At 37.5% G+C, this 72089-nt stretch overlaps 2 protein-coding genes across 2 annotated transcripts; one reads left to right on the forward strand and one right to left on the reverse strand.

Annotated features, from left to right (window-relative positions):
- Window positions 1-15462: 15462 nt before the first annotated feature.
- LOC119766398 (piggyBac transposable element-derived protein 3-like) lies at window positions 15463-39154 on the forward strand. The gene is made up of 4 exons (XM_038250914.1): window positions 15463-15575; window positions 15633-16204; window positions 16396-17316; window positions 39009-39154. The coding sequence occupies exons 1-4, from the start codon at window positions 15463-15465 to the stop codon at window positions 39152-39154; spliced, it is 1752 nt and encodes a 583-aa protein (XP_038106842.1).
- Window positions 39155-40335: 1181 nt separating this feature from the next.
- On the reverse strand, window positions 40336-40790 carry LOC119766399. The gene is made up of 2 exons (XM_038250915.1): window positions 40693-40790; window positions 40336-40640 (listed from the first exon to the last, which is right to left on the reverse strand). Exons 1-2 carry the CDS (start codon window positions 40718-40720, stop codon window positions 40336-40338), a joined length of 333 nt encoding a protein of 110 aa, XP_038106843.1. The 5' UTR covers window positions 40721-40790.
- Window positions 40791-72089: the final 31299 nt, after the last annotated feature.

Below are 72089 nucleotides of genomic sequence, written 5' to 3' on the forward strand. Positions count from 1 at the left end.
GCTTTCGAGCTTGACGTTCGAAATTGAACCCGCGGTGGGAATTCGCTTCAGAGAGTGAGTGAGAGAGAGAGAGAGAGAGAGGGTGGAAAAAAAGAAACATGGGCTACACACATATTAAAAAATTAATTAAAAATTCTGACCGGCCTGGCTGTGGTCTATTACGGGCTGCCCGAGGAACATGGCAATATTGGGTAGAAAAAAAAGTCAAAATAGAAAGATGTGTTGTGTTTACCTCTATGCCAACATTTTTTTTAATATACATTTGGGGTTTTAGAAATGCGCCCTAAACAGTTTTTTTAATGTTTAAAAATTTTTAAACATTTAATTTTTTTTTAATTTTATGCAAAATTTTATAAACAATATTGTAAACTAAAAAATACATAATCACAATTTTCTTCTGATGTTTTGGTCGCAAATTGGGTTGAGTTTTTCATAAAATAAACATTAGAACATAAAAAAAAATATTTTCGATCGAATCAAATTTCTCGTAAAAATTGACAACAAATTAGAGTTTTTATAAATTTATCAAATTTCAGGCAACTTTTTTATTCCTTACTCTTTTGCCTTCCTCACTGAGGTAAGGCTATAATCCTGCTCTAAAAATGAACTTTTTATTAAAAGCTCGAAGACCCACCTTCATGTATACATATTGACTCAGAATCGAAAACTAAACAAATGTCTGTGTGTTTCTATGTGTGTGTGTGTGTATGTGCATGTATGTGTGTGTGTGTATGTATGTATGTATGTGACCAACATTCTCACTGAGTTTTCTCAGCACTGGCTGAACCGATTTTGACCAAACCAGTTGCAATCAACTTGGTATAGGGTCCCATACATCGCTATTGAATTGTTTGAAGTTTCAATAACTACCGTAAACTGGGGTGACTTTGATAGTCCGGGGTGACTTTGATAGGTTTTTCAAATGCCCGTCAAATTAATATCTAAACATTTTTGAGAATTTTGAGTATGTAAGCTTTAAGGGATAGCTTATTATCGAACATATATGCAAAAATGTAACTGTTACATTGGATGTATCAAAATTAGTGGCCAAATCAAATTTCTATCAATGTCACCCCGGGCTATCAAAGTCACCCCAGTTTACGGTAGTTCAAAAGTTATATACACCCAAAACTGGCAGCGCTAGTACGAGAGAATGATGGTCTCGAGTCGAGATAATAGTGGTACCATTCACGGACGCAGAGAACACAGCTCGAGATGGGCGATAGAACTATTCTCTCGAGGTTCATTTGCAAAAAAAAGTTCATCCGTCAAACAAAAAACCAAAAGTGTCGACAACGGGAATCGAACCAGAGACCTTTGACATACCAATCCAATGACTTAGCTGCCTCGGCCACCAGAGCTTGGTGACCATGGAGAAGTCAGAAGTCGATGTATGACACTTGTTGGAGATTTATTGATTCAACTAACGAATGAACTCATTTGTTATGATGGTGTGAGTTGGTACCATTATTCTATCGATTTTGGCACTGAGCCCTCAATAAATTTTGAGAGAACGATTATCTCGATTCTGAATTTTGGGTGTATTAAAAATGAGTTTTCACGAATATCCGGATCTCATTTAAATGCATGTAAACGATGTCCGAATCCATCATCCGACCCATCGTTGGTTAGGTAATCGAGAGCTTTACAATGAGTCCACAACATTGAAGATCTGGCAATCCTGTCTCGAGTTATGACCACTTAAGTTATATATGTGTACTTATTTTTCAGGATCTAAAAAAATAGCTGAAATATGTGTTCAAACCACTCATATTACCCATTAATGGTAAAAAGTGAGGAAGGCATCAACCACATAGGTGGATTAAGTTAGTTTTTTTTAAAGTTCAGCTAATAACATTTTCTTACGTCTAATAGAGCCAGAATGGGTTGAAACGACCGTAGGTTATGATATTTAAAAGATGTTTTCCATTTTTTTCGAACATTTTTATATTGTGAGATTTATGAAATATCGTCCAATGTTTTTTTTTTTTTTGCATTGTTTAATCTAGCTAAAACTTTTTGGGTGCTTTCCGTATGCTCAAAGAATTAGGGGTAGGCGTGGCTGAATGGTTACGCTGTTCGCTTTGTAAGCGGAAGGTTCTGGGTTCGATTCCCATCTGCTCCTATCGAGAAATGATGGATAGAAGGAATTCTGAACACTTCAATATGAACGAAAAATTGATTAGCTCGCGGCGGGGTTCGATCCTTTGGGTCAGCAGACAAAAATGCTAACCACCATACCATCGAGGTTTAGTTGACTAGAAGGATAAGAATGCTATAAGAATCCAAGAAACTTGATGGGAATCTGAGAACCATAGAACAGACAATGCAATATTGAATGCAAAGTTGAATTCAAGAACATACTCGGCAGCATACTCGTTAGCTGAATATTGAACTTTCAACACGACCAGAATTCACCACAAAAAGCTTGGTGAACCGAATTGGAAAGCTTCCAAGATGAATCCAAGAACATACGAAGAATTAAGGACTATAAATAAATTTGACCGGTCGCATCACTTACCACGGTGAATCCTGGCTTCACACCCGTCTTACTTACACCCTCAAACCTCACGTGATACTTTGTCGAAGACGCAGCCGATTTAGCGGTCTTTATCACTCAAGTATCTGACTAAAAAATCCTATCCACTTCCCCGTCGTGGCCGGCGCTGTGATTGGCTAGCATGATGGGGACATTTGACAGTTGCGAAGTGGTGATGATTGGTTCCTACTCTTCATCTGTGGTTCACGGAGCAATTCTTGGAGGTCCTGGTCAATAACAGAGTAGCCACTACGGGTAGACACCAATGCTATGCTATGCTATGCTATGCTTTCCGTATGCTCAAAGAATCCAATTTGCATAGTCAATTTGTTCATTTGATTTTCCACGCAAAGCAGCCATTCAATTTATTGATCTATTCGTTGACTTTAGCAAAAGTAAAGGAATGCATGAATTTTGTCTCTAAAAATTAAGTTTAAAGCATTTTTTTTTTCAATAAGGCCGTTGCAAATATTTTTCTAAGTTTATGTCACCCCCTACTTCAAAATTAGGCCGATAAATAAGAGGGCAAAAAAATGTTTTTAAACAACTTAAAATTTTTAGTTAAAATACGAGTTTAATCAACTGAAAACAATTCATTTTCCTGCGTTTATAATCATATTTAGCATGTTTAAACTCCTTGAACAATTTTTTTTATGAAATACCAATGTAAAGCCCCACTTTATACTTTTTCTCGCGATAAAAAATCCCACAATACATAGATAATTTGAAAAATAATGATTGGAAAACACTACTGTAAAATGCATTTAAGACGCTTTTTTCATAGAAATGTTCAAACCTTGGCTGGTAATTAATTTTTTTATATTTTTTATTCCCCACCCTACTTCACAAAAATATTTGAGACGGGCTTTTTGATATGTTTCAAAGGACAAAAAAACATTTTTCAGAACATATCATTTTTGAAAAATTAAAATTTTTTGAAAAAAAAATGAGATTTTTCTGACAAAATTTTCGATATTCGAAGTAGAACAACAACTGGAAATAGAAAGTAGTTAAGAAGTTTAAAAAAACACTTTATCACACACCCATTCAACGTCTATTGCAGGGTACTCTATTTTTATTACAATATCTTTTTTAAAAAAATGTCAATGTTTTTTTTTTTTTATTTTTCAAAATAATGCATATGTGCGACAATTTCGAAAATGTGAGATAAATCGCTGAATTTTTCTTTTTAGAATCTTGTTGAAACGGCCATTTGTTGCTGGAATATGCCCATGCAAAGTTGTTGCCCAATAAGCGCTCGTTTTATGATCCGTTATTTGATCAGCGATATCTCGGGAAGAAATGATCTAATTTGCAATGTTAAATAATGTTGTGAAATTTTGTTCTTGTCTCGGAATTCTATAGCTTTTTTTTAAGGCTGTAATACTTAATTTGGACACATACAGATTTTCTAGAAAAAAATGTCTAATTATTAAAAAAATACCTTTCCCATTTTTCAATTTATTGGTTTATTTTTTTTTTTTTTTTGAATATACGAATATTGAAATTGAATCTATTTTTTCATCATTTCATAGATATTTTCTGTAATATCAAATGGTGTTTTGATACCATAACATTTACGTATGGATTTTTTACAGGGATTACAAATAATTTTATAAGCATGCTTTTAAAAAAAGTAATCTTTTTCGAAAGTTCAAGCGATTTGTATCGCATTTTAAAGGTGGATCCCTTTTCCAGGTGTGCAGCGTTTTCAAATAGTAATAGTTTTTTGGTCAATTTAAAAAAAACAGTAATTTATCACATATTTGACAAAGTGTGGAAATAATCTTTAATTGTCTCGTAAGACATTATTCTTCCGACCTTATATTACCAGCAACCAAAAATGAGTTTGAAAAACACAATCAGAACGCTATTTCAAGTTATTATACAACTTTTTAAAATGTTGGACTCGAGTTTTAGACTTTATTTTTTTCTTGGAAAGCACGGAATTTTAGAAAAATGTGATTTTTCAAAAAAAAAAAAGCGAAAATGATCATTTTTGGGACAACTCTTACAAGGCGTACGTCACCCTAATGAACAATATGAAATTCGGGTCTAAATATATTGGCCAACAAACATCAATCCAAATTTTGAACTTGAACTATTTTTTCTCTATTTATTCTCTTTTGAAATGGAATTGCTGAATATTGATTAAGACCAGATTTCAATGTCAAAAATTAATCCTTTGTAAAAAAACTTAATATCGTAGTAAAGTTCATAAGATCTACAAAATAACGAATAAGTTTTCAAAAATATTATATTATGTCCAATTGTTCGATAAGTGACCGAAATTCATCTTAAATACGTTTTGCATCGATGGATAGATTATTGAAAGACCTTTTTAAAGAGTCTAAAACAAAAACTCACAACACTTTCTTAGGTAATGACTAATTATATTATGTTTATGTAGTTTTTAAATCCTGATCTCACTTATCTGCTTGATTACTATATCTGAATCATCTGATCTACCGCTGGGTAATCAAAAGAACAAGAAGTTCAAAGATCTGGCAACTCTGTCACTAGTAATGAGCACTTGATTATAACTAGATGTATTTTTATCCTGAACCTCACTTTTCTGTTTGAAAACTGTGTCTGGATTCGGATTCGGCCAATCGTTGTATCGGTAATTGAGAGACCCTTCCAACGAGTTTTAAAGTCTTGCAACTCTGTCTCATGCTTTGATCACTTAAGTGAAATTCAAGTATTTTTTTTCATCAGATCTAAATATGGTTAGAAGTGAGGAGGCACCCATCACGCAGATGAATTAAGTTAGTTTTTTTACTTTTTTGCTGTTCTTTTCATCTATTATTTACAAATTGTAAGAAAGAATCAAGATGATATAAATTAGTCGACCTCCTATAGCGGTACAACTTTTGCCTTGTCATAGGAATGTGATAGATTTGATTTTTCTTCCAGTTCTGCACCAGACACATTCAGTATAATAATTTTTATCTAAATCTTTCAAGTACCAGGTCTTAAAAAAAAACATTTTTCTCAGTTCTTATGTCACGGTCATCTGTCAGCGTGATTAATGATGCGGATTCGGGTTTGAAACCACCTCCAAGCACCCGAAAAACTATCCCGTCTCGTTATTCCATCTGCATACGCCGTGTCCAGCATCAGTACCAGCAGTCCATTTTTCATTTTCAACCTCTCCACCCACCAGTGAAATATACGGAGAAGAAAATCCGAAACCAATTATCACATGTTTCGAAAAGTGAAAAATTTCCCAAATTCCCGAGCCATTTTCACATTTATTGAATTCCATCGTCCGAGACTGTGAGACTGTTGTTGGTGCACTCGAATTTCAAGAATTGTTTCGTGACACGGTGCTGATGGAGGGGGACAGCACCCGGTCTGGAGGTCAGCACATGTGGCCATAATGGATAAATCGATATCCCTTAAGGGGGTGGTTTTCCCACCACAGCATCGTTAAAGGAAAGAAAGTAGAGCACCCTCATATAGAGAGCAAGCGTCCGGAGTATCATAAGTTATTAATTTCATCTTGGTAATTTCTTCCAGTTTTGTTCTCCACTCTAGTTCGACATCCCACGTGGGACTTGTACGTACAGTTTGTACTCGTTGCTAGCGTGCATTCCACGTGGTTGGAAGGGAAGGAGGTCACTATTGATTGGCTAAAGCATCGTTATTACATATTATGGCCTTGTATACGAGGGCAATTAATATCGTATTTTTCGCCTCGCCGAACATACTTATTGGCAACAAAACGGGAAGTTCAGGGTTGGTTGAATTCCGGGTAAAATTCCTTGGCGATCTCTCTGTTAAACAGTTATGCTTGATTTCCAGTAGCGATAATGAGCTTTTCCCTGGAAAAGCGGAAACTGTTTCATTTTGAGCACAAATAACGAGCCATACAAAAGGTACAACTGGCTTATTAAGATGTTTTCAACTTGCGAACAGTTTTCAGCCTGAGATTCCAATACTTTTTGAAGACGGATCCAAATGGTTGTCACAATTAATTTTAAAATTAGTGTTTGCTTCTGTAACACAAGAACTACATAATTGTAAATTTCCACTATAGCAGCAAAGCACAAAGTAATCTGATTCAAATTTCATCCAAATTAAATTGGACCAAATTTATATTCTCATTTCGCGAAACCCATAAACATTTGCAACTAATTCTACAGTCGACACACACACACACTGATCAGCTCTCACACTCTCTTTTCATTTCCATCGTATCTCCCAAACACTTCAAGCTCGTGCAGATTACTGCACACACCACTTGATGGATTACCGGACCTGTCCCTCCCCCCCCCCCCACCTACTTTATTGCGTTAATCCTGTCAGCACACACACACCCTCCTCATCACTCGGGGAGACATAATCACTGGGAAAAGTTTCATCAGTTCGAGCGCAATGAATTACGTACAAGCAGCGACCAAAACATAAATTCAATGCACACGTTCACACCAACTCTGACACGGTGGCACACAATTTGGAAGTGTTTTTTCCAGCTCCTCCCATCACCCATTTGGGGGGTGCTGATCCTCGTGGACGGGAAAGCGTCTGTGGCAAGCGATAATGGAAAGAAAGTGATATTATGCAAATATATCTTCGTTCGTATTTTACCCCTCGCACTCATCCTGACATTCCACCGCCCACAAGCTGCAGTGCCATCGGATCGACTGCAGAGCGGTTGCACAAGCACACATACGATGATCTTATCAAGTACTTTTGCTGCAGATGCTGGGAAGGTGATTTTATGTTACTAGATTTTTTAAAAAGATTTTTTGTTCAGAATTGTCAACTTTCAATGCGATTATATTAAACATGAATGACGTGTAGGCCAGATCCTTCGGAAACTTTTATTGAAGCTCATTTTGGAGCTCATCAGTGCTTTCGTTTTGTTGTTTTTGTTATTTTTCCACTTAAAATTGAATTACCAATTTAAATTCATTCTCTATTTTTTTGTTTTAGTGAATACAAAAAGACATCTTTTGCTCAAATAGAGTTTGAAATAGTAAAAATCTGGAACCGCAGGAATATCTTTTGAAGAAAAAAAAATCCAACTATGACCCATTTTCTGTTTCCAAGCAATAGGCATTTTAAAGCTTTATATGAAAATTGTATTATTTTTTTATTTCATTAATTTTGCCAAAGGAAAAGCACCATTTTTTCAAATGCCTGTAAAATGCTAACATTTTTCAACATTGCCTTTTTTATCATGATGCTGATATTTCAGAAATGTTATAAATGATTTTTTTGCGAAATTAAAAATCAAACCCCACGTTTAAAAATATCCAAAAATAGTGTTTAAAGATTCTCAAATTTCGAAGTTATTAGTTTTTAACAGATATAGGTTTAGTTTTTTTTTTAACATGGGTTTAGTTTTTTTTAAACATCAGAATCGGTCTGATTTCGACCATTTAGATTTTTTAAATGTGGTCACATACATGCAAGTCTCCATTTTTCAATTAACACTCAATTAGCATTAGCATTTGGAGGACGCCCCACCACCGGAAGGCTCCACAACGCTTATCCCTCTGTTTGGTCTGGTTGTGTTAGACCCTCATCCGGAACAATAATCCAACACGGGAGATACCATGTCTTCATCTTTTGATGAGTGTGTAAGGGCATAAGGGGGTCCAGGCCGGGTCCAAGCTATCCTCAGGGATATGAAGGATCGTTAGTAAACACCTATCTAAAGTGCTACGTCACCTTAGTGGTATAGATGTTTGTAGGGAGGTTTTGGACTCAATGTTAGTAGGAGAGGTAGAACCCAAGGATACACCTCGAAAGGCGTTGCGGGTTGTTTGTAACAGTATTCCTAATTCCAGTCTATGCTCACCAAGTCGCCATGGCCTAGAGGTTAGCATTTTTGCTTACCAATCCAAAGGACGGGGGTTCGAACCCCGCCTTCGGCGACTTTGATTTTTCGTTTATATTCAACATTTCAAGTATTTCTATGTCCTTAACTTTCTCGATGGGAGCAGATGGGAATCGAACCCAGAACCATTCGCTTACAAAGCAAACACTGTAACCATTCAGCCACAGCTGCTCCCATTTTTCAATTAACACTCAATTGCCCAAAATTATTCAAATCAAATGAGGCCGATGCAATTATTAAAAAAAGTTTTTGTCCCTCGGCCCTGGCCGAGGTCAAGGGGGGAGGGCAAAAAAATAAAAAAATATAAAAATTTAAATAACAAGCCATAATCTTCACATTTAATTGAAAAAAGTGTTTTAAAATGCATTTTACACTAGTTCAGTTGTTTTGCAATCATTAGTTTTCAAAAAATTTAAGATCTCACAAAAACAAAAATTGTATCGAAAAAAAAAAGATTTTGCATCGAAAATTTTCAAAAAATCTTAAGATTTTTTAATAAACCCAAACATGCTAAAAATGATTTTAAACGCAGGAGAATGTATTTTAATTTGATTCCAGCTGGTTGCACTTGAATTTTCATTGAAATGTTGAAGTTTATTGTAAAAATATTTCTTTTGCCCCCTGATTTTTCGGGCCAATTTTGAAGGGGGGCCTTAGCGTTCTGGATTGCGAGATTCCTACTCGAAACTAGGTGTCCGAAGCAGGGCTTGCGAAATTTCGGCTTTGTTTGTGATAGCTGACAGAGCACTCCAATCGTCTTCACCACGACAACCTGATTTTTACATTCTGCTTTCGTTCGTTTCACACACAAAGGAATGAGTGCTACGCAAAGTCACTCACACAATCATTGACTTCCCTCGCCTAGAGAGCGGTCGTTTGACATTCTACCGAGATTCCGATCATCTCTCCAATGATAGCAATCATATGTTTTCTGTCACCACGCAGCATACACTAGGAAGAGAGAGACAAAAACGAGAGAAAGAGAAAGAGCACGTTGTATCGTTCGGGCGGCTGCTTGAGTGGTGCTCATTTTTCGTTCGTTTCGTCTTCGTGTTTACGTTCATCGACCGTCGCCAAGCAATGACGATCATGATAAGCGTTGTGTGTCAGCAATCAAATATCGTTTAGTGAAATGATCGCTGACAGAAAGTTCTATCGAATATCGAGCAGTCCCGTTCAGTGATAGATCCCTTTTCAAGCATTGGTCCGAAGGCTTGATTGTTGAGGCAATAGCAAACCTCTTTTTACACCTTAGCTTCCATCTACCACGGGATTCGAACTGACGACCTTTGGATAGTGAGTCCAACTGCCTACCAGCGACTCCACCGAGACAGGACCCAGGGAGACGACTCCTACACCTGGACTTAGCTAACGAACTAACTTTTTTTTTAAGATAAGTCCAGGGCCAACATTTACTTCCCGTCCGACGGAAGGCGTGATCAGACAAATCTCGTCTCGAAAAATGCCACCGGGACCGTCTGGGATCGAATCACACTTACTTTTACACCACGGTCTCGGCCCAAAATTTGATATTTTTTTTATATTTTAGAGCAATTTTTCGCGTTTTAGGAAATCAAAACCCGCAACTTTTGAGCCAAAGATAAGTATGGTCACAAATTTTGTTACCAAGTTATGAATTTTTGAAAAGATTGTGATTTTTTGAATAAATTCTAAAAAGAATGTCTGAGAGACGTTGAAGATTGTACCTCTGGTTGCTATACACAGCGGGTTGAAGAAATAAAAAAAAGAAAACTAAGTATTTTAAGTCTTTAAGGGGTAAATGTTAATCTCAATATTTTATAATTCCAAATATTTATTAAATCCATTAAAAAGATGAATTCTAATCACTCCTGAAAGTTTCACGAAGATATGTCATGTTTTAAGTGAGTAGAAGACGATTTAAGTTTAAACTTTTGCCATGCACAAAGCGGACTGTCAAACTCTGTGAGCGTTTTTCTAGGAACACCAAGTTGATTTACGGGTGCCATGATATCTCGAGATGGGATAGACCAAATTGGCTGCAATTTGGGGTGAAGACTCTCAAGACATATCCCGTGTGCATGAAGAAGTCCGATTTTGAAATTTTGTTTTTTTTTTTAAATACAAAGATCGAAAACTGACGAATTTTTATATGAAAAACACAATAATATTTTTATCTTTAAAAAAAAAAACTTTTTGAAAATCGGCCTCCGTCATGCACACGGGACTGGTTTAATGAGTCTCCACCAAAATTTCTAGCCGATTTGGTCAAAGCAGTGTTGAGATATCGTGGCACCCGTTTTTTGAAAATGCTTACTTCAAATAGCTATATCTCGGCAAATATACAACCAAATGTTTTCAAATTTATTTTATTGATAGATGAAAATGTAAATTTTAATGCCCTGAAAACAGATTTGAAAAAAGTTCCAGCGTGTGCTCAAACCATTTTTTTTCCGATTTACATGTATGTAACCCCTTAAGTCAACCCTTTACTTTTTAATGCCAATGCCTCAGGAACTAATGGTCAGATTTTCAATGATAAAAAATTAAACATTCGTGAAATTTTCCGATCTTTTCGAAAACAATACTTTCAAATTTTTGGGAATAAGACTAACATTTCAAAAGGGCGTAATACTTAATGTTTTGCTCTTTTAAAATGTTAGTCTAGCTTCAAATTAAAAAAAAAATTCAAAAAGATTTGAAAATTTCACGGTTCAATTTAAGAATTTCTGTATCTCTAAGCCGTTCCATCATATCTAAAAGTGGTTAAATACAAACTTGTAGGAAATTGGACGGGCTTCTTAAAAAAATACACTTAAGGTAAAATGATCTTTCTGAAGATGCACAGCTCGTCCAATTTTCCATAAGTTTGCCTTTGACAGTATTTCAATTTAATTTGTTTTATTATTGATGGGAGCATTTAAATCGGAGAGAGTACAACCGATTCGCTATTTAGCACGGAATTGCTCTAATGGCGACTTGTGACGCTGTGACTACTGATGATTTTTTTCACAAAACTCAAACTCAAACTCAAACAGGCCTTCCTGTTGACCAAAGAAGCTATTTTGTGTCATTGGTTCACCCATACAAGTCTCCATACAAAATGGTACGTAAATATTGGAAAATCTGTAACTTTTGATTGAAATTGGGTCAAATAAATTTTAGGATGCTCACCCCTCAGACCAAGTGTCACCCCTGCTGACGGTATCGTTAATGAACTACTCATCAAAATGTAATCACTTTGACCAGTCAGAACAAAAAAAAACATAGAATTATATCGAACGATTGCTGACCATCAGAAAATTGTAAAAGGGTTAGAGTTAGATTATACCAAAGACTACCAGAAGTAATAGAAGATAACCAATGGAAGTGAATTAAAGGAAGCCCGGACAAAAAATCCTTCCAACTATTCTTTTGTGGCTGGAAAGTGCTTTCAATATGAAACACCAAGGATCCTTGATGAACAGTTGATGCCTCGTTGGATTTTTTCTAGCAGTAGGATTGTGGGTGCTTCATGGAATGAGAGAAGAAAAGATGTGGAAAGCTCTCGGGGAAAATCTGTCATGCTATCATGTTTGATTGCTTCGAAAGTTACAATACGGGTCTATTGTTAAAGTTTTGAGGGAGTCTTGTCTTAGTAAGTCGGGTGGGTCTTTCCAGAAATCACATTGTGCAGGGTGCTTGATTGGAACAAGAGGCTAAGTGATTTTATCTCAAAAGATTAAACTTGCTTGTAACAAGATAACTCTGCCCGAAGAATTAAAAACCAATAGAAATTGAATAATCTAATCTTCTCAATTGACCCGCGGTTAAAGTTTCGTATAACTGGAATTAGACTTCGTTTTTTTATTTGAAAAATATGCTGGCCTGTCTTTTAAAATAAATCTGAATAAAAACAAGCAGACATTGCAAACAAAATCAATTCCAGCGTTTTCAACCTGTTTGTACTGCAAATTAATTAAATTATCTTCCTCAAATTGAGCCATGATTCCACGTGCGCTGAAAATTAAATTCCACCCGTCAATCCAACCCAAATTTAATTCATCAAATCGCGCACTGCACGTGGCCAGCGCAAAACAAACTGAATTTTTCCGCCCATTTTTCACCAAATTTTCCACCTGATCAAACACACTCCCCGACACAAACTCAGCTCGAGTTTCGCCTATTTTTGTATTTTTCTCCTAGTTGCGCTTTTTTGATGCCAATTTTCCGGCCCACTTTCCACCGCCGATTTGTTTCGATTCCGGCCACGATTCGATGAACTGCTCTTCTATGCCCAGGCAGTAACCACACGGCTGATGAATTTTGACTCGGTCAATCGCTCATCGAAATGGATCCGTCATTCCGCACCACCGAGGAATACACTGGTCGATGAAAAAAGGTCTTTAAACATTTTTGTTAAGTTTATTGATTTTTCGAAACTTTTTTTTTCAAACATGCAAAAAAACGCAAAAAATGTTAAAAAAAAAACATTTTTTTGACGAGTGTTACAGCCAAAAAACTCAGACAGCAGATTAGATCGGCCAAAAGTGGACAGCACACCCTCCCTAGGGTACGGGGACCAACTGTTGCCAGCTCACCTAGTCAGTTGGGACGCTCGCACGGACGATTACCACGCCGACGACGACGAGTGGGCGATGAGGGCCCTTCAACAGGACAATCAAACTTGTTTTCCACGTGGCTAGATGACGATTTCGCGGTGTATTTGACGTGGTTTGAACGTAAAGCAAAAAAAAGCTAGTCTCTTTGTGGATTTGGTTCGCGTTTAAAGCAAGTTAAAAATGATTTCGCAAATATTTTATCACTTAACCCGTAAAGACCCAGGACGTTTTGTGTTTAGTAAAATCGATGTATCTCAGTCAGTTTTCGACCGATTTGAATAATTCAAGTTGCAAAATCAAGGGGATTAGTTGCGCTATCAAATGTCATGAGACCCACCCCCCCTTGGCCCCTCCCCCCTTTCAGGGGAGGAAAAATTAGCTGTCTTTTTTGTCAAATATGTAAAAAAAAATACCACAAAAAAGACAAAAACGCATAAAAAATAGTCTTTTTGACAAATAGGTATCTTCTGACCCCGCCAGATAAACTTCCAGTCACATGGAACCTTTTTCGGATGTTCCGGATACCGGTTCCAGATCCGGAGGTGTTTTGTTCCTAGATCCATCTAAAATGGTCAAACGACATACCAAACATCGTGGATTCAGTGAGATATTTACTGCAGAATCTCTTTCATGTAACCACCAAAGAAATTGGACCAGATATGGCCATTCCGGATGTTCCGGGTAACGGTTCCCGAAGGGTCATTTTCAAAAAATATCTAAATTGTTCATGCACCGTTCCAAACAACTCGGAATCAGTCAGATATTTACCGTAGAATCATTTTCATGTAACCAACACAGAAATTGGACCAGATATGGCCATTCCGGATGTTCCGGGTACCGGTTCCCGAAGGGTCATTTTCAAAAAATATCTAAATTGTTCATGCAACGCTCCAAACAACTCGGAATCAGTCAGATATTTACCGTAGAATCATTTTTATGCAACCAACAAAGAAATTGGGCCTGATATGGCCTTTCCGGATGTTCCGGGTACCGGTTCCCGAAGGGTCATTTTCAAAAAATATCTAAAGTGTTCATGCAACGCACCAAACAACTCGGAATCAGGCAGATATTTATCGTAGAATCATTTTTATGCAACCAACAAAGAAATTGGGCCTGATATGGCCGTTCCGGATGTTCCGGGTACCGGTTCCCGAAGGGTCATTTTCAAAAAATATCTAAAGTGTTCATGCAACGCTCCAAACAACTCGGAATCAGTCAGATATTTACCGTAGAATCATTTTCATGTAACCAACACAGAAATTGGACCAGATATGGCCATTCCGGATGTTCCGGGTACCGGTTCCCGAAGGGTCATTTTCAAAAAATATCTAAATTGTTCATGCAACGCTCCAAACAACTCGGAATCAGTCAGATATTTACCGTAGAATCATTTTTATGCAACCACCAAAGAAATTGGACCAGATATGGCCATTCCGGATGTTCCGGTTACCGGTTCCAGATCCGGAGGTGTTTTTTTCCTAGATCCATCTAAAATGGTCAAGCGACATACCAAACAACGTGGATTCAGTGAGATATTTACTGCAGAATCTCTTTCATGCAACCACCAAAGAAATTGGACCAGATATGGCCATTCCGGATGTTCCGGGTACCGGTTCCCGAAGGGTCATTTTCAAAAAATATCTAAATTGTTCATGCAACGCTCCAAACAACTCGGAATCAGTCAGATATTTACCGTAGAATCATTTTCATGTAACCAACACAGAAATTGGACCAGATATGGCCATTCCGGATGTTCCGGATACCGGTTCCCGAAGGTCCCGAAGGTTTAGATAAAACAGACTACTGGTGGTACCCGGGGTAAGGTTGGGGCACGCGCTTCCCCTTTGACAGAAAGTTTGTTCTAGGTTTGTTTTGGGATTATTCACAAATACAGTAATCAAAAATTTTGCCATGCGAGTGCCCTCCCTTCTGCCAGAGCTGGAGCAGGCAAAGAACAATAAAAATAGTGCATTGTTTTCTAAATTTCAAGCTATTAGGTGCTCTGAAAATGTATGTCCCGATTCGCCCCAGTTGGCGGTACGTCATTTAAGAATGAAGCCTCATGAAAACTTTTCGTGGCTCAATGTGAGCCCAAACGAACGCAGTATTTGTGAAAGAGAGCGTTCTTTTATTACGTAACGCAAAAACGGGTTTTTAGACCCCCTCTCCCCCTTATAATAAAATTTCCATCTAAATTTTGAAAATATTGTATGGAGCGTAACACGGCATCCGACCCCCCTCCCCTCATCTGCGTTACGTAATAAAAGAACGCTCTCAAAGAATCTGAACGCAATGAGTAGTGCAGTAGTGTGAGTGAATGAAACGTAATGATGCTCTTTTAGTGTGCGTTTTAGCATTCATTCAAAGCGTGATAATGTTGATGATTATTTGTCAAAAGCTGTTCAACCATCAGACAGGTGCGATCACGAGTGACTTGAGCGACCGGTTGTGTGTTTTTAAAGTTTTTTTACATTTTGTCGATCAGTTCAAACATGAAAGTGGGTGATTTGGAGTTTGAGTTCAGCGACGAAGAAGACGACAACGTGTCGGATGGAACCGTCTCCGATATCGAGAGCGAAAGCGACTCGGACGACGATTTTGCAAGGTTGAAGTTGATTTTGAAAAAAAAGTGTTCACAAATTGATACAAAATATTTTTATAGCTCGGAAGCGTTCGTTGGAAAGAACGGCAAACGAAGGGGCACGAAGCCACCAGCTGATGTCGACATGGCTCCACCGATAAAAGATTTCGATGCTAGCAATGTTGGCCCAGCTCCACATTGCCGGAAGTTTCGAACTGCTAAGGAGGCATTCCTCGCCTTTTTGTCGTCAGACATCATCGACGAGATCGTCGAATGCACAAATTTGTACGGGCGTCGCAAGCGAGAATCAAGCAGGAAGGATGTGACCAAGAATGAAGTTCTTAGCTTCATTGCGGTTTTGATCGCTGCCGGTCGGAATCACCAAAACCATGTGCATATCAACGAGATGTGGACAGCGAACAAGACCTGGCGAATTGATTTTTACCGCTTCGCTCTGGGCAAAAACCGGTTCAAAGAATTGTTTGTGTGTCTACGAACCGACAACGTGCTTGACCGTAACGATCGGTACATGAAGTCGCACGATAAACTGGAACCCATCCGAAAAATTTTGGACATCTTTGTCAGTAACTGCCAGCGGAATTACGTCCCACCGAAGGTTTTGACCGTGGACGAGCGGCTGTGCCTTTTCAGAGGTGAGTGTGACTACTAATTTCTAATTGTGAATATGAAAAAGGTTCAGAGATCATGCGCATGTATAGCAGTTACGTAATCGTAATCGTATATCTCTATAAGATCATTACTAAAATATAAACACAACCACTGGCGGTTTTAGGCCAGGTCATAGAGGGGAACTGAAAATAATTAACAATTTTATAACAAACAGGTCGTGTTTCCTTTCGGGTTTATATCAAGAGCAAACCCGGAAAGTACGGTATCAAAATCTGGGTGTGCGCCACGGAGACCGGCTACGTTGTGGTGTTGCAGATTTATACCGGAAAAGGAAAGGAAGGACCGGAAAAGGGCCAAGGAATGCGGGTGGTCAAAGACCTCGTTGCGCCCTTCTTGAACGAAGGGAGAGAGGTAACCGCTGACAATATTTTTACCAGTGTGGAATTGGTGCAGTTTCTTCGTACCATGGAAACGGCTTACACGGGAACGATGCGGGCCAACAAGGCCGATATTCCGCCGGCATTTCTGGAGAAGAAGAATCGTCTGCCTGGCTCTTTCCTGGAAGGGTTCGACCGGACAATGACCCTTACGTCCTACTTCGAACGGAAGGGAAAGAAGCCGGTTGTGATGCTTTCGTCCAAACAGTTCGAGGCCGCTCCGGCAGGAAGTAAGCCTTCTGTAGTGGAGTTCTATAACAAGACCAAGGGTTTCGTCGATATGGGCGATCAGCAGACGCGGCACACGATCGTTTCTCGCCGGAGCTGCCAGTGGCCGAAGAAGGTGCTTTTTGAGCTGATCGACATCGCTACGCTGAACTCCCATATCATCCATAAGGAGCTCCACCCAGAATTCAAGGGAAGCCGAAGCGACTTTCTCCAAGATCTTTCTGAAGAGCTGGCGATCGATCACATGAGGGATCGGCTACGTGGAGGACATCTGCCGGAGGAGTTGACCAGTGCTTTGACGGAGTTTGTGGCCGAGTTCGACAGGAAGTTGATGTGTGCTGATTGTGTGCGGAAGGCGAAGACTGCTTGCTCAGCCTGCAACAGGCCATTGTGTGAATCGCACGGTGAGGAATCGGAGATTGTTGTTTGCAAGCCTTGCAACCAGATGAACAAGATTCCAGCGAAGCACTGTGAGCTGACAGAAAGTAAACGATGCCCCAAGTGCTCGAAGCGGCGAGTTTCGAAGACGAACACTCGTTGTTCCGCATGCGAAGAGCATGTATGCAAAAATTGTTCGGTTGTCCAACGGCATACATTTTGCAATGATTGTAAGTTGATTGTGACGAGCTAGATGTTGCCGTGTTGATTATCTCACATACATATTGCAATAAATAAACGGAACAAATGATGAATGAATGAATGAATGAATGAATGAATGCTTGAATGACGAATTTATGACTGAATGAATGAATGTATAAACAATAAACCAATAGATCTCACACACATATTACTCAATAAAATCTCACTCATGACCAAAACCTCAATACGCATTATTTTCTTTCCTAAACACCTCAAAATTATAAAAAAATGATTCCGAGTTGTTTGTTGCGTCCCATGAACACTTTAGATATTTTTTGAAAATGATTCTACGGTAAATATCTGACTGATTCCGAGTTGTTTGGAACGTTGCATGAACAATTTAGATATTTTTTGAAAATGACCCTTCGGGAACCGGTACCCGGAACATCCGGAATGGCCATATCTGGTCCAATTTCTTTGGTGGTTGCATGAAAGAGATTCTGCAGTAAATATCTCACTGAATCCACGTTGTTTGGTATGTCGCTTGACCATTTTAGATGGATCTAGGAAAAAAACACCTCCGGATCTGGAACCGGTATCCGGAACATCCGGAATGGCCATATCTGGTCCAATTTCTGTGTTGGTTACATGAAAATGATTCTACGGTAAATATCTGACTGATTCCGAGTTGTTTGGAGCGTTGCATGAACAATTTAGATATTTTTTGAAAATGACCCTTCGGGAACCGGTACCCGGAACATCCGGAACGGCCATATCAGGCCCAATTTCTTTGTTGGTTGCATAAAAATGATTCTACGGTAAATATCTGACTGATTCCGAGTTGTTTGGAGCGTTGCATGAACAATTTAGATATTTTTTGAAAATGACCCTTCGGGAACCGGTACCCGGAACATCCGGAATGGCCATATCTGGTCCAATTTCTTTGGTGGTTGCATGAAAGAGATTCTGCAGTAAATATCTCACTGAATCCACGTTGTTTGGTATGTCGCTTGACCATTTTAGATGGATCTAGGAAAAAACACCTCCGGATCTGGAACCGGTATCCGGAACATCCGGAATGGCCATATCTGGTCCAATTTCTGTGTTGGTTACATGAAAATGATTCTACGGTAAATATCTGACTGATTCCGAGTTGTTTGGAGCGTTGCATGAACAATTTAGATATTTTTTGAAAATGACCCTTCGGGAACCGGTACCCGGAACATCCGGAATGGCCATATCTGGTCCAATTTCTGTGTTGGTTACATGAAAATGATTCTACGGTAAATATCTGACTAATTCCGAGTTGTTTGGAGCGTTGCATGAACAATTTAGATATTTTTTGAAAATGACCCTTCGGGAACCGGTACCCGGAACATCCGGAATGGCCATATCTGGTCCAATTTCTTTGGTGGTTACATGAAAGAGATTCTGCAGTAAATATCTCACTGAATCCACGATGTTTGGTATGTCGCTTGACCATTTTAGATGGATCTAGGAACAAAACAAATCCGGATCTGGAACCGGTATCCGGAACATCCGAAAAAGGTTCCATGTGACCGGAAGTTTATCTGGTGGGGTCAGAAGATACCTATTTGTCAAAAAGACTATTTTTTATGCGTTTTTGTCTTTTTTGTGGTAATTTTTTTACATATTTGACAAAAAAGACAGCTAATTTTTCCTCCCCTGAAAGGGGGGAGGGGCCAAGGGGGGTGGGTCTCATGACATTTGATAGCGCAACTAATCCCCTTGATTTTGCAACTTGAATTATTCAAATCGGTCAAAAACTGACTGAGATACATCGATTTTACTAAACACAAAACGTCCTGGGTCTTTACGGGTTAAAATCAAATTTTGATTAAATTTAGAAGATTTTTCAATTTCAATTCGGTTTTATTTGTGAATAATAAAAAAATAATCTTTTACAGGAAAATCAATTTATTTAATGCTTTTATAAAATATTCTTAAACATTTGCCGGGTAATACACAAGTAGAGGGTGACGATTCTCGAGATTTTCAATTTCCCGGGACCCGGGATTTTTTTAACAATGCCAATAGTGTCAATTATTTTAAAAGAAAAGTAATAAATTTGTGTCTTTTACATGAATTCAGTTACAATTAATTCGTTTAACGTTAATCGAGACAGTCTCAATATTTTAAGAAACTATTTTTACCTTTAGTTTTTATTTTCATAAACTGAAAATACAAGATTGTTTCTTGAGCTTTTATGGATCAACTTTTTTATTGTTTACAAATCATCATTCCCACTGAGTGATTTTTCAAAAGTTGCGCAAATTTGTTGTATGAACATGTTACAAGATTTTTGTAAAATAAAAAAATAGATGATTACTATTTAACTTCCCAGTCTCGGGATTTTTACAATATAATAAATAACGACTCAAAACAACAATTTTAAGTTGTATTTTTTCCATCTACAGGTCAACTGCACATATTCATTGTAAAAATATCAGCTATCAGTAAAAGCCGATTGTTCACAATTGGTGGACCTTAACTTTACAAAGATTGCAAGAGATTTTTCTAAAACGTAATTTAATATTAATATTGACATCAAGATAAAGAAATTATTCGATTTTGAACATACGATATTCTATAAAATTTCTTGTTATACTTGGATATTTATAAGTATAAAATTTTCCGGGAATCGAGAGTACCAAAAATAGTCGATTTCCCGGGAATTCACTTTTGTCACCCTCTAGAATTTATTCAAAAACTTAGTAAAAGATTTTTTGACCATTCTGGAAATTTCTGAAAAGTTTGCATTTGATGTCCTCCAAAACATATAAAATAAATAAAATTGTGTTTTTTTTTGCAAATAATGTTTTAGTGACAAAAAGTTAAAACAAGAATTACCAAATTTTTTTTAACCGTGTATCATTTTTTTCAGTGTAGTCCTTATTTATACCTGGGTAATTCTCCGCCAACTCACACAGCAGTTTCCCCGACCCCTCTTTGATTTGCGTGAAACTTTGTCTTAAGGGGTAACTTTTGTCCCTGATCACGCATCCGAGGTCCGTTTTTTGATATCTTGTGACGAAGGGACCGTACTACCCCTTCCATTTTTGAACATGTGAAAAAAGAGGTGTTTCTAATAATTTGCAGCCTGAAACGGTGATGAGATAGACATTTTTTTTTCATCGAAAAAACACTAAAAATGTTTTAAAAATTCTCCCATTTTCCGTTACTCGACTGTAAAAAATTTTGGAACATGTCATTTTATGGGAAATTTAATGTACTTTTCGAATCTACATTGACCCAGAAGGGTCATTTTTTTCATTTAGAACAAAATTTTTCATTTTAAAATTTCGTGTTTTTTCTAAATTACACAAATTTTAAAATATATAGACATAAGGGGTTTGCTAAAAACATCACAAGTTATCGCGATTTTACGAAAAAAAGTTTTGAAAGTGTTGGTCGTCGTTGATCATGGCCGTTCATGGTCACCCGCGACAGACACGGACGACGAAACAAAGAGAAACGCAAAAAGTAACTTTTTCAAAACTTTTTTTCGTAAAATCGCGATAGCTCGTTATGTTTATAAGCAAACCCCTTATGTCCATTTATTAAAATTTTTGTAATTGTCTGCTTTACAACTTTGTACAGCACAGTTACACTCTAAAAAATAACCCTGCAAAGTTATACCCTTCTGGGTCAATATAGATTCGAAAAGAACATTTAATTTCCCATAAAACGACATGTTCTAAAAAATTTTACAGTCGAGTAACGGAAAATGGGAGAATTTTTAAAACTTTTTTAAGTGTTTTTTTGATGAAAAATACGTTTATTCGGAATTCTGAGTACGCCATCAAATCGGGCGTATAATTTTACATAAAAGTCCAGACATTAGACACCAAATTTCTATCTCATCACCGTTTCAGGCTGCAAATTATTGAAAAACACCTCTTTTTTCGCATGTTCAAAAATGGAAGGGGTCGTTCCGCCCCTCCGTCACAAGTTATCAAAAAGCGGACCACGGATTCGTGATCAGGGACAAATGTTACCCCTTAGGACAAAGTTTCACGCAAATCGAAAAGGGGTCGGGGCAACTTTTTCCGATTTCGTGTGAGTTGGTAGAGAATTACCCACTTACAACTTTGCCGAAGACGCCAAATCGATTTATCGATTGAAGATTTACACATCATTAGTGTATGGAATGCTGCCAAATTTGTATGGAAATTTATAAGGTTAAACAAATGATGCAAAATTGCTTCTTTGGGCTTACCAAAGGCACCAAAAAAGTTTCTTTGGGATTAAAAATTCATAAAAAAATCTAATGACCAAAATCACTAGCTTGCCCAGCTCATCGAGGAAGGTGTGGCAATGATATGGACGTTTTGAAAATAACGTAATTTATGGACACCCCCTGACCAAATTTAGAACAAATTTCTGAGGATGGTGGGGCAGTTGCCCCATATTGCCTCACCCTGTGCACGCTAGTGAGCGAAATCTCACAGAATTGCTTTTCTTTCAGTAATAGTGGTTAACAAAATTCTTTCATTTTGTGTTTCATGGTCATGGTAATCAAAAGTAGAAATCATTATTAATAAAAGAGACTTTTCTACATAAATCTTTTCACTTGTTCCACCAACTGAAATTTGCACAGTTCTTGAAAATTTTAAGTGAACACTTGGTTGAATCATGGGTATATTTTTTGTTTTGGCAATTTGTTCAATCCGTTGTGTTTTGTTTTCTTCTAAACTTAGACCGTGTTTCGAAAAATAACTGGATAAGAAGAAAATAAATTCCTTTAGTATTGGTAATATTTGGAACCCAAGTAGCTCTTAAAAGAAATGCAACATTCTTTATTTTGAATTTCGCATGTTTGCAAACTGAAATTTTTACACCAGCTCCTATTTTTTTAAGATATATAATATTCCAAACTTTGTTAAAAAAAAAGATAGTCAAGATAAACTTTCAGAAAAGTCAAACAAAATAAATTAAAAAATGCTTTGACATTTGATGTTCAATTGTAAAATGAAAGAGGAGAAACTAAAGTTTAAATAAACGTTTGGTAAAAAATTACTTAAAAAAGGCACTATTCCAGCAATCAGCAATTCGATTATTCTTGTTTGAAAAGGAAACTGCAGGATATTTTCTCAGCTTTTCGAAAATATATTTTGCATGAGTGTTTTTCCATAAATAAATATTTTCATGTTTAAAACTGTGAAGACAAAAGTGTTAAATTGTCATGCTGGATGTTAAGGATAAAATTATCGAAGTATGATAACGAATATGATTTTTTTGTAATGCCTTAAAACGCCTGCGATCTATATATTATTTAGATAATTCTGTCAGCATTGACGAATAATTACTCACTTATAATAAATGTCTGAAAATGACTTAATCCAACCAAATCATGATAAAAATCAATTGTTTTGATTATTTTAGTTAACTAACAAAATTTTTCACACCGTTTTTTTTTATTCAAAATTTTATTTTTTCAAGTTTTATCAAACAAAGCGAAATGCATTTTCTTGTTATCACATTTTTTTTATACCTACATTTTTCAAAATTCTAAATATTTTGAAATAATTCAAATTTTATTTAACGTAGAATAATTTTGTATGCATTTTTACTTTTTTATGCCTACTTTGATTTTTCGTTAAAAAACTAACATTTTCACAGGATATCGTACTTTTTACTGAAATACTTAGAAATACTCGCAGTGGGAAGCATTTTTTTTGTTAAATGCTCATTTTTAAACAAAGTGAAATTTTGCAGGAAATTACAATGTGGGTGTCAAAAGAAGCAAAATTTTAATTTCAGTTTAAGTTTTTTTTTGAGTTTTTTCAAGTTTTTCTAAAATACTCAAATTTTATGAATTTGTCAAACGAATCTAAAGTTTGTATAAATTTTCACTTCATTAGAGTACACCGTATTCAAAACAAAACTCGATTTTTAAATAATTTGCAAAATGGGTAATAACAATATTCTACAAAGAAGTTCCCCAGACCAAATCCAATAAGAAATCTCTAATTTGAAAAAAAAATCATTGGGTATAGGAAAGTTTTCTCGGAGAAGAGTTTAAAAGTGAAATATAAATTAATTTAATTTATTGAAATTCCATTATAACTTACAAACAAATGCGCTGAAAATGTTAGGTAAGCTTGTGTAGCCATATTGTTTGAAAATTCCTATTGAGGCGCTTGAAACTGAACACTTTTGCCTTTTTTATATCCGTGAACCAAGCTAATAGGTATCAAACAATGTATAAATTTTGACTTTAGGTCGTTTCTAATGTTTTTAAAAGTTAATGTCGGTTCTCTCTTTTTCAAAAATAGTCCAAAACGGAAAAATACTCAAATCATTCAATGAAAACGTCTTATCAACTTAAAACAATCTGAAATTAATTTTTCATTATTTATAATCATACAGCAATTCCATTTGAAAAGAGCCTAAGCTGAAAAAAAAGTTCTCCGATCGAGCTCAAAATATTTTTGGGGGTTCCTTGGCCAAAATAATTAGACCCGTATTTTTTTGTTTGGCCATTAGGGTGACCTACATCTTGCTAGGGTGGTTCGAAAAATGGCAATTTTCGTCACTTTTCGCAAAAACCACTTTTTTCGAAAAATCATATCTCCGCGCCATTTCATCCGATTTTAGCTGTCTTAGACGCAAAAGAAAAGTGATGAGTTTGGCTATTTGAGAAAAATAATAAGAAGTTCCTAAAATCTAGCTTAACAATTCAAAAAGTCGTATGAAAACTAAAAATGGCGTTTTGACCGTGTCTGGACCAAAGAGCTTATGTCTGAAAATATTATTATCGGATTCCTCGGAAAATTTCACATTACATATCAAAAATTGGCGATGTCGAACCGTACGTTTCCGAGATATGATTTTTTGAAAATAAAAACTACGTTTTTTTACGCGCCGCGCGCAAAAACAGGAAAATGACGAAATCGGCAAAAAATCAACTTTTTTCAATATAACTGCGAAAACTTAAAAAAAAATCAGCGATGACATATAAATGTCTGGGTATCAAAATTTTCGTAATTGAAAGACGCAACTTTTGGTACCCAGATATGTATAGGTCATCGCTGAAATTTTTCAGTTATCGCAGTTTTAGTGAAAAAAGTTGATTTTTTGCCGATTTCTTCATTTTCCTTTTTTTTTGCGTCGAAAAACTCAGTTTTTATTTTCAAAAAATCATATCTTGGAAACGTACGGTTCGACATCGCTAATTTTTTTGTAATTTTATGTGAAATTTTCCGAGGAATCCGATAAAAATATTTTCAGACATAGGCTCTTTGGTCCAGACACGGTCAAAACGCCATTTTAAGTTTTCATACGACTTTTTCAATGGTTAAGCTAGATTTTTGGAACTTCTTATTATTTTTCTCAAAAAGCCAAACTTATCACCTTTCTTTTGCGTCTAAGACAGCTAAAATCGGAAGAAATGGCGCGGAGATATGATTTTTCGAAAAAAGTGGTTTTTGCGAAAAATGACTAAAATTGCCATTTTTTGAACCACCCAAGCAAGATGTAGGTCACCCTAATGGCCAAACAAAAAAATACGGGTCTAATTATTTTGGCCAAGGAACCCCAGAAAAAATTTGACCCCAATTGGAGAACTTTTTTTCGGTTTAGGCTCTTTTCAAATGGAATTGCTGCATATTTAACATTTTTGGGCTCGCTTTAAAACATTAAGATTTTTTATGAAATTCAAATGCACACCACCGCAAAAACTTTAATTTCTAGCAAAAATAAAAAAAACTACTTGGATATTTTGGAAATTTATGATTGCAGAACAATTTTTTTTTAAACCTTGCTATTTTTTAAACTTCGGTTACTGATTTGTATTTTTTGATTTTTTTAAAGGTATTTTCCTACACCTCGGTGTGGAAAAATGTTTCAACATAACCCAAAATGGCTACCTTGAAAAAATCGTGTGTGCCATTTTATTTCATTTTTTGTATTTATTGTTTCTTTTGTTCTTAATTTTCATTGTTGGCAAATTCTTCAAACAAAGTCTTATTTTATTTATGTTCAGTGACAAAGATGTAAAATATTGTTAACCCTTTCTTGGTAATTTTAATCTATTATTCGTCTAAAGACTTAGTTCATAATTGACTTTCCAGTTGTGGAAATAGTAAAATGTTGACAATTTAGTGAGTTGAATCTGGATAGTTCAAGTGAAAAAAAATATATTCCCCTATCACTTTCCAGTGCACCAGTTGCTGCCCCAAAGTCCACGCCAGTTAGTCAGCTAGCAGCCCCAAAGAGTACACCACACGTCGTCACCATAAAGTGTAAATTGACAGCATTTTCCACACGTTTTTCCTCGCAACGATTTTCACCAACATCACAGAGAAAGCGAGAGAGATAGAGAAACTACCGTGCTGGCTGGGGTTTGCCTTTCCGTCTTATTGATGGGTGTTTATTTTGCTTCACTTGCCAGGCTGCCACTAAATTGCTTCCAACAGCAGCTGGCTGGTTGGTTCGATGTTTGGTTTCACCACACACAGGCAGAAAAACAACTCCCCATCAACAAACGAAAACCCGGAAAACTCGGCACATCTGCTGCTGCTGCTGCTGGTGAGGGAAAGTTTTTCCTATGCAACGACGCAAGCCACAAAACACTTTCCCAACCATAGATTGCATCGTTATGCGCTCGTGGTGGTGCAAGCCGTCCATGTGGAGTGGGTTCTCCAACAGTCTGGATGGTTCTTGACGACGGCGATGATGATGAAGAAGTCGCATCCTTTAGCTATTGAAGGGTTGCCGGGTTTAGATGCTTTTTTTTACCTCTGCCACTAAAAATCGCTCCAAATCGAAAACTGATTTTTGCGCTGCACTGCGAAATGGCTAAACGATGACCTGTTCATTGCTGTTAAGTGCTTTTTTGGTGGACTTTACTGGAGGAGAAACAGTTATCGACACAGTTTTAAATTGAAAGATGTGATAATGAGATAATGAGCACTAAATCGGCGAAGACACAAAATCAATCAAATTATTCGTTTTTTGTAGAGAGTTGCCTAGTTATGAAGGCTTGTACAAACAACAAAAAAAAGTCTTTCTCCAGTGTCACCGCCCACACCCTTAAGGAAGCATTCATGGTGTGCATATCAATCTTCCACTCAATTGCAACCTACTTGGGCAGTATCGCTGCAATTTGATGCACTCTTGCGTTCAAGTGTTCATTGTATGCACACGTGCACAGACAGGCAGGCACACGTGGGTGGTGATGTGTGAAGCAAGCATTCTTGATAAATATACTTTAAATCTTGCCAATTAGTCACGTTTTCCGGGGAGGGTAGGTAAACAAGTGCCAGCAGCCTGGATCGTTCCATGGATAAGCATAACACACAGCAGTGAGGAGTCTGGAAGGGAGTTGTGAGGAGACTGAACTGCTCAGAACCTTAACAATGTATCCTGGCTTGGTAGTTTAGAGAAAAGCCGACAATAGATTCTTTTGTGCTGGGGAGTGCAGTTATGGGATCAATTTATTTAATTGGAGCAGATCAAGCTTGACACAATTTGTGGAAAATATAGGATAGCATATGGCTTCAAATGTTTCAAATCAGACACACTTTAAAAATTAACACTTATCTCCATTAACCTCACATTGATCCTGATTGAATTGAAATGTATTTAAATTAAAAGAATTGCAAATCCAATTGAAAAAAATTAAAAATTATATATTTAAGATGACTAAAGAGTCATAACAGGTGTATTTTCCAGAAAGTGAATATATTTTTCAATTTAAACGAAAACGAAAGAAGGTTTCCCTCTCGCCACGATGGTTTTCCGCTGCGAGAACAGTTAGTCGTCGTCAGTAATGATAAAAAAACAAAGGGTAGCCAAAGTCATTTGACGGACGTGACCAGATTTGCGGATTTTATGGGTTTACAACTGGCGGAGGGTCTTTTGTTTGTATGCGCGTTCGGACACATCCTTTTTAAATTACACTTGTTTTAAAATGTTTTGGTGGAGTAAGGAACCTGAATCTTAAAGTTTTTAATATTACAACTTTCAACCTTAAAAAAAAGTTGGAACGGTAATATCAACTCGCTGGTTATCGAGCAATCGAGCAATCGGGACGAAGGATGTCTAAAAGATCCCAGAACTTTGCAGAAGTTGATTTGATCAATCTGAAATTTTTGCTATCAAAAACATCTCTCCCACGTTTTTTTTACCCGTGTAAAAAATTCCCAAAATTCCACGGAGTCCAGCGCATAGTTTCAAGTTTCTTAAAATAAAGGCCAAAACAGATTTTTATTTGCTGAAATTAAAATTTTGACAAAAAAAATAAATTACATCATACTTAAATTGATGTTTTTTATTAACACTCGAAATGAGCAAATTGGATGCTTCTGGTTGCAAAAGATCAAGATTTGTTTTTATTTTTAACTGTCAGAGGGAGGACAAATATGATTCAATTTTAGCGGAGATATTCCGGATTCCGATGGGGTACCTTGGCCCTCCTGCATGGAGGTTTGGTTAATGTATCAAAAACTTGTCCATAAAATAAACGAAGATTCATAATCACCCTATTACATCTTGCTGAAAAAATAATTGGCATGGTTAAGTCTTGCGAGGCACCGTAGCCGGTTTCAATTGGCTACCCATTGACATAAGATCAGAGCACCGATCCCAGTTGGAACCTTTTCATGTCATTTATTTTTTATTGGATGTTGTATTAGGATAATGCCTTCAAATTATGTATCATTTTCGGCGTTGTTCTGCGGAAAAGTTTTTGTTATATTGACCAAAAATACCACAGCAGGACTGCGGTACCCCAAAAGAATCCGATATATATTTGTTGAAGTTGCATCAGATTTTTTGATTGTTGTCTAAAATCTATAAATTCAACCATAGTATGTTGTATTTTCAATGCTTTCACGAAGAAAATATTTTTTGAAAATCTAGTAAGTTTCAATAAAATATGTACATAAAAATTGTTCACAAAATACCGTATTTTTTCGAAAGTACTAAAATTTTCTTAATTTGCTAAATGGATATCAAACGTTGATCAAACGAATCGAAATTTGATGTGCTTTTTCACATAAAGAGAGTTATTTTTTTAATACAAAATTTTTCACAAATTATCGTATTTTTTAGAATATACTCAAATTTTCAAAATACGCAATATGGGTATCAAACGAAGCGAAATTTGTTTGCTTTGTCACATTAAAAGAGTTTTTAGACACATTCATAGAGTTGTTTTATAAATAAAAAAATATTTACAAATATCCGTATTTTTTTCGAAAATACTCTATTTTTTTAAATATGCAATATGGGTATCAAACGACGCAAAATTTTGTATGATATGAAGTATACACAATTTGAATGTATGTATGAAATATGCAAAATTTCGCTTCGTTTGATATCCATATTGCATATTTTGAAAATTTTAGTATTTTCAAAAAATTACGGTAATTTGTTAAAGTTTAAGTATTTTCCAAACAAAATCTTCAGTAAATTGGAAAAGCCTATAAAATTTCATTTCGTTTAATACCCATACTGCAAATTATGAAAATTTGAGTTCTTTCGGAAAATTTCAGTATTTTGTAAAAATTTGAAATTTTCCTAATAAAAAACTCTAATAAAGTAAAATGCATACAAAATTTTATTTCGTTTACACACATGTTTAAAAAATATGAGATCTTTCGAAAAAAAAAAGAAAATTGAGAAAGCATTCAAATTTTTAATTCGTTTTATTCCGATATTTCAAATTATGAAAATTCGAATATTTTCGAAAAAATACGGTATTTCGTAAATCATTTGAAAAACATTTTTTTTTTTAAATTACTAGATTTTCAAAAAATATGTTTATGGTGAAAAAAAACTGAAAATTAATCATGATATGGTTGAATTTATCGATTTTAGAAAGATATTGTATATTTTGATAATTTGAGTATTTTCGAAAAATTACGGAAATTTGTCAAAATTTAAGTATTTTTCCAAAAAAAACTTCAATAAATTGGAAAAGCCTACAAAATTTCATTTCGTTTGATACCCATACAGCAGATTATAAAAATTTGAGTTCTCTCGGAAAATTTCAGTATTTTGTAAAAATTTGAAATTTATCAAAAAGAACTCTAATAAAGTAAAATGCACACAAAATTTTGCTTCGTTTTACACACATGTTTCAAACTCTAATAAAGTAAAATGCATACAAAATTTTGCTTCGTTTTACACACATGTTTCAAATATTTGAGTACTTTCGAAAAAAAAACAGTAATTTGTGAAAATTTTAGTGTTTTTCATAAAAAAACTCTAATAAATTGAAAAAGCATTAATATTTTTTCTCTTCCTTGTTTTAAATAAATTTGAAATAGACATGTCCTTTTATACGTTCAACTTTATCTAATAACAAACATTTATAATCTGTAAGACCAACATTGCCTCATGACGATTCATTGCTTGAACAATTATTTAATTTCACAAATTTGTTTGTTTTCTATGCTTTCTCCTTCTTTTTAAAATGAAAAATATTTAGAATGTGTCGCAAATGCTATATTTTCCCTAATGGAAAGTATTGAAAAAAAAAAATTGAGTATTTTCGAAAAAAATATGGTATTTCGTGAATAATTTGGAGTACATATTAAGCTTTGAAACTTACTAGATTTTCAAAAAATATGTGTTTAGTAAGAGCACTGAAAATTTAATATGATATGGTTAAATTTATCGAATTTAGAAAGAATTAAAAGCATGTTATCGTCGATTATCGGCAAATAGATTATCGCCGATAGAATTATCGAAATAACGAAAGCAATAACGATAGATTATCGTTATCGAAATTGTTTTTTCGATTAACAACCTTGATGCAAATAATTAAACCAAAAAATCGTAATAGGAGATTACAAAATTATATTTGAGATATTGAAATGATTGTTTGAAATTATTCATCCCTTCGAGATTCATTTGTAATTTTAAGGGCATTACATTAAAACTGAATCATGTTTTTTGAAAAAATGTTATTATATTTAAGATAAAAATGCTTACCAATTTGCAGTTGAATGCAAGGTTTCCAAAATCGAGACCGTATCAGATTTTTGATGGATTTTTTTTGACTCCAAAATATGCATTGGCAGTTGTTAGGAAAATGTTGACCGATGTTTTAGAAAAGGAATAGAACATGGTAAATTATATCCGGAATCTGTTTTTACATGATTCCTAGATTACTTATTTAAATGGTCGTATGTGCCACGGGTTTTCTAAGATGGTAAGATCTTTTTGAAAAAAGTGATCTTAACATATATTTTTGTTTTTTGTTATTCAAATATAATTATTGTATATTTTTAACGTTTTTATCAAAAACATTTTTTTCTTTTCATTAAATGAAATTATGAAAAGCTGTCAGATAAAAATTATAGTATTAATAAAAATAGAATGAATTCTTTCATGAATTGACTTTCGAATGAAAATTCGATTTTGCTCTGAAAAAATATGTCAATATTTCCGTTTTCTCAATAACAATTTAAAAAAAAACCTGACTTGATCAAAAAATGTTTGCCTTTGCTGAGCCATACCTCAAAAGATCACATTTTTCATACTATTAAACAATTAAAACAGATCTAAATTGTGTTTATGAGATTTTTTTTGTGAAGAAGGTTTAATAAAAAATACTATTTTCATTCGCGTGAGGTTCACATTCGAATGTTCGAAGCCTCGATTATTCAAAGTTTCCTTTATCTAAAGTTCGATTACCTGAAGGTTTGTATGGACTTCAGATTATAGAAAAATGTTTTTTTATATATTTTTTTCATTTTTTTCCTTTTTTTATTAATTAAGAGTTCTGCAGCACTACTTTAGTCAAATTTGACTGATCGATTGTTTTTTTTAATGCTTTTTTTCAATATTTCAGCACCGTTATCTCGGATCTACAAATTTTTAATCATTTTTGAGTAGTTTGTGAGTCATAATAAAATAAGGCAACGAATTGCGCGATGCGATTATCCAAGGCTTTCGGATAATCAAGTCTAGACTGTATCTATTTTTTTTTACAAAATCCTTACTTATACCAAAGACACGAAATCAATCAATGGATTACCTCGCGATATACAGATTTTTGAATATTCACTTGCCATTCTGGTACATACGAAATGCAAAAAATAAAAATCATGAGTTGATTAATCAACTCTTTTCAAGTATCACCATCGTATACAAAAAAATCAAGTATCAACATTTTTTTTTTACAGGTGGTCCCAAAATGACAATTTTATGATGATTTTTATGACCATGTTGCCGAAGTGTGAAAAAACTTCACAATTTTGATATGTTTGACAAGGAAAACAAACTTGTTATTCATTTCTTGGACAGTGAAAAAGAGTTCTTTCCAAAACTTTTCCGATATGTTCATCATTTAACACTCAAACGCTCGGGTAGTCATTTGACCCCTATTTTTTTTCTTAAAGATCTCATAACTTTTGATAGAATTGACCAATTTGGATGCTTCCGGGTGCAAAAGATCCAGATTTGTCTATATTTTCAACTGTCAGACGGAGGACAAATGTGGCCCATTTTTACCGGAGATATTCCGGATTCTGTTGGGGTACCTCGGCCCTCCTAAATGGATATTTGGCCAATATAATAAAAAAATTTCAACAGAATAAAATCGGAAATGATGCAAAACTTCAAGGAATCATCCTAAAACATCATCCTGCATAGATACATGACATGCTGAAGACTTTCGGGCACCGGAACAGGTTCTATCCGGAATCGGTTCACTGAGCTGATGTCAATTGTTGCCCAACTGGAACCGGCTCCGCTGCCCCGTAGGACTTAACCATGTCAATTATTTTTGCAGGATGATGTATTAGGATGATGCCTTGTAGTTTTGCATCATTTCCGAAATTTTTCTGTTGAAAAGTTTTTATTATATTGGCCAAATACCCATATAGGAGGGCCGAGGTACCCCAACAGAATCCGGAATATCTCCGGTAAAAATGGACCACATTTGTCCCCCATCTGGCAGTTCAAAATATAGACAAATCTGGATATTTTGCAACCGAAAACATCCAAATTGGTAAATTCTATCAAAAGTTATGGGATTTCTAAGAAAAAAAAATAGGGGTCAAGTGACTACCCGAGCGTTTGAGTGTTAACGCCCTTGATAATATTCAGACAAAAATTGCTTACCTTTCTCACGCCTGTTCAACTTCACTTTTCCACCCCTCACCAACAAACACCAAAACAACCTATAAATAATAAAACAGAACGGAAATTTTATCTACATTTACTCAATTTCCCATAGGACCGTAGGATGGAGCTGAAGAAAAAAGCTCTCGACAAATAAACACACACACCGGTAAAGCACGCAAGTAAGATGGCAAGTTATGCTCCCCTTTTTCACACCTTTTTCTCCCTTTTTGAATAACAACTTGAAAAAGGAAAAAATAGCTTAGCCAGTGCCTGAGATGGTACCGGATAATGTGACGACGACGTCGAGGGTTGAAATCAATTTAAACTTCCCGAGCGAATCCTGAGGGTCCTCCACAATGTCTGTCAGGAAGGATGTCAGCCAACCTGGGAGGAGGGACTGGGTGGGGAATGGGGATGATTATGTAAAGATGATTCTTATTCAGTTTTGTAATATGGTTCGCTTACAAGTTTGTTACAGTTGAGTCATTTTTTTCTTCCCTTTGAGAAAACACAGAGAAAACTTTGTTTAGTTTTTTGTGGTATTTTGAAGAATCAAATTCAATTCATTTTTCAACATCGTAAAAAAAACTTTTTTCACAAACCAGTCCTCATTAATTGCAAGCAAAGTAGTAAAGCGAAAATCACAATCGATGCGAAAAATTGCACGGAGGGAAAACGTAATCAGATCAATTTGCAAACACACCACTCCGCGGACATGGCAAAAAGTGTGTTGAATCACAATATTCAATATCACACCGGCGGTGGTGGCTGTGCTGGAAACCATCATCCCATTTGGCGCAAATTGCAATTCGAGCTTCTCAAATTGCAGTCGGAGCTTAATTGAAAAATGTAAAACCACTAGCACTGCCAGCTCAGTTTCTCTGGGCAGTCGCAAGAAGTCTTCTTATCGTTTCGATGCACTCGAGTTGTTTTCTCATCACGCCCTTGGTAATGTTGGCCAGAAGTCCAGGTAGGGGAGGGTTCCCAAAATGGTTCACCTGGGATGAACCCTCTTCCAAAACTGGTATTTAAGCAAAACAAATGTTTTTTTGAGCTATAAGTTAAATCAATTTTAAATCTTAAAGCATACAAAAACAAAAAAATTAAAAATTAAAAACAAAAAACAAAAAACAAAAAACAAAAAACAAAAAACAAAAAACAAAAAACAAAAAACAAAAAACAAAAAACAAAAAACAAAAAACAAAAAACAAAAAACAAAAAACAAAAAACAAAAAACAAAAAACAAAAAACAAAAAACAAAAAACAAAAAACAAAAAACAAAAAACAAAAAACAAAAAACAAAAAACAAAAAAAAAAAAAAACAAAAACAAAAAGAAAAACAAAAACAAAAACAAAAAACAAAAAACAAAACAAAAACAAAAACAAAAAACAAAAAAAAACAAAAAACAAAAAACAAAAACAAAAAACAAAAAACAAAAAACAAAAAACAAAAAACAAAAAACAAAAAACAAAAAACAAAAAACAAAAAACAAAAAACAAAAAACAAAAAACAAAAAACAAAAAACAAAAAACAAAAAAACAAAAAACAAAAAACAAAAAACAAAAAACAAAAAACAAAAAACAAAAAACAAAAAACAAAAAACAAAAAACAAAAAACAAAAAACAAAAAACAAAAAACAAAAAACAAAAAAACAAAAAACAAAAACAAAAAACAAAAAACAAAAAACAAAAAACAAAAAACAAAAAACAAAAAACAAAAAACAAAAAACAAAAAACAAAAAACAAAAAACAAAAAACAAAAAACAAAAACAAAAACAAAAAAAAAAAAACAAAAACAAAAAACAAAAACAAAAACAAAAACAAAAACAAAAACAAAAAACAAAAACAAAAACAAAAAACAAAAAACAAAAAACAAAAAACAAAAAACAAAAAACAAAAAACAAAAAACAAAAACCAAAAACCAAAAACAAAAACAAAAAACAAAAACAAAAAAAAACAAAAAACAAAAAACAAAAAACAAAAAACAAAAAACAAAAAACAAAAAACAAAAAACAAAAAACAAAAAACAAAAAACAAAAAACAAAAAACAAAAAACAAAAAAAAGATTGAGGGTTGAGGGTTGAGCTAAACAGCATTCGTCCCAGCACTTAGAGCACATTTTCATCTAATAGAAAGAAAATCAACTGCCCTTCTGCTCTCACTTCCACCTCAAAGAAAATTCTCCGTTGTTTGGCAACCCGGGCTCGAACCACCAAACTAGAGCGCGTGGTTTGTCGATGTTGGCAAATGCACGAAATTACCATGATAATAGTTTCACCTGAGCATTTTTTTTTTCTCTCTCTCTCTTACTCAATTTGGCAAATCCAAGTCCCCCGAGGTTACCTTTTAAACTATTTACAGTGAAAACAAATCCCTTTTCTTTCCAACCGCTTTCCCAGTTTAAAGTATGATGAGGAAAAATCCTACGTGAAAAGGCGTCGGACGGTTTTTGGGAAAGAGAGGTTTGAGGGAGGGGATTAAGAAATTATTCCAATGTCAGAATTTGGTCAGATAAAGGATCAGACAGGGTTCAACTGCAGCGAAAGAGATTCGGAACCCTTTTGGGATTGCGTTATTTAGCACACTCTCTGGTCTGGTATTGCTTGAGGTTGGGTTGATTATTTTTTTTTCGGTTTTCAAAATTGACAACGGGTTCAATGATTTTGGCACCCAGACAAAAGGGTTGATTGAATTTTTAATACGGCGAGGTGAGTTGGGGTGCGATTGCTGATTTTGAGTGGACGGACTGGTTATTGGAATTCAAGTTTTATTTTGAGCTGTAAAGTTAATAAGTTTATGAGATCTTTAGATGATTCTTTGTTGAGGGGTTTATGCTACGGATAATCAAGTACAGACTGTTACAAAAACAAATTATGAACCACTCAAAAACCTTCCAAGTGAGTACAAAGTATTTACTAGAAAACGAACCATAATCATCGAAGCTCACTATTGGTTTCTACACGTTTCCATGGACCAGATAAGCGGAAGCACTCTATTCCATGGTGGTTGTTTGCCGTTGGTTTGTACACTTTTTTTGTTTACCGCTAATTTCCGACAACAGCACCAGTGACGCCACTCCAACCAACGGAATTCAGCAGTTGTTTTCATCGCCCAATCCGTACGATACCGTATCGAACAGAACATTGCCAACCGTATGCCAATACCGGTCCGAACCAGAACCAGTGTCTAATTTCGGTCGATGCGAGGGGATCCCCTTCCGAGCCCAGGCCACTTTATAAAGCGGGACACCCCAAAATCACTTGCTCTATTAGCGAGTAGAACCGGGAATACCCCCATCCCTGCGATAGCTGAATGTCCTGGTCCGACGCTGTTCAGATGAGGGATCAACCGCAAACAAGGTATGAACCACACGAACCGGTGTACGACGATTGGTTCCGGCCAGTCCGGGCTGCACTTTGTACTCGGCGATTAGGGTGAATCCTTCGGTAACCCCTTTAGTTGGATGGCATAATAAGCGATTTTTTATGACTTCAAGACAATTATTTCATGATTTTTTCCAATGTATAAATCAATCCAACATTTTTTTTGAACCGCCCTACAAACCATACGTTTGACGGTGTATGTACACAACACACCCGCAGCGACTGCTGCACCGGCGTTGGTTTAGCGCCAAATCAGGTGACCGGGGGAAAGACGCGGGACTATTTGCGGAAGTTGCACTACATCGAAAAGTTTTCAATCCGGGCTTCGCGCGCGCTCTGGGTGCAGGCTATTTGGTTGTACTAAATCAACGGACGGAAACCTTGACAGTGTTGAAAGTTGATGCTTCAGAGCATGGATAGGGAATTCAGTGAGGACTACACTGTAAGTTTCGGAAAACCAATTAAGGGATTTCATTGGGAGTACTTGCTTCAATTGAATTGTAATGGAATCATTTAAAAATGTTAGGGGAGAACCATTGAAGCAAAATTGAGTAACTGGAGCAAATCGGGACAGTAGTATTGAGTTTTTAGTAAGTACACTGAAAAAAAATTAAAGTACTAAATTCCTAAATTCTAGGAATTTTGGCTCCTTTCCTTATTAAGTAATCCAACAAACCCGAGGCAAAATTCCTAGAATAAAGGAATTCGATAATATTTTTTTTTATTTTAGTGTAGCATTCCATCAGAAAATGAATGTACAAAACCGAAAGCTCCCGAAAAACTCAAAATGCTGTCTAAAACTGCGGTCCCAATTCATCTTATGAGCAATTCTCTCAGATTTCGGAAATTCGTTTTTTTTTGTATTTTTTATTCCGGCTGAAACTTTTTTGGTGCCTTCTGTATGCCGAACGAATCCATTTTGCATCATTAGTTTGTCCATATAAATTTCCATACAAATTTGGCAACTGTTATGCAAAAATGATATGTGAAAAGTCAAAAATCTGTATCTTTCGAAGCAATTTTTTGATCGATTTGGTGTCTTCGGCAAAGTTGTAGGTATGGATATGGAAAACACTGATAAAAAAATGATACAAGGAAAAAAATGTGATTTTTAATTTAACTTTTTCTTACTAAAACTTGATTTGCAAAAACAACAATACAATTATTTTTTTATAGGTTTTAAGGGACAAAAAATACCAACTTTTCAAATGTTTTTTCAAAGGTGGGCAAAAATTTAAAACTGTGAACATTTTTACATCAAAAAATGAAGTCCAGATTAAAAATACAATAATAAAAATTTAAAAAAAAAACAAAGATCGATTTCGTAGAGAACTGCTCTTGTGTTTCTCGTATCGCCCCAAATAGCGGTACTGAATTCAGCAATAATTCTTTAAAAAGGCGACAGTGTTCTCTTACCCCAACGTTGACTTGGAAGGTTTGTCCATATCTTAACTTATGATAGTAACTAGTCGGACAGGGAAGTAAATGTTGGCCCCGGTCTAACCTAGAGGTTAGGTCGTTAGCTCAATCCAGGTGTAGGAGTCGTCTCCCTGGGTCCCTGCCTCGGTGGAGTCGCTGGTAGGCAGTTGGACTCACAATCCGAAGATCGTCAGTTCGAGTCCCGGGGTGGATGGAAGCTTAGGTGTAAAAAGAGTTTGTCGTCATCGATCATAGCCGTTCATGTCACCCGCGACAGACACGGACGACGAAACAAAGAGAAACGCAAAAAGTAACTTTTTCAAAACTTTTTTTTCTAAAATCGCGATAACTTGTGATGTTTATAAGCAAACCCCTTGTTATGCGAGATGGACCAACTATGGTCTCAGCAGTCGTATGACAGAAACAAAAAAAAAAAAAAAAAAAAACCCCTTGTTCGAGCCTGAATCTGTCAGCTCGAAGAAATTTTTGGTTTTGATTTGGCAGCACTGCGCTTGCTGCGACCAAACGAGAAAGAAAGTGGCAACCCAGCTAGCGTCGTTGCCAACAACAAAAAGAGCGCGCGCAACGAGCTGCGCGAGAAATCAAGCGTGTCAAAGCTGGCAACAACGCGCCGTTGACGACGGCTCGACAACGACATGAGAGAGAGGGAGACCAAACGATGCACGACGAAGGTGGTGCGAGAGGATTTGGCGCGCAACGAAGAGCAGCGAGCAGAAGTGAGCGCGTCGAGACAAGTTCATCGCAAGCAGCCGAACCGGTCGGACGTAAAGTCACCTCGTCGCGATCGTCGGAAGAGACGCTAGTTTTTATCACTAAAATTAAGTTAAGTAGCCGTAAATAGATTAGTGTAGAGAAATTCTAGTGTTTTTGCTTATTTGCGATACTTCCGACCCTCCCAAACTGGTTCCCCAAGTCCGCCGAGAAGTGAAGTGAAAATACAGTCCGCTCCGAACATGGTCCAAACGAGCCGGATATGGTGAACCGGGAGTGTGGAGACAGTGCAAGGTGGAGGGTCGTTTTTATCGCGGCAAGTGGGCACAAGGCCCAGAGTGGAAAAGACGCCGCGAAAAAAGTGCAAAAGGACGCCATCTTGGCTGAAAAAATGAGCCTGTGAAAAAAGACGCCATTTTGGAAAAAAGTGCCCAGCGCAAAAGTGCGACGCCATTTTGGAAACGTCCAGAATGCGTCCGAAGAAAGAGTGAAAAAGTGCTAAGCGACGCCATCTTGTATGCGTCCAGAATCTTCTCAAGCCGGTAGTAATTCCGGACAGAAGAAGTGAGAAGTGAAGTTCCGGCCAAGAGGACACAAAAGTTCCTCCAAGTACCGTGATTTCAGACTTGGCTGATTTCCGTGCTTGGTTCGGACACTGGGTCCGATCGTTGTTGTCCCTCTTGTGCCGGAAACTGCCCTAAGGCGCCTGCAACAACTCCCGGGAGCGGCGCTGAGTAAGGACGCGTCGACTCCAGAGAAGAAGAAGCGGAGGTAGCAGGCAGAGTCGGAAGAAGCTTTCGGGAAGTGGTCCTGGAAGTAAACTCCAAAGAAGAGGAGCAGAAACCTTCCGCGAAGTGGTCCGGAAGCGAAGAAGCTCAAAAAGTGAGAGAAGACGCTTTCGGGAACTGGTCCCGACAGTGAACGCTAAAAGACTTCCGCGAAAGTGGTTCCGGAAAAGGTGCGCAGAACGTTCTGGAAACTGGTTCTGGAAGTTCTGCGCAAAGTACGAGTGAAGCGGGAAGAAGAACCCCAAAGTGACAAAGTGAACGGTTCCAGCAGCCGTTCCGAGCTCAGTGCCCTGCCACTGTAGCATCGGTGGCCAAAGCGCTTTGCCCAAAGAAGCCACCGGAGAGGCTGGTGAAATCGGAGGAGGCGGCCACATCGTAGAAGACCGGCGGCAAGTCCGGTAACAACGAGCACTGCGTGATCCCCAGCGTAGCAGCAAGTGCGAAGAAGATGGAGCGGTTCAGCGAGATCGTCCATCAGCGTGAGCTGGCTCAAGGTAAGCTCACCACTATACTTGAAAGCGTGGCAAGTGCCACGACGCTTACATGGGCCACGTTGAAGACGTGCCAGAAGGACGTAGAAGCCGCGTACGATGCGTACCACACGGCATACGGTCAAATCCTCGGCATGGTCTCGTCAACTTCACGGGACAAGCATGATGAGCTTTACGACGCCTTCGATGACCTGCACACGGAGGTCCTAACGGTCATCGAAGCAGGGTTGCTTGAAGTGAGCCAGTCCACACGAAGGAGAAACGCGTACACGCTTGATGTAACACAACGACTGGACGAGAAAACAAACCTAACAACCACAAAGATCGTAAGATGCACCAACGTGATGGCCATCGACGAAACCCCGAAGAGTTCCTGGAAGCAGCTGGAAGAGCTGCTGGACAGTAATCAACCGGAGTTTACCATCCAGCATGGTGAACGGTCCGAGAACGCCAAGACTGAGCAGCCCAAGGTCATCGACACATGCAAGATCGCTGACGAGAAGGACTCGTCACATCCCACCAAGAAGCCACCCGGGCAGAACGCAAAGGACAACCCGGGTCAGCAGCAAATGGCCATGACCGCCGGAAGAGAGCCGGCACAGACGTGCGACGTGTGCGGACTAGGCCAGCACAAGAGCTGGAAGTGTCCGCAATTCCTAGCGATGACAGCCCCCCAGCGGCTGATCAAGACGAAGGAGAAGCAACTCTGCTTCAATTGCCTCCGGACGGGACATACCTCGACGCAGTGTGTGTCCACCGGAGCGTGCGCGACGTGCGAGGAGCGGCACCACACCCTGCTGCACGCCGAGTACCAGAGAAACTCAAAGCAACCGACAACACAAACGAAGGTGGAGCAACCTGGTGCTCCACAACAAGCCGAAACGGATCAAGTGACGCCAGAGGCCAGCTCCTCTGGACAACTAGCGCCGAACGCGCTGTCAGTCGTCGCGGACTTACGAGACGATCCCTGCAGCCCAAACCCCTGCCGTGGTTTATTGATCCCAAGTAAGTTCGACACACACTTGACGAAGAACACTCTGGACAGACACAACGCGAACGAGTTGGCTGGCGTCGAACAAATGCAGCCACGTTCCGACACATCGATGATTCCTGCTGGAGTCCAACTCGCCGTCAGAGTCAACTTGGTGGCTCTGCGCGAGACGAGCTTCAGCCAGGACACGAACAACACCACTGGAAGCAGCGCAGCACGCGGAAAAGCGGTAAGGGCTCAAGCCACGACGTTTGAGGACGAACCAGAGTTGAACAAGGACATCGAAGATCGTGGAGTTGGTGAAACCTACAAGGAAACAAGTTTAGTGAGTGATCAAACAACACAAGGAAGGTTTTACCTGCTGTTCCAGGCGATGCTACAAACATCGAAGATAACGCTGGCTTTCCAAGCCGAGCGTTTCCAAGGAGGAGAGACAAGGTGCAGCGCCCGGCTGCAATCAACGCTCTTGACGGCGGCGCGTACAAGTACGCCGCACAAGGCTGCTGCAGTTGGCACACAGCTGAGGTTTGATGAGCGTTCAAAGCATCGAGCAACTGCAGCACCAGTGATTATGAAGAAGACGAAGAGTGGCTCTGGAAGAACCCACCCACACCAGCGGTCGGTGTGCGCCGACCCACTGACGAAGAGGACATTTGGAGCCGCTGGAGATGGTCCAGGTGGAAACAGAAAAAGATGCCGGTTTCCGACAATCGGCTTGCAACAGGAGGTACTGAAGATCATCTCTCGAGTCATTCAGTACGAGGAATCTGAAAGGCAGCCCCAGCGACTGCTACGCAACAGGACCTGTAAGTACGACATGAAGCTAAGCATTTTGGAAACAAGATGAAACAGGTCGGCATCAGGTTGCGGAACCGAAAGCCCCGAAGTAATTGATCGGAACTTGCCTGGATCTGGTCAACGAACGGCGATCGGAACTCCGACCAACACTGGACGGCAGAAGTCCGAGATCTGGATCGCTTGGAGAACACTTGCAGTTTTCCGCGGGTGGAGGATGTTCGAGCCTGAATCTGTCAGCTCGAAGAAATTTTTGGTTTTGATTTGGCAGCACTGCGCTTGCTGCGACCAAACGAGAAAGAAAGTGGCAACCCAGCTAGCGTCGTTGCCAACAACAAAAAGAGCGCGCGCAACGAGCTGCGCGAGAAATCAAGCGTGTCAAAGCTGGCAACAACGCGCCGTTGACGACGGCTCGACAACGACATGAGAGAGAGGGAGACCAAACGATGCACGACGAAGGTGGTGCGAGAGGATTTGGCGCGCAACGAAGAGCAGCGAGCAGAAGTGAGCGCGTCGAGACAAGTTTGTCGCAAGCAGCCGAACCGGTCGGACGTCAATTCGAGCGCGTCGCGATCGTCGGAAGCAACACTAAATTAATCACTTAAGCTAAGTTTTAGTCGTAAATAGAAAGTAGTGAGAGAAATTCTAGTGTTGTGTTTGTCTTTGCGATACTTCCGACCCTCCCAAGTGGTTCCCCAAGTCCGCCGGAAGTTTAAGTGCAAAATCTACAGTCCGCTCCGAACACCCCTTATTTCTATAAATCATTTTTTTGTTATTGTCTGCTCTACAACTTTGTAGATTATTGTTACACTAAAAAAATAACCCTGCAAAGTAAGAAAAAACACGAAATTTTAAAATGAAAAATTTTGTTCTAAATGAAGAAATGACCCTTCTGGGTCAATGTAGATTCGAAAAGAACATTAAATTTCCCATAAAATGACATGTTTCAAAAAATTTTACAGTCGAGTAACGGAAAACGGGAGAATTTTTAAAACTTTTTTAGTGTTTTTTCGATAAAAAATACATTTTTCGGGATTCTGAGTACGCAATCAAATCGGGCGTCTAATTTTACATAAAAGTCCCCTTGACACCAAATTTCTATCTCATCACCGTTTCAGGCTGCAAATTATTGAAAAACACCTCTTTTTTCACATGTTCAAAAATGGAAGGGGTCGTACCGCCCCTCCGTCACGAGATATCAAAAAACGGACCTCGGATTCGTGATCAGGGACAAAAGTTACCCCTTAGGACAAAGTTTTACGCAAATCAAAGAGGGGTCGGGGCAACTTTTCCCGATTTCGTTTGAGTTGGTAGAGAATTACCCAAATTCTTGCAATATTTTGACAATACACGGAAAAAAGTAAATTCCCGTAATCGTGAATTGTGTTCATAAATTTGAGAACCACTCCCACTGATGATAAAAATCAAAACAATGCAGATATATCTATGACCCAATCGCACTCCCCGACCCAATGTCACCCGTGATGACGGTATCCAAATTTATAGTTTACTATCCGAAAAAAAAATACACTGAAAGAAAAAACACGCTAATTTTATGAGATATTTTGATTTTTATGTTTCAATGTCGATTTTTTTTCGTTCAAAATTTTTATGAGAATAGCCCAAGATGTTACAAAAAGACTCACAAAAAAACAACAAATTTTCTAGACAATTACACTCTCCTTATTGACCACTGTGCACTGTCTTAAGTCCCACCCTTGTAAAGTTACAGCGGTTAAAAAAAATGTTAAAATAGGTTTTTTGCAATTCCGTCGTGAAACAACTTACTTTTCCTGTCATTCTTGAACGACGAAACAGCCTACTTTTCTGTTCCAAAAATAACAGAATCGAATAGTAACCCTTTTCAAAACAAATGCTGAAAAGTTCTACTTTTCAGCACTTGTTAGGAAAAGTTATGCTTTTCAATTTTTTTTTGATTTGAACGATTCATTGAATCAATGCATAAACATTTGTCCTATAATTCTGTCCAAAGGGTGTTTTTCGGTATTGCAAAAAACGTTGTATGGAACTCGTTGCAAAACTTGATTTTTCATCACTCGTCGTATTTATCTAACTCGGTAAACCTCGTTAGATAAATGTACGACTCGTGCTGAAAAAATCCTCTTTTTGCAACTTGTTGCATAAACTACTATTTTGATGGTTTTTTGGCAATTTCTAGATGACATACTTGATTTTTCAGTCTCGAAAATATTTTACTGGATAGTTCGTCCAAATTCTAATAAGATTGTTTTTGACCACATTTCAATTTGAAATAAAGGCTTATATAGCTAATAACATTACTCATAACTGAGAACAGATTTTTTTTTGTGTATTTCAGTGGATTTTAGTAACCTGGATAGTAAATTAGCTTTGAGTACAAACTTAAACTTTGTACTACAATTTGTTTTCAGGACATTAGAATATACATTTTCAATTTCATTTTTCAATTTTTTATGAAGACATTTGGTGTTATTATTGCCGAAATACAGCTATACAGCAATTCCCCACGAAAACAGCAACAGCAAAAAAGTTCTCCGATCGGGCTCAAAATTTTTCCCGTATTTTTTGTTTGGCCATTAGGGTGACCTACGCCGTATTAGAGTGGTCCAAAAAATGGCATTTTTCGTCGATTTTATCAAAAACCACTTTTATCAAAAAATCATATCTCCACGACATTTCATACGATTTTAGCTGTCTTAGTCGCAAAAGAAATGTGATTAGTTTGGCTATTTAGGAAAAATAGTAAGAAGTTTCAAAAATATAGCTTAACTCGAGACCAAAGAGCCAATGTATGAAAATATTTTTAATCGAATTCCTCGGAAAATTTCACATAACATATAAAAAATGGTGGAGTTATGTTTTTAATACTCTGAGATACGATTTTTTGAAAATAAAAACTGGATTTATCGACGCGCCACGCGCTCATATGGAAAATTGACGAAAACGGTAAAAAAATCGACTTTTTTCTCTAAAACTGCGATAACTTGAAAATTTCAGCAATGACCTATACATGTTAGGGTACCAAAATTTTCGTAATTGAAATACGCAACTTTTAGTACCCTATTATGTTTAGGTCACTGCTGAAATTTTCAAGTTATCGCAGTTGTAGTAAAAAAAGTAGATTTTTTCCGTTTTCGTCAATTTTCCATTGCTGCGCGTGGCGCGTCGAAAAACTCAGTTTTTATTTTCAAAAAATCGTATCTCAGAGTATCGAAAACATAACTTCATCATTTTTTGATATGTTAAGTGAAATTTTTCGAGGAATCCGACAAAGGGACCATTCATAAACCACGTGGACACTTTTTTGGTAATCTCGAACCCCCCCTCCCTCGTGGACAATTGTCCATACAAAAAAAAACTTTTTTGTATGGAGCATGGACAATCGCCATACCCCCCCCCCCCTAAAGTGTCCACGTGGTTTATGGATGGTCCCAAACATATTTTCAGGTATAGGCACTTTGGTCCCGATACCTTCAAAACAGCATTTTAAGTTTTCATACGACCTTTTCAAATGTTAAGCTAAATTTTTGAAACTTCTTACTATTTTTTCTTAATAGCCAAACTAATCACCTTTCTTTTGCGTCTAAGACAGCTAAAATCGGATGAAATATTGCCATGATTTTCATATTAGTTTTTGAATATTGTATTCATGTAAAATCGGGCTTCGTCGTGCACACGGAATGTGTCTTGAAATTCTTCACCCCAAATTTCAGCAAATTTGGTCCATCCCATCTTGGATATCGTGGACCCGTAAATCAACTCGGTGTTCAGAGAAAAACGCTCGCAAAGTTTGACAGTTCACTTTGCGCATGGCAAAATTTTCAGCTTAAACCGTCTCTTACTCAGTTTAATCATGAAATATCTTCATGAAACTTTCAGGAGTGATTGAAAAACAACTAACTTTTGTCCCTGATCACGAACCCCAGGTTCGTTTTTTGATATCTCATGATGGTGGAGCGGTAAGACTCCTTACGTTGACGTGTTTTTTAATAATTTGCAGTCTGAAATCGCTCTCAGAATTCCTTTTTAATGTATTTTCATTGAAAAAAAAAATGGTTTTAAAATTTCCTCCTTTTTTGTTAAATGACTGTAACAAAATTTGGATTATATTATTCTAAGGGAAATTTGATATACTATTCGAATCTACATTGTCCCAGAAGGGTCATTTTTTCATTTAGAACAAAATTTTCATTTTAAAATTTCGTGTATGTTGTAACTTTGCTGGGTTATTTTTTACAGTGAAACAATGTTCTACAAAGTTGTAGAGCAGACTATAACAGAAATTTTGATACAAAACCATAAGTGGTTTGTGGTTTCCTTCAGTATTTGTATTCATAATAAGTGGTTTACTTGTAGCCATCACAAGTCATCGTAATTTTACGAAAGAAAAGTTATAAACGGAACACTCTTACGCTATAAAAAATAACCCTACAAAGTTACAAACAAAAACACAAAATTTTAAAAAGAAATTTACCGTTCATGATGACAAAATGATCAATCTAGGTTATTGCAGATTCGAAAAGGGCATTCAAATTCCCATAAATTGACAGGTCTATTTTTTTACAGTGTTGGGTAGTTTTGGGCCCTTCGGATTTGTGATCAGGGACAAGAATTGCCTCTTAGGACAAAGTTTCACGCAAATCGAAGAAGGATCGGGGCAACTTTTTCCGATTTCGTGAGAGCTGGCGGAGAATAACTCGAATACAATCCCGTTTTTGGCAATACCCGATTTTAGCAACAATTTGTTCAAATATTGCCGATTTTGGCAACACCCTCATTAAATTTGATATGTTTGGTCTCGTTTTACTATCAAAACATCAACTTATTCGTTATTACTTAAAATATTATAATTTTAATGCAAATAATATCTTGTAGGGTAGAATAGTCATCAATGAGACACGGGGAACAATGAGAAAATGGATCTCACACGACGTAGTTTCAACCAATCACACGGAGAAAAAACCGTTCCGAAAATCGTGAACAACGTACCACGAAACCGGGAACAACGTGATTTCTACGGTACGAAAACGTACCATGAACAATTTTCATGAACTAATTGCAAATCATGCACACTTGTTCACGCCGCTAAGCTTCTCCAATTTCATAGCAGATTTAAACTTTTTGGTATCGAGGAGCTTTAAGCTTTCAAGCAATTTTACAGCGCCATCTGCATATCGTTTCATACTGTGAATGAAGCTTTCAACCTGACATCTAGCGGTGGGTTATGCAAGCTTTCAATTCGGAGCATTTGAAATTCATTGAAACCACAAACATAATGTAAACGAATTGTTTACTTTTATTAAAGAAAACAACAAAACAGAAAGCATCTTTATTCATAATAAACACTTTAAAATAATCACTGCACTTTAAATATAACTTTAACTCCGCTCTCCGCCTAAAATATCCTTGCAGCAACCCAGTTGGCACTCCCGGATAGAAATTGGTAAGGCTGCCGGCGGTTAGCTGCTCTCCGCTGGTGTCGATGTCCTCAAAACGTCTAACCTTTGTCACTTGGTTGTCGGAATCAGTTCCGGCAGCCTCCTGTTCCAGCGGACCACAATCCGTAACAAGGTGGTTTTCTCCTGTAAGAAAAAAAAACCTTCAGAATCAAAACCTCACAAAAATTATAGAAAAAACTTACCAAAATCGAGATTCGTAACTTTTCCTGGAAAACCCGAGACCAATATTGGCCGATTCTCCAAAACGGGCCATTTCAGCAAAGGATTTGGGAAAAGAAATTTTTCGCGACTGCTTGATCGGACTTGTTTCGTTGGTTTGCGTTTTGCGATGACAACAATGGCGACTGAGCTTTTCAGGGGACCGTTCAGCGAAAACTCGACGTGGAAACAGAAGATTTTTCAAATATTACGGAACGCATAAAAATGCAAATAATTAATCAGATTAATTAAATACGTTAATAAATTAATTTGACAGTAACAGTTATTCATAAATAGGTATGTTTTATTTATTAATTAACGATATACAAAAGTCAAAAGTGGTCCTAACAAGCTTTACGTAAATAATGTTAGGGTCCTAACAAGCTTTACGTAAATAGATGATATTTCATTTTTCAATATTTTACATGAAAATATGAAATTGAGTTTTAAAATTACGCCTAAATTGCTGATATTATTGTTCACAACGATAGAGCATATTTTTCTGAGTATTTTGACGACCACAAAGGGTTTAACATGGATTTTTGAATCAATTTAAAAACATTAACTTCATGGCCCTTCTTAACAAAAAAGATCCTACTTGACAGCTATTATAAAGGAGACCATAGTTGATCCATCGTAAGATGTTGTCTTGATTTTTTTTTACATTCAAATAAAAAAAGGGCTGTGGGACCATATTGTTCTCCGGCATGTCCTTTGTATAGAGTTCTAAGCCGAAGCTCACGCACACTTGCTAGCCGGTACAAAATTTAACCTCAATCTTATTCGTGTACGTACACCCAATACATACGCACGTAGATAACTCTATTATTGTATGCTTAAAATAGAGTAGTAAAGCCCTATGTCAATTTTTAATGTGCAACGGTATAAACACGATGAAAAAACATTTAACTATCACTTTTTTTCTTTTTAATGCAAAAAATATTTACAAGACAACATTTTACGATGAATCAACTATGGTCCGATGGAACAAGCTGTCAAGTAGAAGGCTTTCTGTCAAGAAGGGCCGCGATGTTTTTTTTAAATTGAATTAAAAACCAATTTTAAATACATTGCGGATCTACAAAGTTCTCAGAAAAATAAGCTTTATCGTTGAGAACAAAAATATCACAAATTTATGCTTAATTTTAGGACCCAATAATCGTAGAACATTAGGACCAGATTTGAAACCAGATTGCTGGACTTAATTGATTAATTGATCCCAAAATAAAGTTTTAATAAGGTCCTAATGTGCTATGTTATTTTTATGCACAACAATAAAACAATTGGGTACTAAAGCCCTATCTCAATTTTTATGTACAACGGTGAAAAACACGATTAAAAACCATTTCTGATCACTTTTTTTCATTTTAATGCTATTTATTTTTTTGGCAAGACAACATTTTTTCGATGAATCAACTATGGTCCCCTTGGAACGAGCTGTCAAGTAGGAGCTTTTCTGTCAAGAAGGACCGCGAGGTTAATTTTTCAAAATTGAATTAAAAATCCATTTTAAACTCTTTGTAGTCGTACAAAGTGTCATTGTACTCAGAGAAATAAACTTTAACCCTGTAAACAATAATATCAGCAATCTAAGCTTCATTTTAGGACCCAATTAAACTGTTTAAATAGCTGATTAATAAATTTCTAATAATTTGTGCGGAATTCAACTTCGCGGCTTTTCTTAACAGATAGTAAATTACTTGACAGCTCGTTCCAAGTTAACATTAAAAAAGTGATCAGAAATGGTTTTAAAGCGTGTTTTTTACCGTTGCACATAAAAAAATACTTTGGGCTTTAGTACCCTATTAAGATTTTAGGTACTTTTACAACGAACGGAATTTTTGATTCAGTTTACGTTAATGTATCAATATTTTATGTTATTTTTAATTAGTACAGTTTTTGATAAAAAAAAGCACTCAAACGTCAAAACCAGTTTTCAAACTCATGTTGCCATTTTAACCCAATTTTATCCCCACTATTCGACGATTTCCGAACACGTGGTTTTAAGCTTTTGACAGCTTAGCGAATTCGGATTTGCTAATTCGAATTCAGTTCCATCCGAATTAGCGAATCAGCGTTGTGTTGAAATTTAACTTAAATAATTCAAAATGAGAAAACTTTTCTTTCCTTTAAATGTGGATAGATCAACACAAACTTGTTTGAACACGTCAAAATTCGTTCCACTACACATGAGAACAAAAGACTGCGTTGCACTAGTGTGAGTGCATGAAAAGTTAGAAAGCTCCCTAGGCCAACAACAATCCACAGGTAGGTGGCGTCCGTGGTGTCACAAAACCATGTTATTGAAACAGGAAAGCTTTTTCAGACATAAGATTCAGTTTGCGATTTCATGAACTATGTGCACGATATCGCGAGGGGCATGACACTCCTGAGATGAGCTCGCGATTCAACTGCGATAACCTTCGATGAACGCGATCTGCCACGATTGCCAAGAATGAGCGCGATCTGGCACGATTTCATCGCGATATGAGCGCGATGTAGAAAAATCGCGCGATGTCAGCTGTACACTGCTCGAATGAGTTTGACAGCAACCAAATGACAGATCTTGCTGAAATTCGATTCGAGCAGTGGAAGAGCAAAACAAAACAAAATAAACACGTGGGGAAAGTGGCTGTGAGAGAAAAAAAATTCTACCGGATTACCATGAAAAAATGGTCCTCCCGAAGTTCAACCGAAAGCCCGCCATGAACAAGAAGAACGGCGGCTGGGAGAATTTCCTGAAAAGCCAACCGAAGATGCTGCCGCCACGACGAGCGCCGCCGAAGAAACCCAAGCCGGAATGACCCATATGAAAGGCGAGGAAGTCGTCGCTGTCGATTCGCCAGCCCAAGCGACATCCCATGTCCACGCCCTAGATGAGTTCCCTGTGCCGGAAGTCGTCGCGGAACCTGCAGTCTTTGAGCCCAAATCCAACCCGATCCCCGGCCTTCCATGCTATTCCTTCTTTCTTTCTAGGTTATGGTGTTTGCATAAGCTTCCATGTCCCAGACCAGTACCAGCGGCCAACAATATGGTTCCTACGTCATCACATCGGTGCCGGCGAAAGTCATCAAGACTACGAACAACCAATCAGTTAGCTGGACGCACAATCGCTCGAGCTGGTCGGTTGAATCGGTAGTTTTGCATCCACACCGGCGACCACGGCAACCAGTACGGCCACGAGCAGGGTTCCAGAGCAGAAGGTTTCCGATGAAAGTAGCAGGTTGGCCAGAAGCAGCTCGAGCTCGAGTGACGGAAGTGGAGGCAATACCACGACAACGACCAGTAGCAGCAACAGAACTGATCTGGCTGTACCGCTTGGAGCAGGTGTAAAAGTGGCCACGGCTTATAGAAAAAACAGCAGCATCAGTTCTGACCACGAGAACCTGCTTAACCAGCTGGCCCTAACATTCTTTGCAACCAAAATGTCCTGCAGCGGATCGCGCAAAGGTCCATGGGAACCCCAGGTCTACGCCGGATACGCCACCGCTCAGCTGCTCGGCCACCAGTCCGGACCGTCGTTGCCATCACTCAGTGGTTAAGGACTGCCCAACATTGAAGGGCAGTCGCTGCGAGCCCGGCGCCACTTGGCTGTCGTAATTAAAATTCTCGCTCTTCTTCTTGTTTGCACACTTTTCAGACGCCGAACTGATCAATGTGTCGCGAATCTTTTGAGAGGTCATGCACGACTTCCGGTCGGACCTACTGCCCACGCCCACGCGAGTTTGTCTAGGTGCACCAGCACGTGTCCAATATCATTCAGCACAAGACTGGAGCGCACGACACGAAGGACGACTCGGAGAACGAAACCTTGTCGGAGTGCTTCGACGAAATCTAACCTATCTGAACAGATTTGAACTAGTCGCTCGAGACGTTCAACCCCGAGGGCAGTTTGGTGGATGCGGCGGACGTCTCGCGGGTAATCATCTACAACTCCGAGTAGATCGATTGCATCAACGCTCTCAACGGCTGCACCGACATCCCGAGTGTAAGCAAGTCGACACTGTAATAATCTTGCTAAATCTCAAAACGATTCTTTAAAAATCACCAGGAATTGACGCGTAATCAAACTTAATCGACGTGAACTCGTTCCGCAAGACGCGATGGGCCGGCAACCAGAACCAGCTGGTCGTCGTTGCCGATCGAAGACAGACTGGCCGACGCTGAGCAGTGTATTTTTCGGCAAGCAGCGGCCGCCGCTGGTCATCTGGTTACATTCGACTCGAACCGTCAGATCTCGGACATGCTTCACCTGCGACCTGCAAAGTCACTCGAGAGGATGGTTCGGCGGAGGCGGTGGACGGCTCGCGGGAAACCATCTACAACTACGAGAGGATTGAGTGAGTCGTTGAGGTAATCCACGCGAGCTTGCACAAGTGATCGGCAAAGAATTGCCGCTGCCGAGCCAGTGGAATCGGATACACTGCTGATACAACCAGAAACGCCATGTTACCAGCTCAGAAAGACACCAGCTCGGAGCAGCAGCCGCGCATTCAGTGAAAACTTGAAGCAGCATTTGAAAGTGTAATTGTAGTCGTGTTCAGGTTCAGGCTTCTAATCTAACCCTAACCCTAGCGCAGCCAGTCTTTCGGTTCAGGCTTCGCTTAAAATTACCAAATCTAAAATAAAATTTATTTAATTAAATAAGCGTTTTATACATTTTAGAAACAGTTAAGCGGTGCTAAACCCAAAACTACTTCCAGCAGTACGCCGGAGAAAACCGCGCAACGTTCGCCGTTGACCAACTTGATGATCTGGACAACAAATTCCTGATGGTCACGTAGAGTGTCAACACCGTGTACACGGAACCGCCTTTCAGAGCTTCTCCTGCGACCTTCTCTACTACCTCAAAGACATCCCCGAAAAGTGCCGCGAAATCTGGGTCAAATCTGCCGCCCGACTGGTTATTCGTCACCTTTTCTTGTTGCTTCTCCATCGTCATGCTAATCGCCAACTCAAGCGCCTTCCAGCTCGCTCGAATATTCAATGGAACCACCATCTACTGCATCGTAGTGGCCGGAACGTTCGGGGTCTTCTTTCACCGCGATGCCGGCCTCACCTTAACCGAACAAGGCTCTTTTTTTCGCCTCTGTCGCCTTCAAACATTAAAAACAGAACAAACATCACCGGAAACATCTGCCAGCAGTAACGCTGAAAAAACTTCATCAACCGAATCTCCTTCCCCTTTACAACGTGCGTTCTCTGTTCAAACAGCTCCATCGTGCTGGAGCAAAAGATCCTGCTGGCCATCTACAAGGTCCAAAAAAGCAGCCACTTTAAGATCTCCGCGTTGTGCTGATCCGCCCTTTACAAATCCACCTTCGTAAAACTACTCGCGCAAGCGTTGCTCGGCATCGCGTTGGTTCGCACCTGCAGTGGGCACTTCCGGTATCGCGACGAGCAGAGCAGCAACACCGGCTGCGTCCTGGAAGGCAGACGCCGCAAAGCGCGACCGAATCCGGTGCCGGTCATAGCTCTGGTGCTGTAAGTGGTTTGTGATAAGTGCGGTACGGACCGACGGTCTTGCGCCATTGGACACTTTGTGCTTGCGCGGATGAATACTAAAGGCAACTAAGCACCACCCTTACACTCGTGCCTGGGTCGTAAACGGCCTGCTGTTGATCCGCTCGGTACACGCGTCGCAGCAAATTTTGTTGTTCCCGGCCATCAACTCAATCGCGATGAACGCGTTCGGGCAGGACTGGATCGAATACCTCGTTGTCTGCACTGGTATCCGTTGACGCCGTGCCTTGCTTTGGCCTTCGCTTCCTGCAGCTCGATGCTCACCTTTCCATCATGTTGGCCACACTCTCGGCACTCAGACACAACTCGCACACCACATTTGACTCGCCTCCTCTGTTCACATTCTCCGGCACATATTCACGCTTTTCCGGACCGCCCTCGTTTGGTCAACGATCTTTTTCGTCTGCAAATCGTCGTTCAGACTGTCCTCGACGTCCGCGTCTGACCTGCCGACGTCGTCCTTGTCCGATTCATTGGGGCCTTTGACGTCACCTTTCAGTTTGCCACCTGCTGCGGCAAAAGTTAATTTGTTGGATTTTTTTTCTGCTTTTTCCTTGGTTTCCACATTTCCGCATTCGCATTCTGGATGCGGCGTCATTTACGGCTGCTTAGTGGTTTTGGGGTGGATCCGCCGGAAGTTGACATGTCCGTAGTCCGGTTAGGGGCTGCATTTTCGTCGGATCGGGGGTTGCGGTTTTTCCGAGTCGATCGGGAGTGACAAATTCAAGAAGGACTCGTGCCATGTTAGTCATACCTCGCAGCCACAGCAAACTGTCTACGATGGACTAGCTACTCGTCGCAATAGCCGGCAACTTCCGTCCGGTTCCGCCTCCAACCTAATTTCACGATAAATCGGCACCGCGGCCGTCGATGTACCATCTCCGTCCCCACCATCGCTCCCCTGCTGAAGTACGTCTCGCCAAACTAAAGGAAACAATTAAACAATTAATAAAAATCGAAGCATTTCACTCCAGGGTAACGCAGGCGAAATAGTTTCGGTCTGGTTCCGGCGCTTTTACGATCCCGTTCCACGCAACTGCCGCAATCCGTCCTGAAAAAAACTAGAAATTCAGTTTATTTACATCAGGCTGCTTGAATCAACAAAAGTAAACATTGATGCAGTGCACCCAATTTCATGGGAAACTGCTAGAACAAATATTTTCTGGCAACTCTGACTGCATGAATGAAAATTTTCATTCGAGCACGATCTGAGCACGATGAGCGCGATCTGGCGCGATTTGGCACGATGAGCCAAAAACGACCGCGATGAAGGTACGATGAGCAAAGATGAAGGAATTTGGTGCGATTTGGCACGATTTGAATGAAATCGCGGAGTGTCATCCCCCTCGCGATATCGTGTTTTTTTCTTCATGATATCATAAAAAAGTTCACGATTTCATGAACAGCGAAAGTATGCGATTACATGCACATTTGTTCACGAATTTCAGAACGGTTTTTTCTCCGTGCAGACTCATATTTGGGGGAAAGGTGTGTCTACTAGATACACGTCTGCCATAATAGTTGCTTTGGATATGGAGGTTCCCTTGCAAAGTTATTCATACATGTTTGATTCTGGGATGTAAAAGTAAATAATGACTAGAAATTACGCTTTGGCTCATAGGCTGCCATTAACACAAAAAATAATGTTTCTCCAAATTTTTTCGTCATTTTACAGGGCACAAGTTGAGCTACAATGTCCATTTATTAGATTTGATCAAAATTTAGAATACACCCAGAATCCACGGCTGTCTCATTGTTCCTCACTCTTTTCGGCCCATGGGTAAAAATGAGACACTTTGATTTTTCTTCATTCAACTTTTCAAAATTTATGGAAATCTTTTGAAACATGAATTAGAAGTGATTTTTGTCATATTTATTGAGTTTAAACTTCATTTTACCAAAAAAATAAAGTTATTTGGTAAAAGATATGGATTTTACGAAATTTAAAAACTTTTTAATATAACTTTTGTTAATTGAAGTTTCATGTTGACAAAATTGCTTGAAAATGTTCAAAGAAAATCACCTGCAATGGAACAATATAAAAACATGACGTTTTACTAGAAAAGTATTGATTTTTGTAGAGTGTCTCATTGTTCCCAGCTGTCTCATTGTTCCTGCCAAGTGCGTCTACAATGAGACAGTAGAATAACTCTAGCTGTAGATGTCGGATCGATCTCATATTTTGGTTAATGTTAGAACACATAAATAGAAAGAAAATGCAACAAAAAGTTCATTAAAACATGATGATGAAAAAATACAAAAATCGTAGAATGTCAAAAACCAAAAGTGTCTCATTGATGACTACCTTACCCTATCGTATGTCAGTTTTTTTTTATAGATTAAAAATCATTTATTTTGTCCATTAAGTGATTTATGAATATTCGCTTAACCTTTTCATGCTTGAATTCAAAAATAAATAATTTAATTATGGAAAAGTGATGAAAATAACAGGCTAGTTTTGAAAATTTTGAATGGCTTAAACCAAACCCGTCATTATGAAGGGCTTATAATGTGTATTGACGATTCTGACACAAATATTTGTAATTTTTCTTTAAAATACACTTTTCAAGATTTTCCGAATTTGACAACAAAAAAAAATCACTTCGTGTTGTCTAAAACGGGATGGCACTGTAAATCCAATCTAAGTGAATTTGGATTATTCCAAAAAAAAATTATTAAATCCTGAAATTATTATTATTGCAGTTGAAGTCAAGGGACCACATTTTCATGCATATCAACTTCTTTGAAAAAATCAATGAATTTTGAATTTCAAGCATAATTATTCCATACAGCTATTGAATATTTTATTCTTTTTTAAATGTCATACAGATTTTGTTGAACATTATTTCTGGAATAATTGAATGATTAAATGATACTCTTAACATTGAAGAGAGGAAAAACTAGAGCAAACTCATGCCAAACCAATTTGTTTCACTGTCTTGTTCAGTTAATCGTACTACACATTCCAGTGACTGCCATCTCCAAATTTCCTCATTCACATTGTACCACTTATGTTAGTTCGAAAATGTTCCACGTTCGAAAAACTTGTCCTGCAAACTGTTCGACAGCCATGAACAGTTATCGATCCTTGTGAAACCAGCCCCTTGCCACACTTTTTTATCCTGAACTATTTTCGCGAGTTTTTCCACCCCGTCGAGCACGCTCCTTTTCGGCGAAGAAGCCAGATCGAGCCACAGTAAGTCCATTCCCCAGTACCACTGTTGATCTTTGGTGGGCTGCATTTGCATATACGCTAGCGCGGGGGGAAAGGTCGGAAAAGTGGAAAAGTGCTCTGGCTAGAACTTTTCCACTTAGCGCGCGTGTTTGCCGATAAAGACAGCGGCGCTCTATTGGTTGCTGGGTGGTGCAATTTTTGGACCGCCCCCTCGTTTTTGGGTTTTTTAGGAGCTTGAGTGCGGGGGTGGCGAAGGTTGTAAGGCAAATTCAATTTTTATGCTTTTATGGACCACTCCGGTGTGTGCGTGAGTGTGACTCGATAATGGGTCATGAACTTGGCTGGCGCCAAAAGATGCGAACTTTCCTGGCAAGGACGAAGTGATTTGGGTACTAATTGGAAACTGAATTAAATTGATTGGTGGAAAACGTTGGAAATTTTTGTAGAAAATATTCACCATGTATTCAAAGGTAAAACCGAAACTAACCTGTCTTTCATCTTCAACAGAGAGATGCCAATGGTTCAACTATTTGCCAAAGTATTTCAAAAGTTCATCCAAGTGCAAAAGTGCATCTCTCATAAATATTTCTGTTCCACTGAAGAGGAACATTTTCTTTCTATGCATAAATAACAGTTCAAAAACTGGAAAGTACCTCAAACAGAAATGGAGAGAGAGAGAGAGAGAGAGAGAGTTGTTATGTGCAGAGTGCAATGCCTTAATAGAACTGTGCTGACTGACAAACTCACGTTGAATTTATGTCCGGGAAAGTTATAAATTAAAACTTGTTTACCTCAGTGTGCGGCGGCGAAGCAGTGTGCCAGATGTACGAAGAAGACGGTGCTTCTTCAAAGTCTGCAAATTTTATAATGAAGCTATTATTCTGACCAAACTTCTGCGTCAGCATGCAGCAAAATGATAAATTGTATACATTCTGATGTTTAACTGTTTGAAAAAATATATATTTGAAAATTCTGGATCAAAATTTAAAAAGCAATGTATAGTTTTGTGAAGCATTGTATTTAAACCGAAAGCATCGTTCCAAAGTTTTCCAATAAACTCAATTGACATCACTCTGCCACGCTCACCAGCATATCAGTCATCAACGTACGAGATTTTCCAATAATATTTGCTCTACAAACTTGCACTTGCGTCATTAGAATGCAGTAGAAAAACAAACTCCACTCATCCTGAATGTCACTTGAACCAGCATCTGTCCGGGTCGACTGTCAATTCGTCGAAACGGGATGAAATTAACCAGCAGCAGCAGCAGTGCTGCCGTCCAACTAACGAACTTCCTCCCCTCTCCGATATTGGCTGACAACTTTGACTTGGCAATTGGCACATTGGTCACATCGCTGCAGAAGTGCGCTCAAAAAGTGGTGCAGTTTGCATGGGGACCTTTTTGATGTCATGTGTGTTGCAACTAAACTTTGAACTGCACACCGCACACCGCCCAAACACTCCATGAAATATAGTGACAGCTGCTAGCCTCGGAACGTTTAGACTTCCTTCGTTCATGCGATGCTGCTGCTGGTTTTGGTCAAGCTAGAAAAAAGTTTCGTGCCGATATGCGTTGAGTTGAGTTGATGTTTCTCGCAAAAATGGGAACTTTGAGCTGGGATGGACACTCTACCACATTTAATTTGTGTGGGAAATGCTTGAACTTTGTGCTCTCCCTGTACTGATTATGTACTGATTTTGACAAAGAACTTTGTCCTAAGGTTTCTATACGTGGTGTCAATCCAAAATTTTCGCGATGCGCAAACGGAACGTGACGAATTCCCCTCTCGGCAAATTTTCCCTCTTAGGTACACGCTGGTTGGTCGAACAAACGTTTCCCAATCAGTCAATCGTGAGACGTGAGATTGATGTATCTAAACGACGGGGCATACGTCCCCGATCTAAACCAACAAAACTCGGCTCGGTTGGTCCCGAAAATTCATTCTGTTGCTGGACGTCGACGAGTCAACATCAGGAGCAGATGGTCTGGTGGCCGGAAAGCAGATGGCATTGATCAGCCAAGACATGCCAGCCGGCATTAGAAGGAGTCGATAATTGGAATTGGCCACCACCTGGAGTGTTCGGAGGCCCCGGGGATGTTCCGATGGGGGGACATTTGCCGAACCATAAGAGGCAATATGGGTATCAAACTTTATTGTTTTTGATACTGGATATGAAATTTGACATTTCGGCCGTAGAGGCCACAATCCGGAGTGGCCGGAGGCCCCGGGGATGTTCCGCTGCGAAAATCTTTTTCTCGAAATCTAGAAACTATTTCGTAATCAATTAGAGCCCTGAAAAGGGCTGTTTTAATGTTTGCTGTTAATTTACTTTGCTGCCGTCGATTGCTTGCAACAGCCTTGCCAAAACATTTCTGCATCTTGGTAACTTTCGAGCGGTGAAGGAAAGTCGATTGATTTCACCTTGATTTCTATTTCAGCATCACTTGCAATTTCCGTCCTCTTAGTTCGATAGGATGTTGATATTATGTCTTAAAACATTTCAAATAAAACAGCCTGTTTCAGGGCCACGAAATTGATCACAAAAGAGTTGTCTTGCGTAATTATCAGTGAATCTTGGGAACATTTGAACCAGACAATGTAATCGAAAATTTCAACAACCATCTTGCAAAGTTCTTTGTCATACTGGTCATGTGTAACATAACCACCTGCACATTTTTTAACTACACATTTGGCTGGTCCGAATTCGGGCTTCCTCCGGGCTCCCTGAAATCAAAGATTGATCCAACACTAGGCTAAATTCCAAATTTGAGCTATTCTGACTATGGGAAAAATCGTCAAAATGTATGGAGGCAAAGATGCCAGATTATTTTATGGGAGATCTATATTTTCTTAAAAATAAATCTGTGTTTTATCTGTATAATGGCAAATTCGAAGCCATAGAAGATTTTTTCAGACTTTTAAGAACAGATTCAAGCTTTTAATCATATAAAAGCATAATTCAATTACTAAATCTTTCTGGTTTGGCGAGCAGTCTTGTCGAAAAGAAAAACAGATTTTCTCTACTTCACCGACGTTTCGGCCTTTATTTTGAGGCCTTCTTCAGGGGTTTATAGTTGTCTGTTTCTTGTCAAAAATGTTTTAGTCCTATTGTTAAACTGTCCTTTACGTTTGGACAGTTTAACAATAGGACTAAAACATTTTTGACAAGAAACAGACAACTATAAACCCCCTGAAGAAGGCCTCAAAATAAAGGCCGAAACGTCGGTGAAGTAGAGAAAATCTGTTTTTCTTTTTCGACAAGACTGCTCGCCAAAACCAGAAAGATTAAAAATAATCAGTCGTTGCGAACCCGGATCAATTACTAAATTGTTGAAATTTTGAAAACAAACCAAACCTGTACTTACAGATTTATGAGATTTTTAGGATCGAAAAATCTGTATAATACAGAGTTATCTGTATATCTGGCATGGCTGTATGGAGGTCTCTACCAACTCACACGAAACCGGAAAAGTTGCCTCGACAACTCTACGATTTGCAAGAAACTTTGTCCTAAGGGATAACTTTGAACCCTGATCATGAATCCGAGGTCTATCTGAGGTTGATATCTCGTGATGGAGGGGCGGTACGACCCCTTCCATTTTTGAACATGCGAAAAAATACATGTTTTTCAATAAGGACGTTGTAAATATTTTACGTTCCTTAACTGCAAATAATGTACTTTTTGAATCTTTAGTAATCCAGGAGGGTAATTTTTCCGTTTAGAACTAATATTTTCATTTAAAAACTTTGTGTTTTTACAACTTTGCGGGGTTATTTTTTAGAGTGTAACAATGTTCTACAAGGGTGCGGGACATTTCGCCGAATGTCGTTTCGCCGACGGTCATTTCGCCGAAGGTCATTTCGCCGAATGGGATGTTTCGCCGAATTGACAACTAATCGTAAAATAAATATATAAAATGGACACAAATTGTATTAAAATATTTTGGAAAAGTATAATGTCCCTAAAAGGTGAAATTGTGCGAGTTTTTGCATTCTTTCTTATATAAGCAGTTATTTAATTACAGCCAACAATTTTAAATCATTTCTGTGAGTTTTTGCATTAATTACTGTTAGTTTTTTGTTGCATTTTGTTTAAATATATCATTTGAATTATTTCTGTGATTTTTTGCGTTCTGTTAACCATGAGCAGTTCTTTAAATTTTCTGCTTATGATTTGGATAAATTTCTGTTAGTTTTTGCATTCTTTGTTTTTAAAGCATATTATTTGTATAATTTTTGTAAGTTTTTGTATTCTTTCCAACATGAGGAGTTCTTTTGGTTTTCAGCATAACATTTTGAAAAAATGCCGGTAGTTTTTGCATTCTTTGTTTACTGAGCATATTTTTCAAATTATTTCTGAGAATTTTTGCATTCTTTCAAACATGGGCAGTTCTTTTGATTTTTAGCATAAAATTTTGGATTTTTTTTTTTTGTTTGTTTTTGCATTCATTGTATTTTAACATATTTTTTAAATTTTTTTCTGTGAGTTTTTGCATTCTTTCAAACATGAGCAGTTCTTTAAATTGGCTGCTTACAATTTAGATTATTTCTTTTTGTATTTGCATTTTTTGTTTTTCAAGCAAATTATTTGTATAATTTTTGGGAGTTTTCGCATTCTTTCAAACATGAGCTTTGCTTTTGATTTTTAGCATATCTCTTTGAAAAATTTCTGTAAGTTTTGCATTCTTTGTTTTTGAACATTCCAACGCCCAAGGCTCCAAAAAAGTTGGAACGGTAACTTCAACTCACTGGTTCTCGGGCATAACTCACCCAATCAAGATGATTCTTTTTTCCAGTGATTTGTTAGGATGTCTAGATGATTCTAGAACTTTGCAGGACTCAATTTGATCAAATCTGTAATTTTTGCGATCAAATACATCGTTCCAACTTTTTTTTTCGCATGTAAAAAAAATCGCCAAAAAATCCGCGGGGGCAGTTTTTTTTGAAAAAGTTGGAACGATGTTTTCGGTCGCAAAAATAACAGATTTGTTAAAATCAAGTTCTGTAAAATTTTAGGATCATCTACACATTCTTACAAATCCCTGGAAACAAAAATCGTCCCGATTGGTTGAGTTATGCCGAGAACCAGTTGAAGTTACCGTTCCAACTTTTTTGGGAGGCTTGGGCGTCCGTGTTAGTTGGACATGCGTTGGGCGTTCCAGTGTTAAGCAAATTATTTGTATAATTTTTATGAATTTTTGCATTCTTTCAGACATGAGCAGTTTTTTTGATTTTTTGAATAACATTTTGGAATTTTTTTATTAGTTTTTGCATTCTTTGTATTTTAGCATATTTTTTTATTATTTCTGTGAGTTTTTGCATTCTTTGAAACATTAGACGTTCTTTACTTTTTAAATAATTATATTATTATCTTGCCACTCCTTCTAAAGTTTGCATGAGTGTATTACAAGAGGGCACTGCAGCAAACAAATATCATAAATTATACAAAAAAGTAAATTTTTATTCAATTCGGCGAAACGTCCATTCGGCGAAATGACTTTCGGCAAAACGTACCATTCGGCGAAACGTACCATTCGGCGAAACGACATTCGGTGAAATGACCGTCAGCGAAACGACATTCGGCGAAACGTACCAGATCCGTTCTACAAACTTGTTGAAAAGACAATTGCAAACTGATATAGAGCAATTCCAGCTCAAATCAGGAATTTTTCTGGTACTTTTGTACCCGGCCCTCTCCGATTTCAATGAAACTTTATTTAGCAATTTTTGTGTATATGGAGCCGATAGTACTCGAAACTAATATTTGAGAAGGGCGTAAGTTATTTAAATATTTTTGTATTTTGCATTTGGGTAATTCTCTACCAACTCACACGAAATCGGGAAAAGTTGCCCCGACCCCTCTTCGATTTGCGTGAAACTTTGTCCTAAGGGCTAACTTTTGTCCCTGATCATGAATCCGAGGTCCGTTTTTTGATATCTCGTGACGGAGGGGCGGTACGACCCCTTCCATTTTTGAACATGCGAAAAAGAGGTTTTTTTCAATAATTTGCAGCCTGAAACGGTGATGAGATAGGAATTTGGTGTCAAAGGGACTTTAATGAAGAATTAGACGCCCGATTTGATGGCGTACTCAGAATTCCGAAAAAACGTATTTTTCATCAAAAAAAAAAACACTAAAAAAGTTTAAAAAATTCTCCCATTTTCCGTTACTCGACTGCAAAAAATTTTGGAACATGTTATTTTATGGGAAATTTAATGGACTTTTCGAATCGACATTGATACGAACAACGAAACAAAGAGAAACGCAAAAAGTAACTTTTTGCAATTCCGTCGTGAAACTACTTACTTTTCCTGTCATTCTTGAACGACGAAATAGCCTACTTTTCTGTACCAAAAATAACAGAATCGAATAGCAACACTTTTCAAAATAAATGCTGAAAAGTTCTACTTTTCAGCACTGAAATGGGTGCTCGGTGAACCTCGTTGGATAAATGTACGACTCGTGCTGAAAAAATCCTCTTTTTGCAACATGTTGCATAAACTACTATTTTCAAAACTTTTTTTCGTAAAATCGCGATAACTCGTGATGTTTATAAGCAAACCCCTTATGTCTACATATAAAAATTTTTGTAATTGTCTGTTCTACTACTGTAGAATATTCTACTTTGTAGAATATTGTTACACATCAAAAAATAACCCTGCAAAGTTAGAAAAAACACGAAATTTTAAGATGAAAATTTTTATTCTAAATAAAAAATGACCCTTCTGGGTCACTGTAGATTCGAAAAGTACATTAAATTTCCCATAAAATGACATGTTCCAAATTTTTTTACAGTCGAGTAACGGAAAATGGGAGAATATTTAAAACTTTTTTAGTGTTTTTTTCGTACCGCCCCTCCGTCACGAGATATCAAAAAACGGACCTCGGATTCGTGATCAGAGACAAAAGTTACCCCTTAGGACAAAGTTTCACGCAAATCGAAGAGGGGTCGGGGCAACTGCTGTGTTAGTTGGCGGAGAATTACCCATTTTAAAAATTACTGTATCTCGAAGCCGTTGAATCCTATCAAAAAGTGGTCAAAGACAAACTTATAGGAAATTGGACTGGCAATCTGAAAAAAAAAATACACTGAAAAAAAATATATTAAGTTTAAAATTTAATTTTCAAGGTGATGTCACTTTTTTTTTCGTTCAAAATTTTCTGAGGAAATAGCCTAAGATGCGACAAAAAGACTGACGAAAAATGCAGAATGGTTTGTATCTCTTAAAAAAAATACAAAAATCATTTACTAAAACTGTTTTTTTTTTTTTTTTTTTGAAAGGTGGTCTTAACGTATTTTTTTTTTAAACCGATAGTGGGAATCGATTTCCCAGACAATTTTATTTTACAGTTTCCATATTGATCACTGTCCTAAGTCCAATGCATGGGAAGATACAGCGGTTTTAAAAATAAAAAATGTTGAAAAAATAGGTTTTTAATCAATAATAGTTCTACTTTCAGTACTTTCAGTAGAATATAAAATCTGTTTTTACATTGTATTTTTTTTTTCTGAAAAAGACCATATAAAACCTACAAGGCACCAAATCCGTCCAAAAAATCCCTTCTCAAGATACAGATTCTCATATATTCGCTTGCTTTTTTGAATGACCCGCCTGCAGAATTAAATGTAGCCTTGTATAGAAGATTTAATGCTCTTATTTAGTTTCTTTTGATAAGGGGAAATAATAAAACTAAACAAATCCGAAAACTTGAGAATTACTGTTTAGTAAAATTAAGCTAAAATACACTCTTTTTGAACTAGAACCATTTTCAATTTTAACGCAAAAATATTCCACTTTCTTTCCCGTTATAAATATTGTATCATAAGTCACTCAAAACTCGTTCACGTTTCACAATACAAACCTTTTGTTGCGCTCAGGAGATGGATTCTTCATAATGTGGATCACAAGTTTCCGATATTTTCGAATAATATTTCATCTCACCGTCTCACCAAATATCAGTCCACTCACTTCTCACTCAGTTTTCCCAACCTGCACCACACGTTTTTCTCCCGCTCGTCCTTCTCTCCGAATTCATCTCTCTCCCTTTTACCTCTCCTCTCAAAGTTCTCTCCCCAAAACCGTACCAAACAGAGAGCCCCCCGGTGCTCGCGCGAAGCTTTCCCACGTGAGCCGTTTTTTTCCTGTTGCCGAACGTCGAGGACCACTTCGGCGCGGATGCTGCGTGCCGTGAGGCGAATCTGTTTTTCCCTGTCCGGCCCCGTCAGTCAGTGGAGAAACGCCTCTGCGAGTGGTTCGCGATTCGACAGGTCGACGGGGAGGAAAAGCTTTCGAAGTTTTGCGATCGTCGCGAGTTGATTTTTTTGTTTGTTTGCTGGAGGTGAACATCGTGCTGCAGGGATCAAGCTTTGACAGCCACCATTGACGGGTGGTGGTCGTCGGCGAGGAAAAGCTAGTTCCGGACGGCGAAGCCGTTGATGGACAGGTGCCTACAAGTTTCTGGTTTTTTCTCTGCTCTCTTAGATTGGTCTTTTGTTTTTGAAAGGGGGTGATGGTTTTGCCGGAGTGCTTTTTTCCCTGAATTTTCCCACGGTCATCATTCCCGGTGTGGGTGGTGGTGGTGAGGCAGTGTGACAGTGACAAAATCAACAAACATTCACGCGGAATACCAATTGTGAGTGTTGAATGGGTAGAGGGGAAAACTGGGTCGCTGAGTTGTGGGAGGGTGGTGAGGTGAAAAGTTTTTCCAAGCACACAGTGGATGAAAAGCTTTTGTTGTATGTTTTACGGTGAACAGGGAGGGGGGAAAGTGTTTGTTTGTTGTTGGGACGACTCCTAACTTTTCGGTTTTGGGTAATGAATAAAATATGATCGCCACGTGCGCACGGTCGGTGGAGGCGTTTGTTTGTGCCAATAACAAGTGGAAATGAAAAAATAACAGGAAGGCTTTGAAAAAACAACACTTCTTCCGTTTTGGCGATGGATTTGTATTCAGCAGGGAGACCAAACTCGGCTTGTTATGATTAAATTTAACACACTAACCTATGCCGTCAAAATCAACGAGTCAGCCCTTGAAGAAGACAAAGTTTCCTGCCCCCCTCAGATCAAACCGGATTATGCAGAGTTTACACGTGGTGACCCCACGTGGCACTCGAGCGGGGTGGCCAGGTGTGCGTGTGATAATGATGTTACCACGGGTGACCGCGGGGAATTTCTAACCAATCATCAATTGAATTCCAATTAGTGCTCCGGTATGTGTATGTATGTGTGTGTCAGAGTCACGCGTCCATAAGGTCGGAAATCAGTTCGTGGAAGGCTCAGTAATTGAGTTCGCAGCTGCCCTGCGCTGGCAAACGGAAGTGATGGACATATTGCCACCCAACTGGCCACAAAAGTTGCGGACTTCAAAAGGTAGGTTTTGGGCGGCGCAACATTGCCAAATTGCAAAACCATCAACACCAATCGAGAGGTGGGTAATTGATGTTGTATTGGAATGCTAATTTTGCGTGGAATTGTCACGTGTGGTTTGCAATTTTCAATGCATTGAAATTTTGATTGATACTAGTTGCTGTGGTATTTCGGTCGGAGAGTAAAGTATTTGTGTATCAAAAAGACAAAATAAGGGTTTGATTGATGTTGGTTCGATTTTATTGATTCTGGGAATTCATGATATCTAGTTTGGTCAGCACGTCCATTTTGGGATTTCTAGGGATTTTTTAAAAATATTTGTCCTGGTTTTTCTGGAATCGAAAAATCAAGTGTCGTTTGAACTAACAAAATTGTCATTATTTTTCAGTAAAAAGCATTCAATGGACGTGCAGATGAACAATTCAAAGCATTTTTGAACCAATTATTTCATTAACCCTTTACAACTCATCCCCGCCCTTAGACGGGTTTCGATTTAGAAAATGGCTAAATATCCATTTTTCAACCAATTTTTTAACTTTAAAAAGCATTTGAAAGAAGTACTCCTAAAATTTTAGAAAATTTACTTTTCCAATGTTTTTAAAATGTCATATTTTTAAGCGTTAACTTTGGTGTGTTTTTACTAACATTTCCTACATTTTAAGTAAAAAGAAGTATGCGGTTATTTTTGTAGTGTCCCAGACCATGCCTCTACGCATTTTTTACAATTTAAATAATAATGGTGCCATTTTATAGCAGAAAATGTGAAAAATATGCAGAAAATTGGAAAAGTGACTGTAAAAACATGAAACGATTAGGTAGGCAAAATGTAATGATAGGAGGTGGTAGAATAGGTCAAATACTACCAAAAACAAACATAAATTAAACAAGATAAATGCAAATTAAAATGAAACAAGAAAAACATTGAACAAGAGAAGTAAAGTGTTTCGTAGAACAAAAGTTGCTTAAAATGACCTCCAGAACACGGGAAAAATAAAAAAAAATCGAAAAAAAACTGGGCAGTAGAGCGTTAATGGATCGAGAACCATGAAACGTACTTTCTTCGGGAAACTGTAGAACTTAAGGACCTTTTACATATCGAATTCACGGTTTGTCGTACCGGCTACGAATGTTCGATGAGTTGGCCATTGTCATCGTCGTGCTATCTTGTCGAACGTGCATTTTGGGCCATATTGAGTTTAAGAACTTCCGGACATACACAGAAAAAAAAGTTGAATTTTAGAATGTTGAAAATTTGGTAGGTTGAATATTACCTCTTTATTTGTGTAATATTACATAAAAAATTTGTAAAAATGCGAACCTGAGAAATATTCATCAAAACCTGATGAAAATTCATCATTTTCTGGGGTAAAATTTATCATTTATTTTGCCACAAAATCTGTCAGCATTTCCTGATGAATATTACCATCATTTTTTTTGTACAGCTCACAATGCCTCACCTTTTGACCTTCAAAGATCCCCAAAATCAGATTTCAATCCTGATATATTTTATAAAAATTTAAAAAACTCCGTGCATTGTTGTTCCTCTTCACATGGAAGAAGTTTCAATCTTGTCATTATATCATGACATTTCCTGAAAACATACCAAGAACAGCGAGTTGCTTATTGTTTTGGAGGGAGGCAAAAATAAACTGATTTTCAAATTTCAAGCCTTGTTTCAATTTATGTGAAAAGTGTTACAAAAACATCATTCCAGTAATGCTACTATGATAAAAATGTAAAATATGATTTTTCTTTTAGGCTTTTAGTCTGTGGTATTAACATTCTAGTTTGAAAAATAAAATAAAAATTCTTTATTCAATTCAAAATACATAAATAAGCAATGTATTCTGAATAGTTTACAATCGATTTCACAAGTTTTTTCAACGTACATGACGAATTTAGACAATAATTATTTTTCCCCTGATTTCAAAAGAAAATAATGAAGGGGGAGGGCGTGGGGAACAAAATCTAAAACATATTTTGAAATGACCTAAACATAAAAATATTCAGGTTTTTTTCAAATTGATGTTCATGATTGAAAGAATAGAAAAACGCCCAGAAATATTACGACATTTAAACATAGGTTGCATAAAAATATAAACAAACAACAAAAAATATTTGTGATTTTTAGACTATTTTTTGAATAAATTTATGTTTGAAAGAATGAAAAACCTCACAAAGTATTACATCCAACAGGAATTGTTTTAAATGGAAAATCTCTCAGAAATAATTTTTAGAAGAATTTTTTTAACGTTCCGCTCATTTTTGAAAGAATAACATAACTCACAATAACCTTGCACTGTAACTTGGATTTTGCCCGCACTTTTCTCTCGCACTTTTGACAACGAGAATTCGAAAAACTAAGCAACCAGTAGTTGTTTATTTACATTGACAATCGCAGTTTCCACCAAACTGGACATTCGCAATTTAAAATTTCGATTGACAGCTGAAAAACTAACGAGCAACATTGGCTCGCTTTGATCACTTTTTTAGGAACTTTAAATTTCCCAAGGAATTTTGACAAGTCGCAATAGTGCGATCGATAGCAATAATTCTGTGCGTTGTCGAAGTTAGTGAAAATTGCGCAATATTGCAAAACAATTTTTTTTTTGGGGAATGGAAATTCTCTGAAAAAAAATTAGGAGGACATTTTATATATTTGAAAGAACTTTAAATTAGTCAAACAATGGATGAACTAACAAACACAGAAATTTTCCGAATCACTTTTGAAGTCAAACATAATTTGGATTTTTTTTTTTTTAGTCTTAGTCAAAATTTTCAAAAACCGAACACGAGAGTCGATTCTCCCGACAATTTTACATAAATGTCTCCATATTGACCATTGTCTTAAGTCCAATCCTTGTGAAGCAACAGTGGTTTTAAAAATAAAAATATTGAAAAAATGAGGTTTTTGGTGGTTTTGGCAATTTCTATATGACAGACTTGATTTTACAGTCTCGAAAATATTTTTAACGGAAAGCTCGTCCAATTTCGCATGAGTTTGCCTTTGACCACATTTCAATTGGATGTATGGTCTAACAGATATAAGCGAATTTACTATCCAGGTTACCAGGGCTGCGGAGTCGGGTCATATTTCAAACGACTCCGACTCCGACTCCGACTCCGGCTTTCTCAGATTAGCCGACTCCGACTCCGACTCCGGCTCCGGCTTTCAACAAATGGTTGGCTCCGACTCCGACTCCGACTCCGGCCTACCAACTCTAGCCGACGCCGACTCCGACTCCGACTCCAGCTTTCAACAAATGGTTGGCTCCTACTCCGACTCCGACTCCACATATTTTTTAATGTTTCAAAAGTTAGTTAACTATTATTAGTTAATTATTTTTAAAACATTGATAAATAGGATTATTTAAATACTCTCTAAGTGTCATGTTTTTCTCAAGAAAAATAAGTTAAGTAAAAGTGAAGTAAAGTAAATAAACGGAAAAAAAATGTGTCTAGGTTACAAGTTTTATACGTTATGGAAACAGAAATCAAAAAATATCTTCAGTTTTAGAGGCATTTTGAGAAGAACAGTTTTGTAAGTAAATTTGGATTTATTTGCTTAACCTCAAATTTGAAAAAAAAATTCAAAGCTGATTGAAATTCAATTTGCTCACTTTCAGGCTGACATTTTCAAGAAGCACAGTGACAGGCACGTTGTTTTAAAATGTCAAGTTTAAACGAAACATTTTTTTTTGTTTTTTTTTTTTTAAGACGTACATGGACATCATGCCATGGCTGAAGGAGATTATTATTGCAAATCAATGTATCTAAACAATTTCTTCGTGGAATGGACGCTTAAGATGACCTTTTCAAATATCTGTGACATGGAAAATATTTTACCCTGGAAATTTTTAATTTATTTTAATTTTAAAATTTTATATACTTTAAAAAGGAAGCGCACGATACTTCGTGAATATTCACCTAAAACGAAGCTTTATGAATGATCTTGCGCCTCCATCAAAATATATGAAAAACATAAAATATAATAAAAACAAATATCCACAAGTAAAATATTTTCTAGGTCACAAATATTTCATTTTTTCAGGTACATTGATATGCAATGATTATCACCTTCCGTCATATTGGCGTGGGACAAACAGTATGAGATAATTCGTACCAGTTGATATTATTTTGATTTTGTTTTTTTTTATAATATTTGAAAAATAAATTAAAAACCTATAATTTGTTCTACACATTTTTATTAAATCATTTTTGTACTGAATTCTTGAGATTTGTTCAACGATAATTTGCAACGATATCAAAATAGTTTACCTAAAATCAACATCAACATCAACAATCAATTTGTTGCAACTTGTTTTGATATTTTTTGTTACTTTCAATTATTTTAAATGCAACACTTTGATTTTCTTGTACTCAGTTATAAACAAAATGTGCATGTTGAGTTCCAAGTAAGAGATTGTTATTATCGTTGATTATTTGTTACAAAAGTTAAACTGTCAGTGACTTTTTTCGATTTGCAAAAACAGTGACTACTATTTTTAATCTTTTTATGTACCTCGTAATTTTTTCCTAAAACATGATTTAACTTAAAACTTCCAAGACACATGCTATCGGGGTAAAAGATGACTGTGAGTGTACTTTTTCAGAAATAACTGGATGAAATTTTGTCAAATTTGAATTGAAAAGGCACATAAATATAGGCAAAAGAAAGCATTCAAAAACTGACAACATAACCAATATTTTTTAATATTTTTTTTTAATTATGATACTACAAACTTGGGTAAGAGGTTATCATTTAGTGATTATAGTGTAATAACACAATTAGAGCTTTTCAATCACAATAAAAAGTTTCAAAAACATAATGTCATCTGATAAATCAATCAAAAATATAAGATGTTTTGTAAATTAAGCTGTTCTATAGGAAATACTGAACAATAAAAAAATATATTTTTTTGTTAAATTTAAGATAACTCCGGCTCCGACTCCGACTCCGGGTAATCAGAAATCTTCGGCTCCGACTCCGACTCCGACTCCAGCTCTTAAAATTTAGCCGACTCCGGCTCCGACTCCGACTCCAGCTGTTCGAGTTTTGACGACTCCAACTCCGACTCCGACTCCAGGTCCCCAAAAAAGACCCGACTCCACCGACTCCGGCTCCGACTCCGACTCCGACTCCACAGCCCTGCAGGTTACTATACTACACTGAAAAAATATTATGTTTTCAGTTATGAGCAATGTAATTAGCTTATATCTGTGAGCCCATACATCCAATTGAAATGTGGTCAAAGACAAACTAATGGGAAATTGGACGAGCTTTTCGGTTAAAATATTTTCGATACTGAAAAATCAAGTCTGGTAAATAGAAATTGCCAAAAACCACCAAAAACCCAATTTTTTCAATATTTTTATATTTTTTAAACCGCTGTTATTTCACAAGGATTAGACTTAGGCCAATGGTAAATATTTAAAATGTAAATTAGGACAATGGTAAATATGTAAAATTGTCTGGAGAATCGACTCTCGTGTTCGGTTTTTGAAAATTTTGACGTTTAGAGCACTTTTGCAAAAAAAAAACAATTTCAGTAAATGATTTTTGTATTTTTTTAGATGAGTTGCTCCATCCTGCATTTTTCATGAGTCTTTTTGTAACATCTTATGCTATTTTCACCAAAATTTTGAACAAAAAAAAAATCGTGGGCTCATCAATTTGACTTTTAAACATAAAAATCGAAAAATCTTATAAAAGTGGAGTGTTTTTTTCTTTCAGTGTATTTTTTCGGAAAGCCCGTCAAATTTCCTACAAGTTTGTCTTTGACCACTTTTTCATACGATGCAACGGCTTCGAGATACAGCAATATTTAAATTACGAAATACAACAATATTTAAAACACTTACGCCCTTTTCAAATGTTATTATCGAATGAAACTGGCTCCATATACACAAAAATGGCTTATATAAGCGTAGGATAACATGTCTACAAAGTTTCATTGAAATCAGAAAGGGTCGAGAAAAAAGTACCTAAAAGTTCCTGTTTTGGGCCCGAATTGCTCTATTAGAAAATAAAAAAAAAATGGTTTTGTTTTGCAAATCAAGTACAAGTGACAACAAGTTAAATTAAAAATCACAAAAAAATTGTACAACTTTGCCGAAGACACCAAGTCTCTCAAAAAATTTCTTCAAAAGATACAGATTATTGATTTTTCATAAATCGTATTTGTATGGACAGCTTTGAAATTTGTTTGGGAAATTATTTGGACAAACTAATGATGCAAAATGTCTTCTTTGGGCATACCGAAGGAACCAAAAAAGTTTCTGTCGGATTATAAAATACCGAAATAAAAATTGAAAAAAAAAAAAACGTATTGTAGAGAATTGCTCAAAAGTGTTTATTTTTTAATCGATCAAAATTGGAGCAACTAAATCTTAACCAAATGAGGTCAAATTTTAAGCTAGCGTCTGGGATCATAGTGCTTTAAAGTTCTGTTTGATGCGCTCGAAATTAAACACTTTTGTCTTTTCCATACATCTGTGGACCACGGTAACGATTATGTAACTTGAATCCATCATCGTCTGATTTTCCAGAATGATATCCTCAAACAGCTTTCTCTTGCAACAATATCCATCTCAATACAAGCGCAGTAATATATTCCCTTTGCGTAACTTTGCAAAGGATTCAATAATGACAACTCATTTTTTCCTCCCTAGCCCAGATGTGAAAGCATTTCCCGTTTCTTTCTTCTGTTACGCATCATCGACGTGATTGAAGTGCACAGAACCAGAGCTAGTTTTGCCCTCGGCGGGCTTGGGCCACTCTTTGTCACGAGGGGACAATATAGAGCGTTGAGTCCTTTGTTGCGCGAGGCCAATCAGTGCAGATCGATGACGTGAACCAATCGGAAATATTATGCGCTCTTTCCTGTGATTGAGTTGACACGCCAGCTGGATTGTTGAAGAGAACAGTAGATTGATTAAAATTAAAATTAAATTAAAAAAGCAGACTAAGTTTTATTAGAATTGTTATAAATCAAAGAAAAAAGTACTCATCATTTGTTCCTAATAAAACAAGCTTAATGATTCAATACTGTAGACAGAAAGAGAAGAAATGCTTGCTTTTCTGAAGCCTTCCCAACCTTCAAGAGTGTCCTGAGGCCACAAAATCTGTACTCATCACAAAATATGTACAGCCGGGAGGTGGTGGCAATCGAATACACCATAAATGAATGCTGACATGCCATTATTCCCGCCGACGCCACCGTCACCACCACA

Source organism: Culex quinquefasciatus, chromosome 2, assembly GCF_015732765.1.
Source record: "Culex quinquefasciatus strain JHB chromosome 2, VPISU_Cqui_1.0_pri_paternal, whole genome shotgun sequence".
Taxonomy (NCBI): Eukaryota; Metazoa; Arthropoda; class Insecta; order Diptera; family Culicidae; genus Culex; species Culex quinquefasciatus.

Excerpts from the sequence above, each read along its gene's own strand:
- LOC119766399 (XM_038250915.1), bottom strand. The coding sequence starts at position 40,720 with ATGTTTGTAGCATCGCCTGGAACAGCAG. Across the intron at positions 40,641-40,692 it reads AGCATCGCCTGGAACAGCAG|GTTTCACCAACTCCACGATC; the intron begins GTAAAACCTTCC and ends GTTTCCTTGTAG.
- LOC119766398 (XM_038250914.1), top strand. The coding sequence starts at position 15,463 with ATGAAAGTGGGTGATTTGGAGTTTGAGTTCAGCGACGAAGAAGACGAC. Across the intron at positions 16,205-16,395 it reads GCGGCTGTGCCTTTTCAGAG|GTCGTGTTTCCTTTCGGGTT; the intron begins GTGAGTGTGACT and ends TATAACAAACAG. Across the intron at positions 17,317-39,008 it reads CAAGATTCCAGCGAAGCACT|TGGTTCCGGAAAAGGTGCGC; the intron begins GTGAGCTGACAG and ends CTTCCGCGAAAG.